The 60,948-nt window shown below is 49.0% G+C and overlaps 3 protein-coding genes across 4 annotated transcripts; 2 read left to right on the plus strand and 1 right to left on the minus strand.

The window, feature by feature from the left end:
• Positions 1-4,516: 4,516 nt before the first annotated feature.
• Positions 4,517-40,323, plus strand: Egln1 (egl-9 family hypoxia inducible factor 1). Of its 2 annotated transcripts, XM_050146894.1 has the most exons (5): positions 4,526-5,463; positions 35,463-35,582; positions 36,980-37,116; positions 38,674-38,741; positions 39,774-40,323. In XM_050146894.1, exons 1-5 carry the CDS (start codon positions 4,642-4,644, stop codon positions 39,830-39,832), a joined length of 1,206 nt encoding a protein of 401 aa, XP_050002851.1. In that variant the 5' UTR covers positions 4,526-4,641; the 3' UTR covers positions 39,833-40,323. The 2 variants fall into 2 exon arrangements, with proteins under 2 accessions (XP_050002852.1, XP_050002851.1); XM_050146895.1 differs by lacking the exon at positions 36,980-37,116 and having other exon boundaries at positions 4,517-5,463.
• A 5,026-nt stretch (positions 40,324-45,349) lies between these two features.
• Sprtn (SprT-like N-terminal domain) lies at positions 45,350-53,342 on the minus strand. Its single transcript, XM_050146893.1, has 5 exons — positions 52,890-53,342; positions 52,108-52,207; positions 51,210-51,338; positions 49,540-49,807; positions 45,350-48,766 (listed from the first exon to the last, which is right to left on the minus strand). The coding sequence occupies exons 1-5, from the start codon at positions 53,108-53,110 to the stop codon at positions 47,997-47,999; spliced, it is 1,488 nt and encodes a 495-aa protein (XP_050002850.1). The 5' UTR covers positions 53,111-53,342; the 3' UTR covers positions 45,350-47,996.
• A 157-nt stretch (positions 53,343-53,499) lies between these two features.
• Positions 53,500-58,658, plus strand: Exoc8 (exocyst complex component 8). Its single transcript, XM_050146892.1, has one exon. The coding sequence runs from the start codon at positions 53,647-53,649 to the stop codon at positions 55,795-55,797; it is 2,151 nt and encodes a 716-aa protein (XP_050002849.1). The 5' UTR covers positions 53,500-53,646; the 3' UTR covers positions 55,798-58,658.
• The last annotated feature ends 2,290 nt before the right edge of the window (positions 58,659-60,948 follow it).

The raw sequence follows: 60,948 nt of genomic DNA on the forward strand, positions 1-60,948 counted from the left end.
TCCACTCTCAGTGCCACATAACCCAGGCATGGCGCCCCGCACCTATATTTTTGCACTTTGGGGGTGGAAGCAGGAAGACATTTATGGTAATTCTAAAGCATATAGCAAATTTGAGGCCAGCTTGGGCTACAAAAGACTATCTGAAAGAGTGGAAGAAAAAATATTATTTCTTGGGTCCAGCAAAATGGCTCAGTGGGTAGACTCTTGCCACCAAGCTTGAAAACCTGAGTTAGATTCTTGAAACTCATGGAATGGAACAAGAGTACCAACTCCTACAAGATGTCCTTTGACCTACACACACACACTCTCTCTTTTAAAATTTGTTTTGTTTTTGCTTTTTCAGTCTTTCTCCATAGATCCCCCTGCCTCTGCCTCCTGAGTGCTGGGATTGAAGGCGTACACCACCATGCCTGGTAGAATAAATGTTTAAAGAAAAATTTTAATGAAATTTGGGCATAAATTTTTTTTTTGGCAACTTTAAAATCCTAAGCTGTTAAAGTTTGGTCATGGGTACATTTTCCTGGACATAGAGTCTCATGGAACGATTTATTTTCACTAGAGACAGATTTGGCAGGAAGGAAGTTCACCGTGTGCCTGGCAGATCCCCTTTCATGGACAGCAGGTGCTGCTTCCAGTCACGCCCATGTGTGTGTGTGCGCGTGTCCCAAAACTAGAGTTAGAAAATGGCTCTGATTCCCAGTCCCTTTCCCCAGAACTCAGAGACTGCCTTCCTGTTTATCTTGGTGAGATGCCTGAGTTATACTGGCCCTCTGCATCGTATTCAAACACGATGGTCACATGGAGAAGTGGGTCCTTAGTCACCACCAGGCATTCTGATTCTGGGGTGGAAAAGACACTATGCTAAGAATGTTTAAGGATATTCAGGATTTAGGGCAAATTTAACATTTTAAGAAACTGAACTTCTCTCAAAGGCAAGTCCTCTTGATGAGCTTCCTGAAGAGCTCAGAGTCATTTCCTCCTGTGTGTGTTTGTGATGGGGGGTGGGGAGGGGGGCTGAGGAATGCAGGGTGAGGCAGGAGGATCCTGAATTTGAGGCCAGCCTGGGCTACAAGAGACTTTGCATATGTTCTGCAAACCGAGTCCTCAAACTGCGCTGCCAAATCTCTTTTTCTGTTAATTAGTCTGAGCCGCTGGGTCTCATCAAGTTGTCTAGGCTGATCGTGAACTTGCTCTGTAGCCCAGGTACACTCTTTAAGTAAGACTTAGATTTTCAATCCTCCTGCCTCAGTCTTCTATACAGCTGGTATGACAGGCATATATGCCACTATCACTTCCTGGTTTCACTCCCCCTTGGAGCCCACTCTTCGTTTTGTGTCTCCCATCAGTTCTCAGGTGCTACTGCTTAATTTACGGGAACATCCCCCCCTCCCCCCCAGAACACTCAGTCAATCAGCTGTGGTTCAGCTCGTCATCCTTTAATTCTTCCTTGGGTTTCCACCACAGTGCTCTGGATGGGCTGGGCAATGTCATCTGAAGAGCAGAGACTCTCCCATGGTATTCCTCTCACCTAGGTCCAGTGGGCCTATTAGCGCTTCTTACTTCCCACAGACACACCAAAATTAAAACATTTCTGTATTGACTGCTACCATGGTGATGGAAATCCAGACTCGCATCCATGTAACTTAATCGGTAGCATACTCAGGAAGACCTCCCTGGATGAGAATTAGTGCCTAAGTGATGGGGGACCTGTGGGGAAATATTTGAAGTGAGCATTTTATATTTGACTTCCTATTAACTATATGTCTGACTTATGATTCTAGATGCTTAATTGCAACAAGAAGTTAACAGACTTTCTTCTGGAACATTTGTCTTTTGAGATTGCGGGCCTGGAACTTGAAACTCCTATGCCTTCGGCCTCACAGGTATTGAGACTTCAGGCTGGTGCCACCACACAGAAGCCAGGCCTGACTTATAAGTCAAACTGAGAGTCTGACTCTGACATCTGTAAGTAGAATTAGATAAAAACAGAAGGCCGTGTAGAGAGGTAAACAGCCGACATGGCGGGAACCCAATAATAGCAACCATCTAAGAAACTGTCGGGGCTGGCGGCTCAGCAGGATAAGATACTTGCAGCCACAATTGACAACTTGAGTCTGATCCTAGCAACCTGCATGATGAAATAAGAGAACCTTACTCCTAAAAGTTGTCCTCTGACCTCCAGAAACACATTGTGGATTGCATATGCCCACTTACATATATACACTAAACACATAAACTGTAAAAAAAAAATTACAATTGTAGGATTATGGGGACAACCTTAATAGCTACAAATAAATAAATTAGAAGACTTGTAACAAACACCCCAAGTTTGTTGTTGTCGGCTAAGAATATTCCTGTTCTTATCAACAGTTAAAATGTTACCTACTCTAGCAAAAGGAAGCCTAAGAACTCTCTGATCCTACTTGTATTTACTGACTTTTGGTGAGAAGAAGTTCTTAGGGACCAAACCCAGGCCCTAGGCATGTACAACGGGCTAGATGAGCCACACACCCAGCCCTCTTTTTTTTTTTTTTTAAATTTTTTATTGATATTTATCGAGCTCTACATTTTTCTCTGTTCCTCTCCCTGGCTCTCCTCTCCCTGCTTCAATCCTCCCCCAAGGTCCCCATGCTCCCAATTTACTCTTTTGTGTTTACATTAATTTATACATTTCAAAAAATATTTTTTTCCTTTGGTCCCGGGGATTGAACCCAGAACTTTATTTAATTGACCCAAGCACTCTACCACTGAATTACATCCCCAGTTCAAAACTTTTTTTTTTTTTAATTTTGCTTTTGAGAAGTATCTCATGTAGCCAGCGCAGCCCCTGTATAGCCAAGGATAACTCCCGCCTCCATCTCCCAAGGGCTTGGCATTACAGGTTTATGCGGCCATGCCTAGTTTTACATCTCTCTACATTCTTAGACATTTCTGAGCTGCTTTGTTTGGGATTTTATTCAAAGGGCAGAGTTAATAAGTCCTGTTTCTGTGTTCCCCTGGCATGCACATAGCCCTTCTTCTGGAGACATTTCAAATTCTGGTTTGTTGTTTATCTGAATGGCTACACTCAAATATGTGCCGGGTATCCTATGATAGATGCTTGTGCCTAAGGTAGTCCTGCTGTCTGTTTGGGAGGCAGCTGACAGTGCCCAACTCTGCAGCCCTGGCTGATGTGAACTCACCACGTAGAGTAGGCTGGTCCTGAACTTGCAGAGTTCTCCTCCCCCTCCATTGTTCTAGTTAGAGGACAGCCTCTTTATTCTTACTATAAATGACAGATGGAACAAAAGTCTCTGATTTGCTGTGTTTGTATGTATATATGCATGCATGCATGCATGCATGCATGCGTGCGTGCGTGCGTGTGTTTGAGAAGTGTGTGTGTGTGTGTGTGTGTGTGTGTGTGTGTGTTTGAGAAAGGTTCTCTCTGTCCTGGAAATCACTATGTAGACCAGAATGTCCTCAAACTCACAGTGATCCTCTTGCCTCTGAGTGTTGGCATTAAAGGCATCCGTTACCACGCCAGGCTCTGGGAGGTTTTAAGGTTTCATAAAAACAAACACAAACAAGTGTTTTCATCTCAAATCCCAAGACTGTGGACAAACAAACAGAATCAAGACACTGAGCCGGCTTAGCTGGTCCACGCTTATCACCTTACCATTGTGGCAGACGAGGCAGGAGTCAGTCGTTTGAGGACTACCGGGCTGTGTCTCAAAACAACAAAGAAAGACCGTATTAATCCTCACAATACAGATACTATTGCAGATTCTAAAGCGAGATTTTAACATCGTGTACGGAGTCGTCCACGTAATAACGCTCTTGAGAGCTTCAGGCCTGAATGCGGATCTGGAACCGAGCCCTGAGTACCTTACTTAACCCGGGAGGTCTCGAACCGGAACCGGGAGAAATCTCAGAGTTTAAGGACGCCAGAAAACCAAAATCAAACAAAGCAAAACCAGAACCTGGCCGGGGGTTTCAGGAGTCGATTACTGAGAGGGCTGCCCGGGGAAGGGGAGGGGGGGCTTTGTTGTGCCCTCCGTGGCCTCCGGGGAGCGGCAGACCGGGAGCGCGCGGCGGCCGGCCCGGAGCTCGGAGCGGCCCAGCGGGCTGTCTGAGCTTCCGTTTTCTCCTCCGCGATACCAAGGTGGCCAGGGCTACCGCGCAGCAGCCCCGGAGCGCTGCCCGCGGGCCCCGACAGGCAGGTGGAGGCGCGCGCGCGCGTGCGCGCTCAGGCGGCGACGCGCACCCCGGGCGGAGCCGCGAGGCGGAGGGGGAGGGCGGAGGAAGCGGCGCGCCCGCCCGCTAGGCCCGGCCCGCCGCGTGCTCGCGGCCCCCGCCCTCTCCGCCCGCGCGCCGGGTCGCCGGGGCCGTGGTGTACGTGCAGCGCGCGCGGAGCGAGTGGCGCCCGCAGGCCCGCGCCCTGCCCGCCTGCTCCGACGCAGCCGGCTGGGCCCGCCCGCCCAGGGCGCCGTGCGCCGCGCAGGCCGCGCTCTCTCCGGCGCGATGCGGCGCTAGGCAGCCTCGGGCGAGGCAGGCGAGGCCAGGGCGCGCGCGGCCTCCCGCAGCGGGCGGCGGCCCCGGGCGGGCGCCCCGACGGCCCCGCCGCCGCCCCGCGCCCGGCCCGCGGCCCGCCCTGACGCGGCCATGGCCAGTGACAGCGGCGGGCCCGGCGTGCTGAGCGCCAGCGAGCGCGACCGGCAGTACTGCGAGCTGTGCGGGAAGATGGAGAACCTGCTGCGCTGTGGCCGCTGCCGTAACTCCTTCTACTGCTGTAAGGAACACCAGCGCCAGGACTGGAAGAAGCACAAGCTCGTGTGCCACGGCGGCGAGGCCCCCAGCGCGCAGCCCGCGCCGGCGCAGCCCCGCGTCGCGCCCCCGCCCGGTGGGGCCCCCGGAGCCGCGCGCGCCGGCGGGGCGGCCCGGCGCGGGGACCGCGCGGCGGCCTCGCGCACACCGGGCCCCGAGGACTCGGCACAGGCCCGGAGTGGCCCCGGCCCGGCAGAGCCCAACTCCGAGGATCCTCCGGCTAGCAGGTCTCCGGGCCCGGAGCGTGCCATTCTGTGCCCAGCAGGCGGCGGCCCCGGGGAGGCGTTGAGTCCCAGCGGTGGGCTGCGGCCCAACGGGCAGACCAAACCCCTGCCCGCGCTGAAGCTGGCTCTGGAGTACATCGTGCCGTGCATGAACAAGCACGGCATCTGTGTGGTGGACGACTTCCTGGGCAGGGAGACCGGGCAGCAGATCGGCGACGAGGTGCGCGCCCTACACGACACCGGCAAGTTCACGGACGGGCAGCTGGTCAGCCAGAAGAGTGACTCTTCCAAGGACATCCGGGGGGACCAGATAACCTGGATCGAGGGCAAGGAGCCCGGCTGCGAGACCATCGGCCTGCTCATGAGCAGCATGGACGACCTGATCCGCCACTGCAGCGGGAAGCTGGGCAACTACAGGATAAACGGCCGAACGAAAGTAAGTGGCTGGGGCTGACGGAGGATCTGTGAGGCCACCCCTCGGCCCTCGCAGACCTGGGGCGGGCTCTGCCTTAGCGTGGTTGCTTTTGTCCCTCTTAGCCCTAGTGCAGACCCCGCTGGAGTCCTGGCCACTCCTGAGGGCCACTGGGATACCGGCTACAGCGGGTCTGGGTGGTGCATCTTGCCCCGGTATCCAAGCTAGTTGAAAGCCCCGCGGTTTTCAGCGCGCACCCGGCTCTCATTGAGAGCCGGATACCGTGTGTGTTTAGCTGGGAGCCTTGTCAGCCGCCCCCAGAAAGGCCCATTTAAAAGCCTGTGGTCGGAAGACTCCCTGTATTCAGGAAAAGCTTGGCGGCCTGCTCCCCCTCCCCTTTTGTAGCTTTATCTTGCTGGCTGTCCCTACTGTTTTGAAACCCACTACCAAACCAGGAAAGAGGTGTTTCCGTTCCCAGGGCTCAGAGTAGGTAGGTTACGCTCAGAGCACAGGTCCCCTCTATTCGCTTTGTTAATGTGATCCTTCTGTTGAAAAAGAGCTGTTTTTGTGGCTTCCTGGTTTTTTTTTTTTAATTTTTTTTTTTAACAAAACCCATACGGGATTGGAAGTCGGAGGGCTTCTTTTAATCTTAGGTTTGGTGGGATTTGTTTTTTATTTTTATTTTTTAATTTTATTCCTCTTACTGTGGCAGTTCCTTCCAGGCTGCTTCTCCCTCCCTCCTGTGACAGACAGCGGCTCTCCTCCACGTTTCCTTACCGCATCTGAAGCTTTTCTTTGATTCACTCCCCAGGGCCAACCTGGACCACCCTCGCACGACAGTCAGGTTGAGTTTTGAGAGGTTTTGGAAAGCTCTGACACACAGTTTCTACACACAGGCCCTTCCCAGTAGTTAGTTCTTGTGCAGGTTTTGAACTATGTTGACAGCCATACAGAGCGTGTATGGGAGGGGAAAATACGGTGGCTGTAAGGAACAGGCTGGTTACCAGCTTTCCAGGTCAGTACTGGATGGGGGCACCTGTCTTCAGATCACGTGAGAGCGCAAGAAAAAAGTTGCTGAAGATTAAGTTTCATTCCGTCTATAGAGCGCTTGTCCTGCGTGCAGAAAACCCCAAGTTTGGTCCCCAGCAACATGTAAGCCGTGCCGTACTTCAGTGATCCCAGTGCTCTGGAGCTGAAGGCAGAAAGATCACAAGGTTGAGGTCAGCCTGGGGTACTGAGGTCTGTCTCCGAGAGGGCATGGAAGTCTGATTAGAACTCGGTCTGGGCTTCTTGTGAGATTTTCATTTATTATTAAAAAGAAAGGCTGTCCTGGGTCACATCTGAATGTCCCCGTCTCTCCAAGAAAGAGCTACTGTGGGGGGAACAGTCTGGAATAAGTTTGAGTGAGAGGCGCAAGGAAGGTGGTCTCCTCTGTCTTGTCTGGACCAGCTTTCCTTAGTTGAGGTAGGTAGTAGCGAGCCTCTTCCCTCCTGCTGCCCTTCCTCCTGCTCTTAGGGAAGAGCCAACAGACAGCCTGGCTCTGAGGGCAGTGGCCGTCTTGGGAAGTTGTTGGGACATAGATACCCTCTTTCTTCAGGGATTGAAGTAGCCGAAGGAAACAGTGCTAATTTAAGTCACTTGACTGGAGGTCTTATCACGGGAGCAAGGACTAGCCTTGTAGCAGGAGGCTGGGTTTGCACTCTGAATTTGAGCTAACTCTTTATTTCAGGGGTGAGATTTCAGGGTCTGTGAATGATCTGAAGGACTTCCTTTCATGGGACCTCACGTTTTAAAAATTACATCTATTACTTATTGTGCGTGCGTGTGTGGTGCAGGCTAGAGGACAGCTTTCTAGAATTGATTCTCTCTCTACCAAGTGGGTCCTAGGGATAAAACTTACGATATCAGACTTGGCGCAAGTACTGTACCTGCCGAGCCATCACTCCAGCCCACTATTGAACTTATTGGCTGAAAAATTATGGGTAATCATGTTTGAACCTGTAATTTAAGTATTTCTTTTTAAAAGGTACTGCTTTTGAGCACAAGGACACCAATTGCACGCTCCTCCCAAATAGTCAGCAAACAGGCTGCAGACTGGGCTCTGCACAGACCCTGTCACAGAGCAATGCTGGGCAAGGAGTAGCATCCCTGACTTAATCTGGGGTAAGGGTCGGCTCATACTAGGCCAGGGCCCACCACTGTCAAGCCAGACTTGGAGCCTGTTTTTCCTGCCTCACTAGATGTAGGGAGACACCAGGTGAGAGTGTGTTTTTCCTCACTGAGTGTATGGCTGGAACTTCAGTTCTGATAGATATTTCTGTTGTTGATGGTAAGGGTCTGGCTATGTGAACTTTTGGCTGTACAGTGTTTGCTTCAGACGCTTCAAAGCGGCTGTGTGTTTACCACTGAGTCATGCTCTTAGGGGTGGTCAGAATGAGGCTGTAACGTTTGATTGCTTTCGGGACTATCTTTGTATTTATGCGGTGAGAGTGGTGTTGAGCTTGCTTCCCGTGTGTGTTTCTCACTTTGGCTTTTGAAGCGGTAGCACCTGTCAGTGCCTGGTCCCCACCTCTAGGTTAGAAGAACGAGGTCACAGATACACTTCTCTCACTGGAAGTTCTGTAAGATAACTGATTTTTAAAAAAGAAAAAAAATTATGTGTATGAGTGTTTTGCCTGCCTGCATGTTTGTCTATGCGCTGCATACGTTTGGTGCCCAATGGAGGCCAGAAGAGGGCGTTGGACCCTTGGGAATGGAATTACCGACGACTGTTGTCCACTGTGTTGGCGCTGGAAATTGAGCCCGGGTCTTCTAGAAGAGCAGCCAGTGAGCGCTCTTAGTCACCGAGCCATCTCTCCAACTCCCAGATACGAGGCTTTATTTAAGTGAGGTCTTCCACTTAAGATCTGAGTTCTCTGTCACTTACAGAATCTACATGTATGTCAGGACATGGACATAAAGTTGTGAGACTTGCCAAGTTGACTTCCCCAGTGTTTGCCTCAGACATGCGCATCTGGCCGCTGCTTACCCACCCTCTTGAAAAGAGGAACCCCCAAGGGAAGATGAAGTAACCCAGGAGAAAACCAGAAACGTGATTGTTGCCACTGACGTCACCCAGCTCTCCTCTCCTCTCCTCTCTCTGGGATCCTCACCCTTCTCTTGCCCTCAAGCTGCCCTTTAACCTCTCACCCTTTCTCACATCCTTCCTTCCATCAGGAAAGCTCACGGTGACGTCAGCAGCAAGGAGCCACAGTCTACCCCTTGTACAGAGCAATGTGTGAGCACTATCGGGAGCCACAGGCGCTTTCACTGGGGGGTAGAGAGAAGTGGTGGAGAGGAATGGGACCCGCGGGAGCACCGTGCTCACCTGCTGCCGTTTCTCTGGAGGAAAATGGTTCTCATTGAGATTATTGCGGCACCAGATGTCTGGGCACACCAGGTCTTAAAGCCTGGCACTTGGAAGGCAGAGACGGGTGGATCTCTGTGAGCTCAAGGCCAGCCAGAGCTACAGAGTGAGATCTTGTCTCTAAAAGGAAAAAAAGGGCTGAGGCAGGAGAATAGTGAGCCTGAGACTAGCCTGGGTTGCATAGAGATATCTGTGTCTGAGAAAACACAAAAATGAACCACTAAAAAGTAGAATTGCTAGAATTGAAATGTGTGTGATATTTTTAAATTTAATTCCAAATTTCCCACATTCATTTAAGAACATATATAAAGAAGAGCCGTGGGGGATACAGATCAGGGCTGGTGCACCTGCCTGGCTTGCGGAAGGCAGCCAGCTCCAACCTCAGCACTGCAAGGGGAGAGAGAGGGGAAGAGTAATAGGATGAGAGGAACAAGCACCTTCTACTGCTCAGATTCTTTGGGTGCTGCCGTTAATTAGGCAGCTCTGGGAGGCTTTTAGAGCAGAGAATAGGATGAGGGCGATCCTGCTGCTCTATTGCAGCGACCCCAGAGTTAGGTGCAATCCTTTTAGAAGATGAAACCCTGTAGTGAGAGGCAAAGGCAGGCCTGCACTGTGCTGCACTGACCTGTGAGACGTCAGTCTCCTATTTGTAAGCCTAAAAGAACAACCAGACAGTGTCCGTCCCTCCCTGCTTTGGCTTTTCCTTCTCTGGAACAGCGATTCTCAACCTTCCCAGTCTGCGACCCTTTAACACTGTGACCCCTCCCCCCAGCCATGAGGTTATTTTGTTGCTACTTCATAACTGTAATTTTGATACTGTTATGATCGTAAATATCTGGTAGGCAGGATATCTGATGTGGGACCCCAGGTTGAGAACTGCTGTCCTTGGACATAGAAGTGGGAGCAGCCTGCCAGCGGTTGATAGTCACATCAGCTGGTCCCTGGGGATGGTCCCATAGGGGATGATCCTTAAAGAGGTTAGGAGGTCACTGTGGAGTCAGGTATGATGGTGCACACCTTTAAATCCAGTACTCGGGAGGCAGAGGCAGGAGGATTTCTGTGAGTTTGAGACCATCTTGGTCTGTATAGGGAATTTTAGGCCAGCCAGGACCACAGTGAGACCATGTTTCACAAAATACCTTAGTGCAGCTGAGGAAGGAAGGACAGCATGTGGGTTTTGTGTCCCTGCTGGTTCTGCTGGGACACCATGACTGGCTGTGGTTTTGGGCTAGTTGCTTAGTATCTGTGAGCCTCAGTTGGTATTGACAGTACTGTCTGCTTCTCGCGCTTGCTGTGAGGAATCTGTAACAATGCGCTTGTACTGGAAAGCAGTAGGCTGAACTTTTAGCTATTGTTCTTCCCATGTAAAAAAAAAATCAACAATTTTCCGATTCTTTCTTTTCTTAGTTTATTTGAGACAGAGTCTCACTATGGAGCCCTAGCTGACCCGGACCTTGCTGTGTAGACCAGGTTGGCTACTCGGACTCAGATCTAGCCCTGACCCTTTCTTTAAGAGATTACACGTTCCCTGTCCCTCCACCTCTTGTAAGCTGGAGAAAAGAGGCTTAGGTCCTTTTTTGACCCAACCACTCCCCTGGCATACACACACGCACATACACACACACACACACACACACACACACACACACGTAAGCATGCATGGGTGTACACTCACACACATTCATGCACATACACATAAGTTCTGGAGAGGTTAAGGGACTTGCTCAGTGAAGGACTGGAGCTGTTAGACAAGCCAGCAGAAGTGGGTTCAGCCCTCTTCTGTCCATAGTGTCCTATGGAACTGATTTTGCTCTGTTTTTGCCATCTCTGGGGGACACTGAACATGTGACTTCATTTTTGCTCCTTTCAAACACTTCAGCTAGTCTGATGCTCTAGCTTGATGTCCTTCTCCACCCTGTCTGTCCTGTCACTGCTGGAGCTGTGTCTCCTGAAGCAGGCTTCCCACTCCCTTAGCGGACCTGTCTTCCTGCCGTCTCTTCCTGTCCTCCACCAGGCTCTTGTTCGTCCAGGATTTTGAAGACTGTGCTTTTTATGGTGTTTCTTTGAGTTGCTGTTATCATCTTGGTTGTTCTACTTAATTTTTCACTTTGGGCCTTGTGTTCTAACAGATTCTTAGATACTTTTCTTGTTCAGGGAATGAACTTCTTTAGGATGCCCAGAAAGCACTCTACACTGACACAGGCATTCGCCTAGCGAAGACTAGCTTCATACTTGCTCAGTGGCCCAGACAGGCTTTGAACTCCCAGTCCTGCTTCCTGGGATGCTAGGCATTTACCACCACACGTGTTCTTCTAACTGCTTTGTCCTAGCTTGTCCCCATCTCTGTTCATTCCATACTTGGAATCGCTTATGGGTGCACAGATGATGTTCGGATCATCTCTAGTGCTGTCCTCATAGCTCTATATCCGGCTCTGCATCCGGCCACCCAATTCTCCTTGCAAGGTTAGCCCACCAAAGATCACCACACAGACACCCTTAAGGCCAAAAGGCAAGTCTTTATTGCCAGCCAGCAGCTGCACGAGGAATTCTCCCAAATCACGCAGCTCTGGGCTTTACAGTTCTTTCTGTTTCACACACAGAAAACCACATCCTGGTTGTCAGCTTCAGTTTAGCAGGGAGTGGAACTTCAGAAGCCAGAGTGCAGGATCAGTATGTTTAGAGCTTTGTCCCCATTGTGGCAGGTGTTGGGGTCTGTGTGCTGGGTCTTAAGGTCAGAACGGTGCCCCTGACATGGCAGCAGTCTTGCTAAGGTCTGTTGCATTTAAAAGGAAGCAAAACACTTGGCAGAGGCCTCACCAGAGTCTTCCCCTACCAGTTGATTTCAGTTGACATTTCCTGACTGAAACTTGACCTCTCCGGTTCCCACAGCTGAGGGATGTCCTGGGTGCTGCATGAGTGCCTGTGTGAGAAGGACCAACACCGGCCCCACACCTCGTTCTGGCAAGTTCTGCTCTTCACTGACAGTGGGGAAGGCTTGGTTCCTGGCCACAGAGAAGCTTCCAAGAGCCTAAAGCCCCCATCTTCCTAACTAATCATGGGGGCACTTCCTTCCCTGCACCCTGTTTTGTTGCTAATATAATTGAGTTATGCTCTGCCAGTTAATGCTAGCTCACCTGTGGGTGTGTGCCTGTGGTGTTATGTCATTCATGGTCCTCAGTTATCCCTACTTAGTCTCTTTCTGGATAGAGATGGGGCCTTGAGCAGCAGCTCCTCCGGCCTCAGCCCCCGGAGTGCTGGGGGTTCTGGGTCAGTACTGCCATTACTCTTCCTCCGGTCTGTACTCTTGCTCAGAGTGACCACAGGTTTTAGCAAGCACAGGTTCTGGGGTTTGCTGGTTTCAAACTCTTACTGTCCGTGATTGCTCAGGGTTTTTTTTTAGTCATATTCTGTACCATGGAAAGTGTCACCTTCCTGCTATGTACTTCAGGGGCACTACAGTACCTCAGAAGTGGGTGTGACCTGGACAGTGCCGTGCCAGCACCCGGACTCTTCAGACACACCTGCAGCAGCAGCCACGGCTTCATCTAGAGGATCTGCAGACTCCCAGATCAGTGTCCCACACTGACAGCTGACTGACTGTGCAGGGAAGAGAGAACCCCACCTGCATTTTCAGAAAGCTCGGCAAAGTCAGTGTGATTCGTACTGATCTTCCCTGTGTTAGAGGGCTGAGGACTGGCGGGGGAACAGGTTTAAAGGACTCTGTGTATGACCTCTATGTTTACATAGCATCTGCCTACACACAGTGATACTCTGTGTCTGCCCGTGTGGGCCCCAGCTGTTGGAGGGAGTTGGGTGGACATACAGGAGCAGAATGCTGGCCATCTGGCCGTCTATAGACGAGGAGAGGTTTGTCCAGAGGAGCATTTCAGAGGCAGGACCTCCCTTCCCTCTGTCAGTCACGATGTTTTTACTTGTTTTAAAAGAGTCTCCTGGTTGGTGTGGCTTACTTGGCAGAGTGCTTGCCAAGCATGCACAGAGCCAGGGGTTCCATCCCCACTAAACTGAGTGTAGTGGCTTGCAGGGAATCATCCCAGCACTTGGGAGGAGGAGGCTGGAGGGTGAGGAGCTCAAGGCCACACTGAGTTCAAGGCCAGGCTAGGCTGCGGACCCACCTTTCAACCACTTTCATTTTTCTGTTCAAACCCAGCTTCGGGCCAGCCTGGAGAATTCCGAAGGCCTCACCCTTTCCCTTCTGGTCACTCTGACTCCTGCTGCCTTCGAAAAGAGCATTTCATTGCCTGCCACTGCCTTCTCTGTGGCCTCCGGTTGTCCCTTCCCTCTAGGCTTCCCCAGCTCTTGCCATGTGGAGGTGATGCAGTGTCCTGCAGCTGGCTTCTTGCCCTGCTGTGGCCCTGACAGCTCCTGTCACTGATGATACCCTCACAGCAGGAAGCCACGGGGTGGGGGCACAGCACCTTGTCTTATCAAGTGCGTGATCCCATCTGCTTGTGTCACTGACTCAGAGAATGTTAGGTCTGAACTTCTTCCTGGGCGCCGTAATTGAGATTTTAATCATTTTATATCCCCCATATAGTATTGTACTGTTGTTTTGTGTTTTGTTTTATGATTTCTTTGCCATGCACAACCTATCGTAAGTCAACCCGGCACAGAGGTTAAACCGCTTGCTCTGCAGGTAAAGGGACAGGCATTCCCACCTGACCCTACATACTTTTTATGTGATGTGGTAGTCTGCCTGTAATCCCAGCTTCAGAAGGCACAGGCGGGATTGGATGCAGGCTGGCTAGAGAGACTGGCTGTTTAGGTGAATCTGGGTTTAACTGAGAGATGCCATGCTCAAGGATAGGGTGGGAGGACGATGAGGAAGACTCCTGACACCTGCCTTAGACCTGTGCATTCACACATGTGCCTATGCACACCTGAATACAAATATAGACACACACAGATAATGAAAATGGCTGCCAATCTTATAAAAACCTTACATAAAGCTTTGGGTGCATTTGCAAATGTCTGATCTTTGATATCAAGACACAGTTGTCATCCAGAGTTCATGCCTGAGAACTGCACAATTGGGTGCACCCTCCTGGGGGCGGGGCAGACCTCTCGTTGAGTTTGAAGTAAGTTTATCACCAGTGTCGGGCTGCATGCAAGGCTATCCTGGGACGTGTGACCATGGACCCCAGGTTGGACATACTCAGAGGATGTGATTTGGTTCCTTGAACTGATTGTTACGGATTGTGAAAACTGTGCCATCTCATGGCTCCTCACTCCCCAGCACAGCCAGTGAATCCCGTCTCTGATCCTGCCCCAGGACCGTACACCTCTAGTGTCTGGACTAAGTCTCCTCCACACATGTGTGCTCCCCCATCCCAAACCAATTCACATCTCTCCACTAATCTTTTGGAAAAACCACAAAAAACAACCGCTCTACTCCAGGGTTGGAGAGATGATGGCTCAGTAGGTCAGAGTGCAGACATGAAGACCTGAGTTTGACTCCTGAGCACCTCTGTAAAAAGTTGAGTATGGCTACATACACCTGTAGCCCTACTGCTATGGGGGCAGAGACGGAAGAATTACTCGGCTTACTGCCAGGAGACCCTCTTCGAGGCAGTAAGACGGAGGGTGATGCAGCAGGGTACCTGACATTCCCTCTAGCCTTTGCATGTGCATACTCAGCCATGCGCACACTCGAATGCATGCACATACCACACACACACTGTCCTTCATGTCCACTGTGCTAGCACACACCTAGAATCATAGCATGTGGGAGATGGAGACTTCTGGAAGGGTCAGGGTCATCCTCATTGCATAGGGAGTACAGGGTCAGTCTGAGACCTCACAGGCTTAGTGCAGAGCACCTGTGATGTCACCCTGGCCTGGGCAGAACCCACCAAACCTGTGTTTTCAGTGTGTGATGCGTGCTAGCACTTAGTGACTGACCTTGGCTATCCCTGCCTGTTCCTCTCCTCCCTGCACCACATGCTGAATGTGTCTCAATCCATAGGAGCCGTTTCCCCCTCTGGTCTGTGGGTCTTCTTTCCTTTTGTAGTCAGCCCCCCTTTCTGCTTACTGTGTTGTTCCTGACCCCTAATTTTCCAGATAAAAATAGCCCAGGCCAGCCTGGCCTTAAACTATTTTTAACTCTCAAGTACTGGGAGAAAGGTCTGCTTTGAAGATGAAGTGAAGTTCTGTGCCAGTCCCTATGATAGGAGCCAGGCAGGGTTCTGATGACCTGTCCCCTGCATAGGGGTGGCCTATGTGCCTGCTGCCTCACCCCACCCACCAGTGCCTGAGAATTTGCAGGAAACGCCCATGTCCCCAAGTTAGCAGTTTGTAAGGTGTGGTGTTGAAAGTGACCTCTTGGACATAGGCCTTCAAGGTGACCCACAAGAGAAGGCCCTGTGGCCAGCATGTGGCCAGAGTTAGCATCCCCTTCAGCTGCTGCATGGAATATTCTAGAGCACAACTTTAAACTCCAGGCATCACTGTGGTGTTGGTATGCATTTAGAGCTGTCACAGACTTCATCTCAGCCATATTCAAGGCCAGCTGAAGCGTTTAACATGGGTCTGGAGAGACACTTAGGAGTTAGGAGTTTTGATGTTCCTTCAAAGGATCTGCTGTGATTCAGCACAGCATCCGTGTTGTGCAGATGCAGCTCCAGCTCCAGGGCATCCAGCGTCCCTCTGTCCTCATAAAAGGGTTTATTTAATAAAAGAGAGCATGTCCTTAACCCAGGCACGAAGTGACTCTCTCAGGGTCAGGAAGCCTTGTGGTTGTGGTTGTGGGCACGTGTTCTTGATTCCGATGTTAAATTGGCTCCAGAAGCAGCTGATGGAGCTATGTATGACAGGCAGGCGTGGCAGAGACCCAGTTGGCCATTTACTTCAGTTTGACTTTGATAAACACTCAAACTTTTTTACCCTTATATTTCACCCTTCATGGCTGGGGAGATGATCCAGTGGTCAACTGTGGCTCTTGCAGAGGGCCTGTGTCCAGTTCCCGGCACCCACATGGCAACTCACACTGCCTGGGACTCCAGGTTCAGAGGATCTGCCACCCTCTTCTGGCACCATAAGACGAGGCATACATATGGTGCACACACATGTATATGCCCGCAAAACACTCAAACATAATCACTAAATAAATAATACTTAAAAAAAAGTTCCACATCTTAATTGTGCTTAATTTTAGCTTGTAGACTACATGCATTCTCTGAGTACAGAGTCGGTGAGGCAGGTGGCCCCAGAGCTAGTCCCTACCACAGGCCATTTATATGCCAGGAGCAATGGCACCTGGGCAGGGTCTCACTGTGCAACTTGCACTAGTCTTGAACTCACATCTACCTTCGTGCCTCCGGCCCTTGAGTGCTGGCATTACTGATGTGGACTGCCATGCCCAGTGTAAACTTGAGTAAAGGTGTGTCTGGAGACCCTGCTGATGACCAAATGCTCTCCTCAAATCCTGTGTGAAGGTTGGCTACGGCAGGTCTATAGGCTGGCTCCTAACTTTGAGTGTGGACCCTCTAGGTGTCTGATGGAAATTGTCAGCCTCTTCTCTAAGTGATTGTGTATAGTTCACAGCTCGTGTTGACCCCGTGTTAAGTCCCTGTTATAGGGGCTGGAGAGATGGCTCAGTGGGTCAAGGCACTTGCCAGCAAGCCTAAGGACTGGAGTTTGATCCCCAGGCCCCACATGGTGGACGTCAGGTTGTCTTCTGACTTCCACATACATGCCATAGCGTGTGGTCTGCATCACATCCCAAGAGGCAGAGTCCCTAGACTGCTCTCTTTCCTTAGCTCCCAAGTATCTGGGATTTCAGACATGCCCACTCATGCTTATGGAGCTGCTTCTCCGGGTGTTTTTCGCACTGTGTGTTGTGGTTTCCCCATGAGGGCAGGCATGTGAATTAAGAGAGACTCAGCTATGCATGTATGTAGGCTTCAGAAGTTGTTGGCTTTGTACAGTCTCCTCACAGAAGCCAAGCCCTCTGTGTATGCCGGTACAGAAGCTGTGACTTGGGGGGTCTGACCAGGGCGTACCTTTGCATGCGCATCAGTAGGTCAGTCCTTGCTTTGGAATCCGGATACGCAGTTTTACCACAAAGGATGCCGTCACTTGATTACTAGGAATGGGTACTGGATGGCCGGTTCTCCTTTTCCTCTTCCTGTTTGCTCTTCTCTCTCCTCAGGGCATATGTGCAAGTATGTTTTACTTTTGACTCTGCCTGTAACTGGCATTGCAGGACAATTTGTCTGAATTTTTAAAGATAAGTGTGCCTGAGCTGGGTAACCCTTACTAACAGAAACAAAACCTGGGTTCATGTCATTTTGTTCTGCTTATGTTAAAGGCAGTTCCTGGGATTGCTGGCTCCCAAGCATCCCTTGATGTTTTGGTGGAAAGGTCTTTATAACATGGAAGGATGCTGGTTTCCAGAGACTGTGTTTTAGTGTTGCACAGTGTGGAAGATGTTCGGCCCCGCAAATGTTTCTTTGTCTTGGAATTGCCTGGGAAAGGGAAGGTGACTGCTGACAGAAGCCAGTGATGGGCCGAGGCCCTGGTGGGTCCCGTTTAATCCTCTGGCTCTCTGCGTGGAGCAGGTCCCCCTGGCTACTGGCCCAGGAGCTCCGTTAATGAATTGGGAACAATATGAACCTAACAAAGGTAAAGGAACCGCTGTTCTTAAGGAGCTCTGAGAGAGGTGCCTGGGTCTTCAGTGTGATTTTCTCAAGTTGTGGCTCCTAGTCCTGGGTGGCAGTGGCTTGCTAGCTATAGAGCAGTTTCATCTGTCCACGTTATAGACAGGGTCTTCACTGGGACCTGAACTTGCTTGCCAGTTAGGCTAGTCTGGCTGGCCAGTGAGCCCAAGAGTCCACCTGTGCAAGCACAGCGTCTTTTTTTTTTTTTTTTTTTTTTAGTTTTTCGAGACAGGGTTTCTCTGTGGTTTTGGAGCCTGTCCTGGAACTAGCTCTTGTAGACCAGGCTGGTCTCGAACTCACAGAGATCTGCCTGCCTCTGCCTCCCGAGTGCTGGGATTAAAGGCGTGCGCCACCACCGCCCGGCAGCACAGCGTCTTTTTATGCGGGTGTTGGGGAATGAACTTAGGTCATCGTGCCTACATGGCAGTCACTTTACCAACTGGGCTACTTCAGGATTCTTGGTTGGCATTTACTTGGACATAAAGCCTTCTATTTAACTAAAGCCTATCTGTTGTTGCTTGGGCAGTTGGCACATGGCCTGGGCCTGGTGAGAGGAAAGCTGATCTGTGGTTAAGGGCACCGTGTACTCATCACACAGCCTGTTACATCACGGTTGCTGATTGAGTCTGGCAAAGAGCAGTGAATTGGGGATCCAGCACATATCTTACTGACAGTGGTGGATTTCAGTGACTAGGACTGCATGCGAACACTGACTGTTACGGGTGTGACATTTGAAGCTAGAGTGTGGGGGGTTCAGAATTCACCCAGATGAGCTGCTCTGGTCTGTGATAAATATAGGCTTGATTGCTGTGTAATTTGTCAGTGACAGCATTTTTCACCAAGGATTTATCTTTATTTTATGAATGTTTGCCTGTATGTATGTTTGTGCACCATGTACATGCCTAGTGCCCTTGACGCCCAGAGAGGGCGTCAGGTCCTTTGGAGCTTGAGTTACAGCTTGAGCCACCTTGTAGGTGCAGGGAACTGAATCAGGTCCTCTGCAAGCGCAGCAAGTGCTCTTAACCACTGAGTCATCTCTCCGGCCTTTAAGTCGTCTAGACTACAACTTCCTTAAATTTGGCTTTTGTTTGTTGCTGAGGATCAATCCCAGGGTCTTCACCTGCTCGGGCGTGGCACTGTGAGTCACCCCAGCCTGAGGACCACAAGTTAATGAAGGTGCTTAGGGGTAGCTGCCACGTTCCCCTCCCCAATATGACTTCTCTGTCTTAGTCACACCTGCCGCTGGCTTGTCATCAGACTGTGGACTGACATCCTCACTGTGGAATTCTCATAGTAAAACATGTATTTTGAAAAACCTGTGTTACTTTTGACTTAAGAAATTGCTTGTGGGTTCAAGTTTTTGTTTGATTTTTCTTTTAAGATTTATTCTTTTTAATTGTGTGTACATGTGTGTAAATTGCTGGCATGCAGAGATGCGATCTCCCTGGAGGGGCACTCACTTTCAACCCTGACTGCTTCTCTGTTGTTTTGTTGTTGTGCTTTGCACAGGGGACAGAAGTCTGCTGTAGCCCAGGCTGGTCTGGGCTCACTACACAGCCCAGCCTGGCCTTGAGCTTGGGACGATTCTCTTGTTTATCCTCCTGAGTTCTTCACAGTGTAAACAGCAGGCCTGTACACTGTTGATTACTTGTGCATTGAAGGAATAGCTTTCCCATTGACACCGGATAAAACTGTTATCCATTCACAAAACCTCTTTAGTTCGGCTGTGTGTCCATATATGTCCTTTTCTTGTACAAATATATGCTATTAGGTATGTATGTAAGAGTAATTGTATGATTTAATATGGCCTGAGTCTCTGTCCTCAGAGCTATTGCTTCTTCAGAGTTTGGGTATTGCAAGTGTGTATTTCAGCTGTAGAAATCTTGCACATCCTGGGGAAAGGTTACTTTGTGACTTTGTAAGACTTACTATTATTGTAAATTTATTACCATGCTCTAAACTATAGGAAGCAAAAACTAAAAGAAAGGAACAGTGGGCAGATGGCTATTTGTGGCAGAAGGAGCCTTTAGTGTTTATTTCTCAGTCCTTGTTAGAACAGATAGATCTCAGCCTGTCACCTGGCCTGGGTGACACTGTGCTCACTCCTTGTAACAGTGGGACACTGAGTACCATGTGTTCAGCTGTGACCCAGGCCTCAGCAAACACAGAGGGTTGAGGCCATGCGGAACATCAGTGATGGAACTTGACAATTCTAGGGATTCTTCAATAACTACGAGTCAAAGAAGACATTTCCAGATTGGTGGAACTGGAAGAGGAGCTCAGAAGTATATGCACAGCTGCAGGAGTGTGTGTCTGTCTGTCTGTCTGTCTGTGCCCATGAATGTTCAGACAGAGGTCTCATGAAAGCTCAGATAGGCCTCTGACTTACCATGTAGCCCAGCATGGCCCAAATTTGTGGTAATTCTCCTGCCTCAGCCACCAAAGTGCTGGTATGATTGATATGAGCCACCGTGCTTGGTCCAGTTGAGTTTTTCTATTTAAGTTTTTATGTGTGTGTGTGTGTGTTTTGCTCACATGTATGTATGCACTACATACATGCCTGGTGTCCTCAGAGGTCAGGAGAAGGCATTGGATCCACTGGAACTGGAGTTAGTAACAGTTGTGAGCTGCCATATAGGTGCGAGGAATTGAATTCAGATCCTCTACAAGAACAATAAATGCTTTTAACCACTGAGCCATCTCTCCAGTTCAGATTATTACAGAGCCCGCCCACCACAGCAGAATAAAGAAGACACGAGGGTTGTCTGTGATGTCACACATATCCCATGTGACATCTAAATAATAGAAATGAATATTTTTTAAAAGATACCAGTCTAGAAAGGTATAGAAGAGATGGCTCAGAAATTCTTGCAGAGGACTTGGGCTTGGTTCCTAGCACCTACACAGTGTTTAAAACAGCTGAAATTCAGTTCTAGGTGATCTGGTGACCTCTTCTGACCTCCTCAGCGTGAGGAGGCCTGTGCGCAGGCAAAGTACTCTTAAACATAAAATGAATCCTTTAAAGATCTCATTAAGAACATGAAAAGACGAATTAGGGAGAAAATATTCACACAATGTGAGGGATTTGCATGTGAGAGTTGTGTGAGTTTCTTCTGACTGAGAGACTAGGTACACGGGCTGGAGCGATGGCTGAGTGGATGAGCGTTCCTCCACAGGGAGTCCATTCCCTTCCTAGCTCTTGTCCAGTGGCTCACAGTGACCTGCAACTCCAGCTGTGTGCGATTTAATCTCCTCTTCTGGCCTCCACGGGCAACTGCACTCAAGTGCACAAACCCACACAGACACATTAAGTAGGAAATCAAACAAAATCTCCAAAACAAAACAAGAAAATCCCTAAAAACCCAGACATAAGAGAAAAACCCAACAGACGTCTGAAAAGCTGTTTCTCGGAAGGGAGTAAGCACCAGTGGCTGGCGTGAACAAAGCCCAGAGTTCAGTCCCTAGGACCATAAACCGGGCATCACCTGCAATTTGTTACATACTTTGGAGGCAGGAGGACCAGGAATTTGGAGCCATGGGCATCCATAAGCTCCTGCCTCTCGTCTGACTCACTGTTAGGGAAGAAGAAACCTCAGCATCCCTCTAGCCTGTTTGTCCTCTTTATGTCTTTAAGCTCCTCTACTTGGTTATTCTCCTTTCCCTTCCTTGATGCTTCACTTATAGAGAGGCCAGCACGCAAGCACCAGGATGAGGGGCCCAGCATAGCAAGGATGTGGAGCCACCAACTCCATAGTAGGGTGCCACAAGTATGTATTGGTTATAGGAATGCAAAATGGCATAGACACTTTGGAAAAATAGGTTGGCCGTGGCTCAGAAAGTTAAATATAAACTCATGGTGTGACCCAGGAATTCCACTGCTGAGTAGCTACTAAGAGAAGGGAAAACGTACCCACGCAAACCCAGGAGCATTTCATTCATTACGCCCCAAATCGGAGCCAATAGATAAGCGGCGTGACGTGCAGTGGGATGCCACTGTCAGTAAAAGGATTCCTTGTTGTCCTCGATAAAGCAGGGTGACACTCCCAAGCCAGCTAATAATAGAGGCCACACTGTTGAGGTCCTGCTGCGGGGTATGGGTTATTCTGCTGAGACCGGGTGCTGTCAGAGTAGCTCAGTTGTAGATGTGGTTGGGTTATTTCTAACTTTTGGTGCAATAAATCATTTGTAGGTTTTAGTTAGGAAACCACTCTACAAGTAGAATCGCTGCATTGGTGTACAGTTCTGTATGCACGCTGCTGACATTCATGGAGGGTGTCTGTAGTTCCAGGCATTAGTCAGTGTTCTCTCTATCTAGGTTATCGTTGTTGTTTTCCATTTTATAGTTGAGGAAGCAGACATAGAATAATTTAAAACAAAACAAAACAAAAACCAACTTGTTGGATATTTCAAGCCAAAAAGCCACACACCAGAATCAGTTTGAGTGTGAAGCTGCTATAATCCCAAAGCTCAGGCTGAGGCAAGAGGATCACATCAAGTTCAAGGTCAATCCCAGCTAATAAGTTAAAAAACAAAAAACAAGAAAAAAATTGATATAAGTTTGATAGGTTGAGTAATCAAAACAAGCTTTTCGTGCGCGCGCATGCGTGTGTGTGTGTGTGTGTGTGTGTGTGTGTGTGTGCGTGCTTTGTCTGTCCATCCACAAGTCAGAGCTCAGCATGAGATGTCTTCTCTCCTTGCTTGCTCTCCACTTCTGAGACAGGGCCTCTCCTGGGTCTGGAGCTCACTGATTCAGCGGGAGTCCTCACTGGAGTTCGGGGTCCTGTCTCTACCCCTCCAGTGCTAGGGTTCCAGGCCGAGAGCCAGGCTTTCACATGGATGCTGGGGAGCCAAATTCAGATCCTGTATTTACCTTTGTGCAGTGAGCACTTTATCAACTGAGCCATATCCCTAGCCCCTCTTTTCTTCACTGAAATCATTTTAGCAAGGTTCCATCGAAATGTTATTTAAGCAGGGACTGGTGCATTCTCAAGGAGAACAGCAGCCATTGGCTGAGAGAGTGTGTGGATGTGATTGTTTGAACAGACCACCCCCTCCTGTCACAGGCCAGTTCAGATAGAGCAGGCGGCACAGCCTCTGCAGCTGTGAAAACATCTCATAAACTCTGGGCTGTCAAGAGCCCAGTGCGCCCAGGGCCAAAGTGCACAGCATCCTAATACTTGAGTCTGAGAAAACTGAGGCTGAGGCTGGCAAGGTGTCTCAGGAGGTAAGGGCCCTTGTCACATGAGCCTGACGACCAACTTCCATCCCCAGGACCCATCGGAGGTGGGGAGAAAGAACGGAGACTCCTAAAAGTTGACCCTAAAGTCCACACACGTGCTGCTCACTCGCCCTCTCCACCCCCTCTTTCCCTCCTTTCTAACCTCAATAAATTAAAACAAAAGCAAAAGCTTGGGGTTTGATATCTTCTCAGTAGAAAGGAGTTGTACAGATGTGTGGTTCCTACCTCAGGTACCCAGAATGCTTGTTACCTCTTCTGAATGCCTCTCCAAACCATTGGGTCAGTGTTCTTCAGCACACCGACCCCATTTTAATACCTCCCCTTTCCTAGGGTGTCTGCAGTATGGGGCACTGTCTGCCTTTACTTCCCTGTGAACCTTCAAGTGCTGTTTGGAGACAAATCTTGTGAAACCTGCTTTTGAAAGTCAAGGCTGTTCTGAGTGGGTCTGCCTTCTTGTCCTGCCCCCCCCCCCCCTTAGCCACTGTGCAGCTCTTGACCCTGGAGGAGGATCTGTGTGTTGTTTCAGACTGAGGCATTTGGGAGTCTGAGAATACGAAATTTGGCATCAGGCAGCTAGGATTCAGAACCCTGGCCTGCTGCTGGCTCACTGTAAGACGCCAGTGGGTCACCTGCCTTCATTTCCCACCACCATCAGGAGACAGAGGAGCTCACCAGGGGAAAGCGCTTCACCCTCAGAGCCCTCACGTTCCCCGTCTTTTCTTCTGTTTGTTCACAGGTTCCAGACAGCCCTGGCCTTCTGTAATCTCTGACTGTTCTTTCTCTGCTTGTTCCTTTTCTCTCAACAGTTGCAAGTACAACCAGTGCACTGCTAGCATGGCTGTCTCATGTGTCATGTAGTGATGTCTCACGAAGACTTGGGGGGCTGGAGAGATGTCAGTGGCCAAGAAATAAAAGAGAAATAAAATAAGGAATAATAAAGGCATAAAACAGCTACAGGATAACCAGAAGGGCTGGGATTCCTGAAGAAAGACATGGGTTTGAGCTCTAGACACACCTACTTGCTCTCTGACATTGGGTTTGCTTCCAGTTTCCAAAGCCCAGAGAGGTTTCTTTTATCGCAAAATTATGGAGATGATCAGAGATGATGGGGTCTGGTTGAGGGTGACTTCAACTAATCATGACATGGATACAATCAAATCACTCATCAATGGTGAGGGTTAGCAGTGATTATCAACTTGGCAGGATCCAGAATCACGTAAGAGACAAACATCCGGATGTGTCTGAGGGAATTCTCCTTGGGGTTAATGGAGGCAGGAAGGTGAATACTGATTGTGGGTGGCACCATCTCATGGGCTGATGGAAGAATCAAAAGGAGGAAGTGAGCTGAGCAGCCACTTTCTCCCTCTGCTTCCTCACTGTGGACACAGTGTCACCACTACCTTCCCTATATGGTCCTGTGCCTCCAGACTGCAAACCCACTTAAGCCTATCTTCCTTGAAGTTGATTTTCTCTGGCATTTTGTCACAGCAGCAAGAAGAGTGACCTGTCTGCCAATCAGACGAGAACCCAAGGCTAGCGTCACGCAGCCAGCGGCAGCAAGCTGTGGAATCCAGTGCACGACGTCTGTTGTCCGTGCCGTTGTTGAGCGCCTTGATTTCTTCTGTGTCTTTGTTTCGTTTCCTTGGTGCAGTGGTGGGTATTGAACCCAGGACCTTGCATACAGTTGTCAAGCACTCTGCCACTGACCACTGAGCTTCATCCCAACACACTGTTGGTTCTTCTTATTATTTTTGTTTTGTTTTTTTTTTGAGACAGGGTTTCTCTGTAGCCCTGGCTGTCCTGGAACTCATCTTATAAACCAAGCTAGCCTCAAACTCAAGAAATCCGCCTGCCTCTGCCTCCCTAGTGTTGGGATTAAAACATGTGCCGCCGCCATTCAGCCCACTGTTGGTTCTTACTCGCCCTCATCTGACTGATCCCTTCGTGCCCCCCCCCCCCAAAGCAGACCCAAACAGCCATTAGATGTAATCACTCTTTCCCTGCGGGCATCTTAGGCTTTCCTATCATATGAGACTCTTGCTCTTCCATGGAAACCTGCTCTGTCCAGTGTGCTCGGTGTTGTCACTCACGGTCCCAACATCCTCCCTGTCTCAGCACCTCAGTGCTGACTCATTTGGGCTCTTGTCACTGTTCCTGCTTCCTCTCTACATTCTCAGCGACACCGAGGCTCCTACAAACATCTTTGGACATCTGCATGTCCAGCAGCTTCCTAGGCATGCATATGCTCAGACACAGAACTTCTTCAGCCCACTCTTTCCCAGATACTGCATCCAGACATCGCAGAGCTCTGGAGCAACTCCTAGGCATATGTGTGTACCTTTGCATTTCAAGCAGACGTCGTCGTTGTGTCGGGCAGGTACCCATGATCCTCTGGGTCATGTCATGTGTCTCTGAAGCTGAGTTTTCAGGGCTTTCCTCAGATGGAAAGTCAAGCACTGCCTGTTACTCCATGTGGAACAGGAAGCCAGGCTGTTGTGTCCAGTCTGATACCAAGGTTTGAAGCATCCAATAGGCGTAAGTTGTTAAGGCTTAAGACACATTCAGTGCTTACTAGGAAAGATTACTGCTAGATGTTTATTTTGGCCTGGAAGTTCTAGTCAAGTGGGTTTGGGGACTGGAGGACAGACTTGCCTTCATAGTAGCCTTCCGGCAGAGCCCATGTAGATCTGCAGAGATTGTAGCTGGAAGGGCAGCACAAGATTTACTTTAAAATAGAGGTGTCTGTTGTGTGTTCAAGAAGCAGGTCACTGATGGACAGGCAGATGCTGAAGGTTAGACCAAGGAGGTCATGGCATGGGCTTTGTGAGATGGGGTGAGAATGAGGCCCTGCTTCTCAAGCATGCTGCCCTCACACCAGCTGCAAGCTTTATTGGAGGAAATGGAAACCACAGGCCACAGTTAAACCGGAGTTAGGATACACATTTAAACAGGGTCTCAGGTGATGTGTTTGCAGTTAAAATCTCAGCAGCCCCGGAGGCACAGCCTTCTGGGGAAAGAATAACTTCATGCTGTGTATTGCTCTGTCATGGGCTGAAGTGGTGATCAGAGGTTTGAAGGAACCCTTCTGAGGAATGCCAGCCAGCCAGCCAAAAGTATAAGAGTGGCCAAGGCGATCTGAAGGGTCGGGGGTCAACCACATAGAGTTAAGTCCATGTGTGCTGCTGTAGCCTTTTCTGGTACCAGACAGCCTAGATATAGTGGATACTGGGTGAGGCTGAGGACAAGCCAGCTAGCAGTCATCTGTCATGCACACAGAGAGAAAGGAAAGGGGGTCTCCTGAAGCCAGTGGAAAGGAGGGCTACAGCCATGGGTGGAAGCAGCTATTTCTGGTTTCCGTCCCTGTGGAGAGGAGCATTCTTTCCTGCTAGGTGCAATACTGACCAGGACTTTGGGACTGTCAGGTGACCACAGTGCTTTCTGGGTGGAGAGGGTAGCCTAGGAGGAGGCCTGGGGTGAGATCAGATGGGGAGATGCTGGATTGAAAGTTGGGGAGCAGAATTTGTTGGTGGATATGGCTTTGATACCACTGGAAGTGAGGATTTGGCACCTGAGAGGCCAGGTTTTACGATTGCTCAATGCAGCAGCCACTTCTCCATGTGTCGTGGTCAGGCGAAGGCTGAGCAGCCAGTGCACGTTGGCACATTCTCCAGGCTGCCTCTGGGGCCATGTCAAGTCAGGTTACAGATGAGGAAATGCCTCACGAATGCCCACAGTCACGTAGCTGGTAATTGGCAGAACCAGGATTAGGAACAAGAGCCAGGTGTCCTTTAAGCTGGGCTGCTGTGTTCTGAGTCACCTGCTCCTGGGTGCTGACTGATAGATACTAGGGTGTGAGGTGTTCCCAGATAGAGGTGACCAGAGCACAGCACTCAGTCTCTCAAACTGGCTTCTGTAATCCTGAAGGAAACTGACCAAAAACCTGATTATATCTGACAGAGAGCTTTGAGCAGCCAAGAACTCGCCTCTCTCGTTCTGGTTCTGCAACATCACGGTAGCCTCAGTGGTCTTGATACCATTCCCTGGAGCAAGGTGAAGAGACAAACATGTTTCTTCCAGTAGCTTTGGCAGGAATCCCTAGTCTGAGGCCAGAATGACGGTTCAGCAAGTGAAGGGCTTGCCATGTAAGCTTCGTGACCTGTGTTCAACCGAATCCACTAAGGGTAAAAGGAGAGAGCTTATACCACAGAGTTGTCCTCTGACCTCTGCAGGCACACAGTGGCTCACACGACAACCCCTCCCCATTGTGCACAATACATACACAAGTGGTGATAACAAATTAAGCTTTTAAAAGATGGGACCTCAGGCTGAGCTGCGGCTCTTACAGTCATCAGCTCTGATAGCCACTTAGCCCGGTGGTTCTCTGCCTTTCTAATGTGTTGGCCCTTTATATGGTCCCTCACGTTGTGGTGACTCAGCCCATCTACTAGTATAGCAATTCATAATTTTGAGAGAAGTTTAAATAACATTTGTCTTAAAGAATTTCCCATAGCAAAAAGTCCTTTTTTTTTAAATTGAATTTTAAGTTTTCTTCTTTAAAATATTCCCACATTTCCAGGCAGTGGTGGTACACGCCTTTAATCCCAGTACTCAGAAGGCAGAGGCAGGCGGATCTCTGTGAGGTGGAGGCCAGCCTGGTCTACTACAGAGAGTTTTCCAGGACAGCCAAGGTTTACATAAAGAAACCTTATCTCGAAAAATAAAACAAAACAAATTTCCCCCATTTTTGTTTTTTGAGGCAGGGTTTCACTCCGTAGTCCAGGCTGACTAGGAACTTACTGTGTAGCCCAGGCCGGTCTCAGACTCCTGAGTGCTGTATTTATAGGCATATTAAACTACCACACCCAGCTTTTAAAATGTTTGTGCTTTGTATTTTAACCCTGTAAATGGCTTTTAACCTTATAAAAGGCCTTTTAGTTTTGCAAGTCTTTATCTCCGATAACTCCTCGGCCGTCTTTGGGTCTGTGAAATTCTGGTTGGATTGCTTCATTTTTAGTTCATCTCTAGGGACTGTGTAAATGTCTCTCGATTTTGTTTAAATTTTGTAATACTGTTTGCAAAACTATAGCCAGTGTTTCCATAATACTTTCCGGCTGGGGGTAAACTCACAATCCCATTTCAAGCATTTTCTTATCAGAACGAGTTCTTCTGAGGCTGTCCTATTTGTTACATACAATTGAGTATTCTTAGAAGAAAGAGATGGCACGCCAGGGTGTGCTGGGCTGTGCTGCAGCAGGATGTTGCCAGGCCAGGCAATATGGTACCCCACCACAGGAGGGCAGACAGAATAGCCACTGGGCATTTCTGCCTCTGCCACATTGCATTCTCCTTCTGCATGGCAGTGGTGCCCAGCTAGAGACAACCTCTCTTTTGAGAAAATAAATGTTTATATTATGCAAGGCACATGCTTAGCTTCAGAGTTGCCTGAACATGAGGGGAGCTCACAGAACCAGGCTAGAGGGTCCAGCATGTCTGGGCTTACCATCTAGCCTGGTGCGTCCGCTCTCTGGCCTCAGGTTGCCTTGCATTCTGACCACTCCTCCATAGACCAGGGTCTTACGCAGTCACTGTGAGGATTGAATGGACCTGGCCCCTAGTAAGACCTCTTACATGTTATAATGAAGATGCTTGCGAATGCCTGCCTGGCTCCCGTGTCCACTCTGCTGAGGCAGGTGAAATGAAGAAACAGCTCCAGGATCCAGACCAACTTCTCCAACGTCCTGGAGCTGTTAGGTGCGGCTGGTGTTACTGTTGCCTGTGCACCAGGCACAGTCCGTAGCGCCACACCTGTGCCAGTTGGTTAGCTTTGCGGGCAAGGGCAGTTAGGACAGAGAGGATCAGTAATTGTCCAGTTAGCAGTGGCGCAGCCAGAGCTCAGGCACAGATGCTGGCAGATCCCTCTGTTCCGGAGCCTCCTTAATTTCATGCTCCCTTCTAGGAAGACACACACAGTCTAATCAAGTGTAAACACTTAGTCATGTTCCTGTGGTCCTGGGCCCAGAGAGCATAGCTTCCTAGGACTGTGTCTTCCCAGCCCTTCCTCCTTGTCTGTGCTATGCCATTCTTCATTGAAAAAGACAGAAAAAAAAAACCCTCTGACTTTTTTAAGATTTTTAATTTGTGTTTAAAATTTTTGCCCGCATATATATCTGTGCACCATGTGTATGCAGTGTCCTAGGAGATGAGGAGAGTGTCAGGCCCCCGGGAACTGGAGTAAAGGATGACTGTTAGCTGCCATTTGTGTGCCGGGAATGGAGCCTGGGTCCTGTGCGGTAGGAACATCTCTCCAGCTCCCTTTTGATTTCTTTGTCAGCATTCTCCCTCTCTGTGCTCCCAGAAGCTGATGCAGCTTCAGGCCCACAGAATCTGTAGAGCCGTCACTCTTCCTTCATATTGCTTAGCTGCTTAGCAACTCTTTGAAGCTGGTGGTCAGCCAAAGTCCTAGGCCTTTCTTGCTTGCTTTCATTACTGTTGTTGTCTTAAGCTAACTTTTAGAGTAGGATTGGGGATGTAGTTGTCGATGCATGCCTATAATCTCAGCCCTGGGGAGGTGGAGGCAGGAGGAGCAGGCATTCATGGTCACCTTTGGCTAACCACTGAGTTTGAGGCAACTCTACCTAAGACTCTGTCTCAAAAACAAAACAGAAAAAGTGCTTACTCTGCCAGACTTTCCCATCCCCCCCCCTTTTTTTATATATTTATTTATTTATTATGTATACAATATTCTGTCTGTGTGCATATCTGCAGGCCAGAAGAGGGCACCAGATCTCTTTACAGATGGTTGTGAGCCACCATGTAGTTGCCGGGAATTGAACTCAGGACCTTTGGAAGAGCAGGCAATGCTCTTAACCACTGAGCCATCTCTCCAGCCCCCCATTTCCCCCTTTTATAGTTGCTTTTTGAATTGGGAGTAGTACCTGCTAGGAGCCATAAGGAAAGAGTGCTCTGAAGGTTAGCACAGGGGCAGGTGCATACTCATACCTTGATAAATCTCCATTGTTCTCTGTTGCTTTGGTGTGATTGGTTTTTTTTGACATTTTAAAAGCAGAATTTAAGCCAGGCATAGTGACTTACAGATGTAATCCTAGCACTTGGAAGGCTGAGGCAGGAGGATTGGTAGGAAAGTTGAACTGGTGAGTTCTTTTACTAGTGTGACTTATTGAAATAACTGAGAGAGGACATTCTCAGTTCCTTTGGGCAGACGACCCTGGTGTGGGCTCTGTAAAGAAGAAAGCCCGTATTTAGTTTGTGCACATTGTATTTCACCATCTAGTAGCCACATGTGAGTGTTTTTTCAGGGTTCTTTAAACCGTGTACTTAGTCCTTCCTCTGTTATTAATTTGTTTACAGCGTAGTTCTTAGCCTTCAGATTAGTCACTCAGGGCCTTGCAGCTTTGACCCCCCAATTCTTGTCATCCCCCATCACTCTGGTGTCACCCCATAGGACTAAAATGGATTTCCTCTGCTGAGGATATCCAGATGTGGTACTGGATAGCAGCGTGTGAAGCTCTGCCTGCAGACGACTGACTGCCATGACATTGGTCAGGCGACAGGGTGGACCAGCTGTTGGAGTCTCAACAGTCTCTGGGATATGAAGATTAAACCTGGGCTAATGGAAAACTGTGGCCCAAAGACACAGGTGGCTCTGAAGAAAGAGGATGAGGCCCCAGAGGATTGCTTTGGAGGTAGTGGGAATGCGGGTTCTAGAGACATGGAAGATTGCTGGCTATGTGCCGAGTCACTGGTGAGACGAGGCTTTAGGAAACTTGATTTCGACATACTTGGAGTCGAGGGCTATGTGCAGCCACCTGCGGCATGTACTTGAACATTCTCCTAAATATGCAACAGATAGTACCAAATGAAATCACAGCATGCTGGATGAAACTCGTCTGCAGACATAGATAGCTTAGTTTGTGCTTGAGTGTGTGCATGCGTGCACATCTAGAATCCCAGTGCTGAGGTGTCTGGCGCAGAAGGATCTTGAGTTTGAGGCCATCCTGGGCTGTGCAGGGAGACTATTTAATAAAGAGCAAAAGAAGTTCACTTGCTATCAAGCCAGCACACCTGGGTGATGGGGGCGGGGCTTCTTGTGAGGACCATATGGGAGTGTGCTTGGCCTGGGTGGAGCGACAGATGAAGGCCATATCACCTTTCTGGAGTGCACCTGCTTGCATGCTCAAGACAGGGGACTTGCACAGAGCAAGCTGTCAGTTCACAGGCCTTTTTTTCTTGTTTAGAGTGAAAATAATTACATAGCCTGTCAACTTTTGGTTTTTCTTAAAATCAAACAATTTCTGTTCCCAAATAATTCATTTCAGAAAGAAGGGGGTTCATCTTGTCCGTTGCCAGAAATAAACACATCTTGGACTGTAGAGAGATATGGCTGACTTCTTCCTTTGTTTTATTCTCTGGATGAGAAGGAACAACTTTATGGTGTTCACCCTCGTGAGAATGTACTCTGTCTCGTGTGTTTTCATACCAGAGAGGAGGAACAGTATGGCTCCATAGCTTGTTTCCTCCTGGGAAGTGGAGGCATCTGGAGCTGGTGTCCGCAGTGTCAGGTCAGGGACAGGACACCATTGGGATCCCAGGTGGGCACCACATTGCCCCGTCTTCTGGCTTTTTCATTTGCCAGGTCTGTTTGGAACTCTGTAGCTTTCCACGGTTGCTGCTGTGGTTTGCTGCCTGAGACCTGACTCTGGCAAGGTGATCGAGGTGGCAAGCTAACTGCAGGCCTGGTGGCCGTACTCCTCCAGCCCCATTGTCGGCACCCCCAGAGTACTGGGGGGCTCAGGCTGCTGTGCTTACAGATGTGACAATGCAGGTGGTGGAGATATCACAGCGACTAGAGAGCTAATTAGTACAATTAAATGGATTTTCACTTCATTAAATTGAAATTGAAACTTTAAAACTTCGTGCTGTCTCATCCACACTCTGTCCTCTATGTGATCCACCCTCGCCTTCTCCCATCCCTTAGTTTCTTCCGTGAGCCGGTAGGTCTCCAGCCTTGAAGCCCTGTCTTGTGCTGCCCTCCTGTATTTCTCCCTCAGAGACTGTGCGAGCGCGCACACACACACACCGACTCCCCCAGTCTGTGAACACTTCAGTGCTGTAGTCTAGCCCTGCTTCAGGGGCTGGCTTCCAGAACCAGATTCCTTGCATCCAACTGGCATAAGGACACGAACCAGTCTTTCTGGCCTTCGTTTCCTTGACAGGGGGATGACGAGGAGAGCAGTGATTCGGGCCCCTCACCTGGTTGGTGTGTTGGATACACTTACTTACAGTGCATTGGCAGATGGTGAGTGGCTGTGAACGTCGCAGCGTAACACCAGGTCTCCACAGTTGGAGCCACCTTGTACAGGGCTGATTTTCAAGTATTAGTGAGGTGTGCTCACTGTCAGCTCCTGTCACTGCTGAGGCTTGTTTTTATTTTGTTTGAGGCAGGGTCTCTCCTGCCCAGGCAGGCCTGTAATTGAGTGGTCCTCCTGCCTTTATTTCTCGAGTGCTGGAATGACAGATGTGCACTGCACACCTGACTTGCAGTTCCCTTCAGAATAGTGGCTGCAGTCCTTTGATTCTTGATCCCGTTCTGATTTTTGAGTCTTACTTGCTCTGCCACCCTATCCCAGACTGCTATTCTCATGTGTGATGCCCAGGCACAGCTGTGCTTCATTAGGTGGCCCTTCCTTCCAAACCCCAATCACCAGACAGCTCCTGGGAGCCATGTGCCATGTCCTTGGATTTCCCGTCTTGGGAATAGATAAATAACTTCCCATTACTAACTGTATTGGTCAGGGTTCTCTGGAGTAGCAGAACTTAGAGAATGAATCTCTCTGTATAGAAAGGGGATATCTTAGAACAGCTTACAGTTATGGTCCAGCTAATCCAACCATGACTGCCTATGTACGGAAGGTGCAAGAATCCAGTAGTTATCCAATCTGTGAGACTGGATGTCATAGCTGCTCTTCCATATTCTCCAGAATCCTGAAGAAGTAGACTCTAATAATGCTAGTGAAGAAAAGGACTTGCTATCGAGGGCGGGAGGAAGCAGGCAAAAAGAGCCAGCTTTCTTCTTCCATGTCCTTTATGTAGGCTGCCAGCAGAAGTACCCTAGATTAGAGGTGGGTCGTCTCACCTCAAAAGATCTGGATGAGAAGTGGATCTCCCCATTCCAAATGATTTCAGTAAGCACAAATCCCTCACAGTGTGCCTAGCCATTTTTGGGTTTTAATTAATTCCAGATATGGTCAAGTTGACAACCAAGAATAACTGTCACACCCAGCATTATACATACGTCTATGGACTGACACCATTGACCTAGAGTTCATAATAAACGCAAACAAAATAGCCAGATGCGAGCCAAGTGGCGGTGACACAGGCCTTTAATCCCAGCAGAAGCAGGTGGATCTCTGTGAGTTCAAGGCCAGCCTGGTCTATAAGAGCTATTTCCAGGACAGGCTCCAAAAGCTACAGTGAAATCCTGTCTAAACAAACAAAAGAATAGCCAGATACATTACACACCTGTGACTCCAGAACTTGGGAGGCAAAGACAGGCCATCCTGAGCTACATGGTGAAACCTTGTCTCCAAAACCCGGATGGATGGATGGATGGATGGGTGGATGGGTGGATGGATGATGGATGGATGGATGGATGGATGGATGGATGGATGGATGGACGGACGGACGAACAAACAAATGCAAGGAACGTTGTCTCTTTTGATCATCATCATGATACTCCAGGGCCTGTATGTATGTGGACGGTGTGGTTAAGTCTGAAAACATATTTGCTTAATGAATAGATGGATGGCTAACCAGTGTGGGCGGGCTGAGGAGGACTTCTTGTCCTCTCCTTTCTGGACCTACCAGATATGTGCAGAGGTCCAAACTGACTTTAACTGTTGTGTGGGCGAGCTGTGCATACGTGGAGGCCAGAGGAAACTCTGTGGAGTTGGTTCTCCTCCAGCTTTACATGGGTCCCAGGGATTGAATTCAGGCCATCTGGCTCACACAGCAAATGGTTTACCCACTGAGTCATCCTACCCCCCTCCCCAATTTATTTTTTGAAATGAGATCCCAGTAGGAGAGAATTCAGGTTTGATTCGCTACAGCATGCTCAGTTCACTGCGAGTGGGAGGGTCTTGCTAAGCTGTGATCTCTGGCAGTTGTCATGGGGACTGTGCTGGGAGTCTTGGGCAGCTGGCTACAGTCTGAAACCCTTCTCCCCAGGCCAATCTGTCATCACTAGCCACTGACACTAACACAGATGTGTACGAAGTCCATCCTGAGTCGGGACAAATAGGGAGGTGGGGTACTCAGCAGCAGCCTCTCCTCAGGTGGAGAGCAGGAGGTTGGGTGTCTAGGGAAATGGCATTTGTGCCCCTCAGAAATGAACCCCTGGCCAGCTGACTATGAGGTTTAAAAGTTAGGATTTGCCACAGATCTAAATCTGATGGTAGATGACGCTTAGAAAGATTAGGTAATCGTTCCTGGGGATTTATCTAGAAGCTGTCTCTCCCTTGCCAATGGGTAGCCTCCCTTCCAGCTCTGGCCTCTGACCTACTGTCAGCTGACAGGAAGGTAAGGTGGAGGTGGCTATTGCGCAAATCATAGTGGCACTGAGCAGCTTAAAACAGTTTTGCCTTCTCTCCTTTTCAAGGACTTCTGTCATTTCTGATGTGGATTGCTGCTTGCCTCTTTCCTACGAGCCTTGGGCTTTTCTGTCATCAGGATCTGACAGTAGCATGAATTTCAGTCTAAAAATGGAGTCCAAGTCACTTTAAGTTCAGATATTTGTGCCCTTGAAGGGCTGGTAGAAGAAGAATGTAAATACAGAGGAGGACAATGTTAGCATTTGTCACAGATCTAAATCTGATGGTAGGCGACGGGCTTGACACTTCATGGCCTCCTTTGATCCCTCAGCTTGAGTTCATGGGTGGCATGAGCTGAGACTCGACAGTGTCCTGTCTTCCACCTAACTGTGGACTTTCTGTTGTTCACTCTGTCCAGTATTATAGCTGACCACATGCATGCTCCCAGAGCACATGGGGACTCAGTACCTCTGTGGATGCTATCCCCTGTGTATCACACCCAACAGTCTCCTGAACCACATCTTGATAGCTGTCTTTCCCACCCAAGAGGGGTTAATGTGTTATAAGTTTCTTTTATTCATTGATCTGATTTAAGAGGATATTTGGAGTTGGCCATCTAAACTGTGTTCAACCAGTACTGTTCAGAATCAGGTGGCACCAGGTTGGGTAGTTCATTCCTCAGATTTTGGTTCCGAGGCCGCCTCAGGAAGACAGAGCTCCACTGAGCAGGTCAGACGCTCATCTTCTTAGTTTCCACAGTATATAACAGTCAGGAAAGTGGAGTCCAGAAACCGTTCTAACTTCTGTTATTTAAAGCAGGGGCCGCTGGCTTATGATAGCTCAGGGTTTCTGTCATTCGGTCCCCTTGCCCTCCTTGTTGGCTCATTCCATTGCTGCAAAGCTGCCGCTGAGCTGGGTTCTCCACACGTTGGGTTGCTTGCTGGCCTGTGCTGGGTTCTTTATAGATGTCATCATAGACTATCCTTACCTCTCCCTATCACAGAATGGGATCTTACTATGCTCACACCTAGGTGTGAGTCAGAGTTCTGTCTCATCAGCGTGTCCACTCATGGGCCATTTACCTTGTTGTTTTTCAGGCCATGGTTGCTTGCTACCCAGGCAACGGAACAGGCTACGTCCGTCACGTCGATAACCCAAATGGAGATGGAAGATGTGTGACATGTATATATTACCTAAATAAAGACTGGGACGCCAAGGTATGCAGCTGAACTCAGCGGTACTGCTTTTTCCCCAGGTTGTTTTCCCTCACAGTAACGTCTGCACTTCCTGTGGGGGAGGCTGAGCTAACAGAGGGCAGCTCTCTCTCACATCTGGTCGGCCTTGGATTTCCACGAAGTGAAACATAACAGTGTGTCTGAAAGCAAACACACAAAAGCAAGGCACAGGCCATATTCCTAGTGGCCGACATCACCAGGGGATGAGCCCCTAATCCACTGTCTAACTGTGAGTTCTAGATTAGGTTCAGGGCAAGGCATTCACGTGCCCTTCAACTTTGAGTCCACCTGATCAGGGGCTTGTGGTACACAGCTGTGACCTCAGCATTTGGGAGGTGGAAGCAGGCGGACCACAGACTAAGAGCATCCTTGCTTACATGGCAAGTTGGAGGCCAGCCTGGGTTATTTGGTACCTTGTCTCAGAAAAACAAAAACAAAAAACAAGTAACAAAATATCTCCAGATTGGTGATTTTAGTCTAGTGTTTTTCCTTGTAGTCTAAAACACAAGGACCAGATCTCTGTGCAAGTCCCCAGCTCCCCATGTAGAGGCCTCCTGGCTCCCAGTGCACTTGACACACTCTCTGTGAGGACTGTCCAGTCCCCACAGAGAGCTGTGGTCCAGGCAAATGAGTTACATGGGTGAAATTGAGCTCTTATCAGCTATAATTAGAATTTAGACCCAGGCTACAGGAGTTAGGAGTGGAGATAGCTCAGTAGGTGAGGGCACCTGCTATTGACGATCCAATAAATCTGACCCATGGGAATCAGCAACCTCCAAAAACTGTCCTCCCCCTCCACAGTACACACAGACAGCTGTCCTCCCCCTCCACAGTACACACAGACGGCTGTCCTCCCCCTCCACAGTACAAACAGACGGCTGTCCTCCCCATCCACAGTACACACAGACGGCTGTCCTCCCCCTCCACAGTACACACAGACGGCTGTCCTCCCCTTCCACAGTACACACAGACGTAGATTAAAAGATTAATTCAGGGCTGTAAGTTCACCTGCTTATTCAGTGTCTGTGGACAGTCAAAGCAGATGGTTGTTTATACAATGGGACAGACCAATCATTTCACTAGGGAAGCCACTCAACAAAGTGGCTTAGTGCCGACGTCAGCGTGAATAGAAACGCTCACTGATTTTCAAAACCCTGAAGCAGGTTTGGAGGTTTTGTATATTTATCTGCTTCAAGTGCTTACGACAAAAAGGCATTTTTCCACGCATTAGTATTGGACACGGAGTCCCGCCTTGTTAATTAGCATAATTGTATTCACAAGTAATCCAGCTAAGCATTTCAAGTCACTTAACTCCCCGCCCCCCAACTTGACCTGGCCCCATTCTTGATGGCTTATACTGACATACTCTCTTTTCCCAGGTAAGTGGAGGTATACTTCGAATTTTCCCAGAAGGCAAAGCCCAGTTTGCTGACATTGAACCCAAATTTGATAGACTGCTGTTTTTCTGGTCTGACCGACGCAACCCTCACGAAGTACAACCAGCATATGCTACAAGGTAGTGTTCTGTTCATGGAAAGTTGGTTGACAGTGTGGCAGGGCAGGGGTGAGTCGAAGGGTGAACCTGAGCGTTTCTGGGGAGCATCCTGCCTGCTGTCCAGGCCCTCTGGTTTCATGGTCTTCCTCGTGTGCTCACTCACACGTGGTCCTGAGGATGTCGGTCTTCTCAAAGTTGCTCTTTGCTTGAGGTAGAACAGGACTGGACCTCCTCCTCCCTCTGAGGCACGGTGCGCCTGCCGACACTGCCTGCTTCTGTGTCACTTTTAGGAAAGTAAAAAAGGAAAAGGGAAGCTTTTTGAAAAATTGAAAGATACTCCTGAGAGCACAAGTGAGGAGAATGGGTTGGAGGAGACAGACAGGGAAGTTGCCGTGTGTGGGCACACCGGGAAGAGCTCTCTCTGTAGCTGTAGGAGCGCTGCATACTGCTGCTGCCATGGACGGTGCGTGCCTGCCATCCCACGGTGTCCTTCCTCTCCTGCTGCTAGCTGTGCTTCCACCGCAGATCCACAGCAGGTAGCAGCTGCCGTGGTGCAGCCTGATGTCATAGGTACCCTGACAGGAAACCTGGGGACCAGGCATGGCACATAGGAGGCCAGCGGTACAGTCAGGAGAGGGACCGTGGAGCCAGAGAATAGGCCAGAGCCCAGCTTGGTCCGTATAGCCCAGGCAGAGCGCAGATTATCCAAGTCAGGAGACAGAGGTGGGTGTGCAGAAGGCAGCTCTGGAGGCCACATGTAGAGTTTTCTACTGAGGACTGAGGGCCCTGGGAGGAGTTAGTCAGACATCAGAATTCTAGTTGGCAGTTAACTGGCAGCCTGGGACTTGGGCAAGAGAGCTTCAGAAGAACCTGTACAGCCCTGTGTCCTGGAGGAGGCTGTGGTAGGAACGGGTGGAGCCTAGGCAGAGTGGGTTAGCCACTGGCCGGTAGGTGAGGACAAGCGCTTCAGCCAGGTGCCTCTGGCTCCGCCCTGCATCTGACTCCGCAGCTGTGTATTTGGGCTGTTGGTTTTCCCATGAACTCTGGCCTGGATCTATAGTCTTACCTCATGTCAGTGTGGAACCAGTGGCCTGAAGCACATGCTCACATCCAGTGTCTCCCCTGACTCCACTGTTCACATCACAAGCGCTGTTGTGTGCTTTTATCTCCGAACAGACTGTCATACCACACTTGTTTGTGGGATAAAGTAGTCCAGCTAGGGGAGGTTTTTCAGAAAAAGGTTCTGCCAAACCCAGCGTAACTTTCTAGGTAGGCATCCTGGAAGTTTCTGCGTGTAGCTTAACTCTCCTCAGTGACACAGAGCCAGGGGTGGTAGACGGCCGGCCTGGGTTTCTTTGTACCAGTCACTGTCCCTCTTTTATCTGTTTCTGACCATGCAGGCGGGGTGAGTGTGGAGAGGCTGTGAGCCTCCCTTGGATGCTGCAGCTCCTCTGCAGGAGGGGCAGACCATGCTTGTCTGGTACACACATCGGTCTGAGGATGTTTTGGGCATTACAAGTTCTAAGGCGCACTCCCCTCCCAGGGACCTTTCTGACCCTGTGTTAAATTTCCTTCTAGGTACGCAATAACTGTTTGGTATTTTGATGCAGATGAGCGAGCAAGAGCTAAAGTAAAATATCTAACAGGTAAACACAGCTGGGGCAGGCTCTGCCAGAACAGTTGGGGATGGTGTTTTCCAAAGCTGTAGGCCAGGAATGTTTTTACAGATTCCTTAGTTCCCTTACTTTAAGAAGGACTCTCTAATTATTAGTCTCTATTCTTATCTGCTGAGTTGTCCAAAGCTTAACAAAAGCTTGAGGCAAGTGTGAGTTAGTTACTCAAACACAAACTGAGCTTTTCTGTGATGGCCTTTAGAGCCTCGAGCTACGACTTTGTGCTCTTTGGGTTACCTAGTCCCCTCCCCTTCTCCCTTAGATAAGTGAATATCCCTTCTTTTTTTCTCTTTTGTGTTTTCTTTTTTCTTTTTTTTTTTTTTTTTTTTTTTTTTTGAGACAGGGTTTCTCTGTGGACCAGGCTGGTCGCAAACTCACAGAGATCAGCCTGCCTCTGCCTCCCAAGTGCTGGGATTAAAGGCATGTGCCACCGTCGCCCGGCCCCTTCTTTTCTATAAGAATGTGTGGCCAGCACAGAAGAGGTGAACTAAATGTTCTCCCAGCCCGGAAGACAGGTGTGTGGGTCCCAGGTGCCAGCTTTCTTTGTGTGCAGGTCATGCACTTGTCCTGTCCCCGTGTGTCCTGGGACCCTTTGCCTGCCTTTGCTTTACTCTTCCGCCTGAAAGCCTACCCAGCAGTCACAGGACCCACTCCTGAGTCCTAAGGAGCTAGACTCAGCCTAGCCTTTTTGTAAGATGGTTAAAAAAATAGGATATCTGTGCGCTTTCTCTGTATCTTCAGAGCTATGGTTTGTGTGCATTCCGTGGTTTTCCACTACCGTCTAGGCAGGTGGCTTTGTAAAAGGCAGTGGTGCTGTTTCTGCTGATGTCTCTGCTTGCCCTCTAAGATCTGCACAGCAGTGCACTTGCCACAGTGGCCGTGGGAACAGCTGGTGGAATGGGCCTCATGGGATGCTGGAGAAATGAGGAGATACTGCTTCAAATGTTTGGGGTGTAGTCAGTTGCTCTGGTGCTTAATGAGTGAATGCTTCTCTTTCCCTTGCAGGTGAAAAGGGGGTGAGGGTTGAACTCAATAAGCCTAATTCAGTCAGCAAAGATGTCTAGCACGGCCTTAGGTCCGGCAGTACCCACTCACCTACCGCCGCTCGGTTGCCTTCTGTGGACTCGTGGATGGGATGAACAGAGACTCCTGGCTGGCGTTCCAGCTGCGAGCCAGGCAACTCGGCCAGGTGTCGTCCAACAGAGGGCTGCGTCTGCTGTGACTGTGCCGTGGGGCCGGCTCCAGATCTGTGACTGCACTTGGCTGCTTACTGACGAGGAGATGCTGTCTGAGGAGAGTGGCTTTCCCATCTGGACAACAACAAGGGCCTATGTAGGATTTTCTTCATTCTTCTACTTTGCCAGATCTGTCATCTAACTGAGTTCATTTCATCTCTCTTTTTTATATCAAGTTTGAATTCGGGGAATTTTTGTATTAGGTACAATTTATCAAAACTGAATTAAGAAAAAAATTTACAGTATTATTCCTGAAAATAACATCAATCTATTTTTGTAAGCCTCCTCATGCTATTAAAGTTGGCCCTAAAGACCTCCTACGATGACTGTCGCCAGTGAATGATGGTTCCTTTCCTTTTGACTGACAGGAAAGAAAGGGCGTGGAGTCCCAGCTGCCATCCACGAGGTTTTTCTTGGCCTGTCTCACAGTAATTTGAACTTGTAAAGGTCTCTGCTGTGATGCTCTGACCTTGGTGATAGTGAAACCTAACAGTAGATGGTCACCACTGAATACCAAGTACCTTAGATGGGAGGAGAAAGCCGCAGAGAAATGGTTTGTTCTGTAAGTTAACGTTCCAGTGCTAAGCCACCCGCACTGAGTACACTTGAGCCTCCTCCACTCGGGTTCCCAAGACAAAGGGCTGTCTTCTGCTTCAGGGCCGACCTGCCACCAGTCGTGCCCCACGGCCACAGCTTTCCCCGTGGCTCCTCCTTAGTTTGACTGTGCTTCCAGATCCTCCCAGGTCACAGCCTTGTTCTGCTGCAGCAGAGCTCCCAGTGGCCCCAGGCACGTGGACGTGTGTGGTTGTGGCCTCAAGCGTGGTCATCCATCCTTGGACAACTAAGAGTCATTTTCACAACCACTAATGAGAGACGTGTGTGTAGCCTAGAAATCAAAAGAAGTGTGAATCCAGGCACTTTGATTTATGGGTTTTTCTCTTTTTAGAGAAAAGAGGGACAGTGGCACAGCCACAAAGGCCTGCCAGACTCTTGTCACCTCTCCAGTCCCCTTAGAAAGCCAGACTTTGCACAGATACGGTGTAACTCCTTGTCCCTTGGGTGTTCTATCTCTGACCTTGATCTTTGCCAAAATGTGTGTATGCAGAACTATTTCTGTGTATTTCACCTTGCACCAGTCTTAGCTGTGTAGTTTGTATCCAATTAGAAACCTTTTCTGTGGAAAGCTCAGTAATTCTTATTAAGAGATTGCTATTGTTCATGTAAAACATGAAAAAAAATTACGTAAAGCCGAGTGTAGATTGGGGGTTACTCAGCACTGTGCTTGCATGAGGGGCTCATGGCAGGAGTCAGTTCTGTCCCACATCCTTTCCTTCAGCCCCAATAACCGCTGACAACCTTTCCAGCAAGTGCCTCTGTCAGCTGGCCAGCTCGAGGTTTTGCCACCTGGCCCCGAAGCAGCATGTTTCAGAGTTGGGAGGAACTGTTTGGCATTTGGTCACAGAAGATCTGTTTGATTGGAGCAGCAGCCTTTGAATGTGGGAGTCCCTGGTATACTTTGTATCAGACCTTTACAAGTGTACCAGGTTCCAGACTCTGCTGCGTGGGGGTGGGGGTGGGGGTGGGGTGGACTTGCCAGACAAAACTTCAATTATGTATCTTTTGGAAAGCTTATGTACTTCCCTGGAGGTCACTGTGAGACGATCAGGCAATCAGGATAGCCATGCACTTAATACCCATTCAACTCAGTTTCATGTTAGTGGCACGAAGAAGGGCTCTATTTAAAACTCTCTGTGGCCTCTGTGTTAATCCTGGTTAAAGAGAAAGCTTTAAGATGCTGTTTATCCAGCACAGTAAGCAGCTGGGGAACAGACCTTTACCCATGACAGGCAGAGCACTTCAGGATTTGCATAGAGACTCATGTGGTTCGGACACGGTGTTTCCTATGAAAGCCTCTCACATTGCTTGTAAAGCTAATCTAATTAAAAAGATGTATAAATGTTCTTGAAAAAAATTTAACTGTTGTCACCTCCAGCTTTCTTCTGTTTGAAGCCAATTACCATGTCTTGGCTTTCTTCTTGGGCCCATTGGTGAGTTACTTATTGTCTAGTCCACAGTGTACAGCAATTACCTTCTGTAAGTGACTTAGAGATGCTCCGGGTGCGGAGGCAGGGTCAGGGAGCTGCACCCGCCTTCTCAGTATTGGAGTTCTTTTCTCAGTAGACTTTCAAGTTGCTTTAAACACCATAGCTGTTGAATGCATCATCAGCACCCCTGTGCTGCTGAAGGAGGGGCCTGGTACTCACCTGCGGGGCCATTGGTATGCAGCTCTACACACATGACCCTTTGATTTGTGGCCACACGCAAAGACACGGGTTCTTAGGCCAGAGTATGTACTGTAGCTCTGAGAAAATAGTGTGGTGCCAGGTTAATCCTAGCACGTGAGAGGCAGCGGCAGGAAGAGCTCTGCTGCTCTGAGGCCCGCCTGGCTAGCCAGGGCTCCACAGTAACCAGCCGAGCGTGGTGTTTGAGGTTCTGGCCTTTAGAGCATTTGGAAAACTACTGAAATAGGCAGTGGGTCTGCAGTGGGGTGGGGCAGAGGAGTGAGACAGAAATGAAGACTAAGTGTGCTAATGTAATGAAACAGTCAAGTCTCTTTGGTTCTGATGCAACCTTCTGAACCTTGTTTAGTTTTCAGACAGGGTCTTGGCTGTTGTCCAGGCTGGTGTCCAACAGTCCTGCTTAGCCTCCCTAGTACTGTGCTTTCAGCTGGGAGCCACCAACCCTGCCTGGGATAGCTTTTAATCCTCTCAGTGTCTTGCCTTCTGCCTGGGTTCTGTAGCTAGAAACCTGAGCCTGCCCACCTGGCTCCTTGGACTCAGTGGACCTCTCTGTTTGGATTCCTGTTTCTTAGACTCCATGTCCCCAACTCCTGGTACCCACAGTGGGCAGATAGATGCTCTTAGGCCCACAACTCAGCCTGGTACAGGAATCCACACTGCACTGGAAAGTATTGTTCTTGTATGTGGATCCTGGGAAGCCTGTCAAAGGCTCTGGAATATTCTTATCCCTGGGCTCTACAGTTTCATAGCTTGCTTGCATCAGCCTGTGGCTTTTCTCAGCCCTGGTGAAATCATAACCCTCGCCTGGTGGCATTCTCTGCTTTCTTCTGGTGCTCCTGTTGCACTGGGGACAGGGCAGCACATGAGTTTAATTCTGCCGTGTTCTTTTCTGGAAACCAACTTTTCTTCACCTCTGAGGCAAGTACTGAAGGGGATCAATCAGCCCAAAGCCCCACTATGTTTACAAGACAAGGAAAACCAAGCCTTTCCAAAGGAAAGAACGAAAGTTGAGATTTGGCTGCAGTTGGTAAAAATTCTTAACTATAAAACATGAGGGGCTGAAGAGATGGCTCAGTGGTTAAGAGCACCAGCTGCTCTTCCAGAGGTCCTGAGTTCAATTTCCAGCACCCACATGGTGACTCATGACCATCTACAACGGGATCTGATGCCCTCTTCTGACATGCAGGTGTACATGTGGAGTACTCATACATAAAATTAAATAAAGTTAAAAAACATAAAAAAAATGAGAAAACCTAAATGCAGTCAGATGAGCATTTTCTTGGATAAAACGGCAAACTACGGAACCATGTCCAGCTCTGTGGGACACTCCTGCAATTACTGCAACAGACTTGGGAGTTCAAGGCAGCTGGATTCACATGGTGGAATCCCAATCTCAAACTAAGCAACCTAAAAGGAAAGAAAGAAAGGGGCAGCGGGGAGGTCATCCTTGCCAGGAACAGAAACAAGAAGATTGGAAAGAGTTGTCAAGTTAAAGTCAAGTATCCTGACCCAAGTTCCCTTCTTAAACCCATGTGGTAGGAAAGAACTGACTCCTGCAAACTGCCCTCCAACACACATGCTGTGGCATGAGAAAGTTCTCCCTTAAAAAAAGAAAGGCTTAAGGGAAGGCTGGATTCAAATGAAAACACAAGTAGAAATGCAGCCCTGAGGATAAGCTGCCCAGAAGTACGAGATAGCAGGGCACACACACAGCTGTGCTCAGCTTACGGTGCTCTGTGGCCCCAGCAGCATCAGGACGGATGGCTTGTCCAAGTGTGCAGAGGAGCCACCCTCCTATCTTCTACTTCTGGCCCCATGGAGCAGCTAACAAGTCACTGTGGGTCCAGGTTATTTTACACAAAGGAAACCAGATGTTGGTTGCAGGTTTTTTTTGAGACAGGTTCTCACTCTGAGACCAAACCATGTAGTCCTTCTGCCTGGGTGCTGGGATTACATTCTTGACCTTGTTTGTTTGCATAAGAGGTTATATAAATGTGTATTTATGAATTTAGTTTCTGAGACGGGTCTCACTGTGTAGCTCTGGCTGGTTTGGAATTCAGAGATCCATTTGCCTCTGCATGCTGGTATTAAAGATGTGTACCACTTGATGGATTATTTAACATAATATACATACACAAAAGAAATCTACCTTAAGCCGGGCAATGGCGGCACATGCCCAAAGCTACAGAGAAACCTGTCGAGAAACTAAAAAACAAACAAAAAACTATCTTAGCCGGGCAGTGGTGGCGCACGCCTTTAATCCCAGCACTTGGGAGGCAGAGGCAGGTGGATCTCTCTGAGTTCGAGACCAGCCTGGTCTACAAGAGCTAGTTCCAGGACAGGCTCCAAAACCACAGAGAAACCCTGTCTCGAAAAACCAAAAAGAAAAAAAAAAAACTATCTTAAACCTTTAATAAGACATCTGACTCTTAAAGTTGTTCTCTTGAGTGCATGCATGTACGCGTGCACATACAAACACCACAGAATGTGTAAAAAAAAAAGTAGGATCAGCAAAGATTAAGGGTTGAAAAGAAATTTCCAAGGCTTCAAGTAGCCAGCTTTGAAATGAATTTCATCTAAACATCTTGGGCTTATTAACTACAGCAAGGCTGAGAACCAAGACAGCAAATGTGTGGTCTGATTCCTGTGCGTGCTGGGCGCCGTGGTTTGATGAGATGACATCCCTGGCCTCTGATGTCTGCTCTGTAGAGTGCACATTCAGGAAGAGGTACTTGCCATAGACAGCTTCCCAACTGATCTAACCTTTTACTTTGTACCATTTTATTGACCATGGCTATCTTCTCTAGTCTATGGAGATTATACCCCAAACTGAGTGTGGACTAATATTCTGTATCAAGGAAAGGGGAGGAAAGCCCGGGTGATAACAGCATAGCTGTGGTGGTGCAGCCAGGGTAGCCCGCCTAGGTGATCTTAAGAGAGGACATCAGGCTAGGGATGCACATCAGTGGTAGATCACTCAACCAGATACAGATACGGAACCACTTCCACCCTCAGCTCCTAAAAATCAAATCAGAAAGACATCAACTGCTTTACAACAAAACATTCTCATTTATTTTTAAATTCTGTAAAGTTTTTAAAAAATACAATCTTAGAGCTTTGGAACAACGAAATAGGATAAGGTTTTAGTGTTTCCCATTTACCTCAGATCCCAGTTAGGATGTGTGTACACAATTGGCCAAAACCAAACACGGTTTCTCATGTTGCTTTGTTAACCAGCATGAACTGGGAGGTAAAGACAAGTTTCTATAGAAACAGAACCTACGGCTATGGCCCTACAGTGGGGAGCTGAACCAACTTGAGCTCCACTGAGAGGTTAGAAATTTGCTTCCAAAGGGCGAATAGGAACAAAATGGAGCATGTCTCACTGATAGATGTAAATAAGAATGACTGATACAGGGACAACTATTCTTAGGGGCAAATTTTCTCCAACAAGTGTGGGCTCTTTTCTCTCGAGCATTTCAGAACCTGATGTTGCCTCTCAAATGAAGCTGGGTACGTGCTACGCCCAGCTCCTCTCTCCTGCCGTGGGCACTGCACAGATGCCTGGAGGAAAAGCAGATGTAGCCCCACTCTTCTGCTGGATGGTCTGTCTGTGTGCACTTCTCCTGCTACCAACCCACACTCCACCTCAAAAGCTGGTCCCTCTGCCTATTAAGGCCCTTTCCCTTCTTTAACAAGCTAACTCAACTCACTAAAAAACTGCCAGGGTGAAACCCCATGCCAGCACTGTCATGCGGCGCACTGAGATTGATCTGCATCTTTCCTCACTGAGGAAATAGCTCCTGAAAGGACATGAACTGCACCTCATTTACTTCATGGCCCTAGGGCTTTATGCAGTGTGGCTGAAAAAATATTTAATTGCCTACAACCTATTAAATTGGTGAAAATGTGGCACATATTCAAACAAAACTTTAGTAGCCATTTATTTATAAACATTTAATACTATTTAACTTCATGCTTTAAGAAACATCAAAACTTGTTATCCAATCTGACAGGCTAAAGATCCTGTCAAGAATGCTGAAAAGCTGACACTTACACACTGCTGGCGGAGGAATTCAGAGTTTGGCAGAGCGGAACACAGACACCCTGTGACCAGTTCCACTCCTGAGTGGGTGTTGTCAGCATTACTTAGCCCTGCACTGGGATACTTCCAATGGTTCAATATACTGGGGTGAGGAGAAAACTTCTGGTATCTTTAAATTCTACATAGGAATGAAAATAACTTCTACACATAGTAACAAAGACACTACCTTCATACTCTGGTAAACTGTACCTTTGAGGATGGAGAGGCTAGCACTATAAAGGCACAACCACAACAGGACTTCCCCATCCCCGCCAGGAAGGTAAGGGAGGAAGATACAGTGGAACACCAGGCAAACCAGGTTCACCCACATGCTCCGTCATTTGTGCACCTTACAATGTATAATGACCTTGTACCAGAGTCCACAAGGTGGAGGAATAGCCACGAGACAACTGAGCCAGGTATGTGTTCCCTCTGCTCAATACGGAAAGATGCAACAACTTCCCGGTGCTCAGGCAACACCTGTTCTCACATTGGCACAGGGTTCACAGTGCTGCTTCCAGACATCTCCCTGCTCTCCAGGGAATTAGGCAGCTTTGTGAGATGTTATCCATCAGCTACTTTTTAGCACCAGGTTTTAATTAACCATTCACTTAAGTCCCTATCAAATATGGCCTGCAGAACTGAGTAACTGTTCTAACATTCCAAAATAACTGTACTATATATTCTTTATCTACTCTAAAATTTGCTGCCACTTCTTGACAAAGGTGGGATGGGAAAAAAGAAAATTTTTTTTTTGTTTTGTTTTTGAGACATGGTCTCACTATAGCCCAGATCGGAACTTAAGCCCAAGCTGGTTTTAAACCCCACAGCTATCTCCTTGCCTCAGCCTCCCAAATGCTGGGATTTTAAACACGAGCTGTCATGAGCTAGAAAAACTTCAATCCAGGAGGGTCTTTAAAAATCTGCAGCCACTTTTTAGTAAAGCTGGGACAGATTTATATATTATACTTAAAATATAAATTACTGAAAATAGAAGTCTTTAAAATTCACTTTCACCTTTATATAGAAAGTAAACTCTCTTAAAAATATAGAAAAAGCTTATCCAACTGCTATGACTTTGAAAAAAAAGAAAGAGAAGAGCTCTGAGTACTTTGAGAACAACTACTACACCTCATACTGTCCGGATAGAGAATCTGACGTCATAAAGATTAACATAAGTTCAAGGAATAGACCTTGATATTAAAAGTGTTCAACGGTCAGGACTCCTGATAAGACTGTCTTGAGACTATACAAATAAAAATAATTCTCTAAAACCTTCAAGAGAAAACGAAAGTACCTAAAACCATACATTGATACTGAACAAACTGAGCCAAAGTCCAGGTAAGGCATGGGTGAACACAGCACTTTGACACATTCTGAGACAGTGGCTCCCTACATTACCCAGAGTCAAGGGCTTAAGGATGTTCCCATCTCAGCTTCCTGAGTACCTGGGACTACAGGGACATAGCACCACACATACCTGGATGGAGATGCAGACTAGAGTCACTATGTGTACATAAACTAGAACGCTGCTGGTTTAACAAGTCAGACTGTAACCCACGGTCCTTCACCACCATAAGTCAACAGATGGCGTGGGACCCACTGCATTTCAGACTCTTCGAGGTCGGAGATTGGTTTTGTTGCCTTCCAGGCAGCGGTCCAAGTGCTCATTAATCTGCGACTCCAAAACTACACTCTGACAGACGGGGCAGTTGACCAGCCGTCGCTGAGTGCATGAGCTGCCTGAGTTCCCAACTGTGCTGGCGGCTGTGGGCCATGGGCTATTCTGAGGATCACCACCACCACTCTGCGTCTGCTCCTTGATGATATTATCCAAAGCAGTCCTGTCTTCCAACCGGGGCCGCTTGTTTGGGAACTGGTCTTCAGACCCACTCTCCTCTTGGGGTATGGCTGTGGATGTCACAGTCGCAGGTGCTACAGTTGCTGATGCTGAGGCCACAGCTTTGGAGGCATTTCTCAGGGATGCTCTGGAAGGTGGAACCTTTCTCTGAGAACTGGATGAGGCTGGATGCCTGGTGCAGTCCCCAGTGGTCCCACTCTTAACTGGGGATCCATTCACATTTCTGAAAGCCTTTTGGTTGGCAACAGAGACTCTGGGGAAGTAGCTGCTCAGGACACTCTGGTGACTGGCAGTGGGAACAGGGGAGACAAGATGAGGCTTTTTACTTGGGAAACCATTCTGCTCACATTTCACCTCAGTGTTGGAATCGATTTTCAGGCCACTTGCTGAATGGTCTTGACTTGAGAGACCTTTGGCTTCATTAACCACGTATGAAGTGCTCAGCTTCCCAGGTGAAGGGCAAGTGCTTGTCTCTCCAAGAACATACCCTTTGCCACTGAATGGGATGAGCGGCTTGTCTGCAAAAGAAGCAGACAAGACTCTTCTTCGGCATATTGCCACACGACAAACACTGAGCAAATGGTAATTATCTAAACTGAAGGACTATTTTGTTCTCAGATCTGTGCAGTAGTCACCCATTGACAAGAGAAGGCAAACTTCATTAGTCAGAGCCTTGCACTAAGAACAGCAAAGATGAAGAAATAATAAATAGGAACTAAGGAATGTTCCCAGTGCTCAGATTCCTCTAATCTGATCCCTACTCACCCAGCTTCCCAAAGACTCAGTCCCTCTGCACCAGTTCTCCAGTCCCCTGACTTCTCAGCATTTCAGATTAGGAACTACAGCTTGGCTCTTGAGGGGACCCCAAACTGACACCCTTGCAAGGGGAAGCATCAACTTCAGTGACTCCTGGCCTCCTCAGAGCTTCTCAGAAAAGGAACAGCTCCTAAGGACAACATGGACAAATGCAGGCCAGACTCCTTTCCCATCCTCCCCGGACACCTTGGCAGAAGTCACTAAGATAGGAAGGGCTGTCACAGTCTGGGTGATGTTAATTCAGTTACTGTTTTCAATCTGACAGTCATTTGCCTTGGACTTTCCCTCAGATACTGTAGATGGAGACCGGTTCACCTTTCCTCCCTTCCACACAGAGCAAGCCACACTTTCCCATCACCACTCTGTATTCTTTATACCTGAAAAGAACAGCCTTGCAGCCTTAACCTGGCTCCCCAACAGGAGCACTGTCCATGCACTAGCCAGGTTAGAGATGGGAGGTGAGATGGAGAGGTACCTTTGTTCTCCACTGCTGATGCGCGCTGCTTGCCTGGTTTTGTCTTTCCTCTGCTTTTCTTTGAATAGTTCTCTGGCTCCTTGATTTTTATGTAAGTGCCTCCACAAGTTTTCTGGTGGTCAGCCCACCAGTAGTCATGGGCAGAGGGTGCCCTGTTGGTCGCACGCTTCACATAGCCATAGTAGGGCTGTTTGTGCTGGCAGGGCCCATTGCAGCGCCACCAGTGCCGACGATACTCATCCACCTCGTCATGGAAAGTGTGGTACACCTGGGCAGAGGGAAGTGGCCAGCAGTCAAGACACAAGTTAGCCCTCTACAGGGCTACCCAAGAAGTCTTTGTGTGTGTGTGTGTGTTTATTAAATATTCCACTTCTCAGGCATTTCTAGTTTGTGAAAGACTGCTACTGTATTTAGTTTCTTTTCAAAAGTTCACTTTAAAGGGACACATCAGATAATTTACAACTTCCTAATGTACATAGATAACAGCATATAAAATGAGAAATTTTGAGCCAGGCAGTGGTGGCACACGCCTTTAATCCCAGCACTCTGGAGGCAGAGGCAGGCAGATCTCTGAGTTCGAGGCCAGCCTGGTCTACAAGAGCTAGTTCCAGGACAGGCTCCAAAGCTACAGAGAAACCCTGTCTCGAAAAACAAAACAAAAGAGAGAGAGAGAGAGAGAGAGAGAGAGAGAGAGAGAGATTTTGGTGTATTGGGGGAAATAACCATAAAGCCCATCTATGAATGCTGTTTCAGAGATTGAACATTATCAAAATCTGAGACCGAAAAGTGGTTTACTATAGCACTGTAGCAAGTCTGCAGCAAGGAGAAAGAGTTGGGACCAACTGGGAGGAATTTTTCTCTCAAAAGAAAGCATACACATTTCCTTAAAGCATAAATTCCTAGAAACAATATAAACTGCTAAAGGGCTGGGCCAACAGCCTGACTCTTCCTACAGAAAACTAAAAATTCCCACAACACAGTATTCAGTGCTCAAGCTGTGCTAATACACTCCACACCCTTGCTCAAGGCCCCCAACAGCAGCACTCTTGTCACCTCGTTTCCATGACAACAGATAGTTCCAGAAGAGTTCTGCAGTACAAGTAGGGTCACCAGTGTAGGGAGGGCACACCTCAGTCTTGGCTGTGGTAGCTCCTCTAATACTACACTGTCAGAACTCAAAGAATGTCCAATGAGGGCCTGTCACAGATGTGGGAGATGCTCCTCTAAGATGCTGATCTGGAGTTGCTGGAGCCATCTGTGGCCATTCTACCCATATGGTCTAGACAAGCCCATTCATCTCTGTAGGATCCTTTTTTTTAAAAAAAAAAATGTATTATTTATTTGCATTAGTGTTTTGCCTGCATGCATGTCTGTGTGAGGGTGTCGGATCTTAGAATTACAGACAGTTGTGAGCTGCCATGTGGGTGCTGGGAATTAAAGCCGGGTCTTTGGAAGAGCAGTCATCGCTCCAGTCCTCTGTAGAACTCTTGTTCAAGGATGAAAATCTTCAGTTTACAGAATGAATCTAAGCATGGTAACTCTGAATGGCTGCTGCTTGGGGGCACAAACCTATAACCCCAGTGCTTAGGAAGCTAAGTGAGAATTGTGAGTTTGAGGTTAAACTGGTTTACTGTCTCCCCTGCTCCCAGAACATGTGCAGCTCACCATACCGTTATGTTGGCGCCTGTCAGCTGGTTAATGCGATGCATGTGTTTACAGAACTCCGGGCCATGTCCTTCCCGGTCTTTATCATTATTAGTGACAAATAAGTAGGCGTGTATCATTTCGTGCAAGAGAGTCTGCAACAGGAAACAAGCAAATTAATTTTCTAGGGCATGTCTGAAGATGAAAATGCATTTTCTTTCTTAATTTAGGAGTCTTAGCCATCTGTAGGCCTAAGTACACAAAACTTTGTATATTCCAAGCTCTGCAGATCCCAGTGAACAATTCCTTTCAAGGAATTACACTTGCTCAAAAAGGCCTACTTATCTATGTACCAACTCAAACACGGACGGTTGATGACTCCAACCACATAAAAACTTTACAGTTCCAATAGAGAAACCCACTGTAAGCAATATCAAAAGAGGATTCTGACAACTCAGCAACATTATTATTATGGGCTCTGAATTCTGAACACAAGGGACTCCTGACGCCAGCATGGAAATGCCAATACCAAAAGAACAAACAGCCCAGGACTAAATGGGCACAAAGTATATGCTGGGCACGAAATGCTGCCTGCCTGTGATCCCAGCACACAAGGTTAGAGGATCAGGAACTTGAGACCAGCTTGGTGGCATCACCCCCCTAAAAAATAGCTGGGTACATGCATGCCAGCTTGCTGAGGAGGCTGAAGCAAGCAACAGAAGCACATAAAACCATGGCCAACCTGGGTAACAGAGACTGCCTCTTAAAAATTAACAAAATATCCTGGCCAGGGAAAACCAGCCTGGGCTAGCATTAAGATCTTGTCTTCACCAAACAAACAAACAAACAAAAAACAAAAACAAACAAAACCCAAACAAATCCCTGCAAACCACGGAGCTGAGAACCAGGCTTATCAAAGAATACCTCTACAAGGTCCTTTCTGGGTCTCAGTTTTAGAAGGGGTTCACTGAGACGGATGGAGCACATTCCTCCTCTTCCTTCATAGGTGCAGATCCCAGCACACCTGGAAAGCAATCACAACAATGGATTAGGTTCACCAAATCCACTGTTTGGAGAGTCAGAGGAGATTGATCAAAAGTAAACCCTAGCCTGCCCTGGCAGAATACGCCCGTAACACCAGCACTATGGAGGCAGAGGCAGGCAGATCTCCTAAGTTCCTGGCCAGACGGGATGCGTAGTGGGGCTCTGTCTCAAAAGCAAACGAACAAAACGAAAAACAAAAGCAGATCCTTACCGGTTCTTGTGCGGTGCACAGGAAACGTCCCTAAAGGCTTTCCTTAGGGGAACACTTGGCTGCAGGCAGTGACACTTGCTCGCCCTCACCCACTGTCACCCAGTCAGCCCCACACAGGCAATGATCAGCAGGGAACAGTTTAGCCACCGCGTCGGCAGGGGCACAGGGTGGTGTGAAGTGACAGCTACACTACATCTTCCCCTGCTCTACCGCAGGCCGCTTTCTAGGGGACAGGACGCTGGAGGAGAGGGGCAGATTGCTAGCTCAACTGGGGCTTCTCTGATTCAACGGGTGGCACGGGGATCCCGCTGGGACAGCACCGGGGGCCGTTAAAGCCGGCCCGCTCTGGAGCGCAGGCACGTCTCCGTCCGCCGCGAGGCGGGGGACACCAACGACAACGCCGCCGCCTCGCCCTCCCAGACGTTCGGAGCCGTTCGTGGGGAGCACTCACAGTGTCATGCGCACACTCCACTTCACTTCCACCGCCTCCAGCTGCCCCCAAAAGAAGCGGTCGTTAAACTGCAAGAAGAGCGCCTGCAGGTCCGGGGTGGGGTCCACCAGCTCCCAGGACGCGTCCACCAACGACACGGGCTCCCGCGCCGCCGCGCGCCGCGCCACCTGCACGTCCCACTCCTGTTGCAGCCGCAGCGCTACCACCAGGTCCTCGTCCATCGCGCTACTCCCGCCCAGGCCACAGCGGAGACGCCGGTACTGCTCGCGCGGCGCACGGGTCTCGCGAGAGCTCCGGGGCTGGCGGTCGGGCGCGCGCCGGTTCGCCTCGAACGCCTCGGCGGAAGCGGCTTCGCGTCGTCCCGCGGACACCGGCTTAGGAACGCGGGGCTCGGGCTAGGGACGGCTGAGGAAAGCCAGCCGGCTGCCTCCTGAAGGCTCCTGACGTCCCGCGTCTCACGTCAGGTCTACTGCACGTCCGAGCCGCCTCTGACTTCCGCACTGGCTCCTTTGCGCACGCGCCTTAAGGCGTGGCCGTTTGCGCGCAGGCGCTCCGCCGGCCCTCCGCACCACGCGCAGGCGCAGGAGGAGAACCTCGCCTCTCGCACAGGCGCAATGCGACGCTCAGCTCCGGCGCAGGCGTTCGGGTGTCGCTCCCGCCCCGCTTCCTTCTCAGTCTTCTCTGTGGGACTCGGGTGGGGCCCGGGAGCGGCGAGTGACAGCGACGGCGGGCGGCGGGCGCAGGACGGGGAGCAGCCATGTCGGACAGCGGGGCGAGCCGCCTGCGGAGGCAGCTGGAGTCGGGGGGCTTCGAGGCGCGGCTGTACGTGAAGCAGCTGTCGCAGCAATCGGACGGCGACCGCGACCTGCAGGAGCACCGGCAGCGCGTGCAGGCGCTGGCGGAGGAGACGGCGCAGAACCTGAAGCGCAATGTCTACCAGAACTACCGGCAGTTCATCGAGACGGCGCGCGAGATCTCGTACCTGGAGAGCGAGATGTACCAGCTGAGTCACCTGCTGACGGAGCAGAAGAGCAGCCTGGAGAGCATCCCGCTGGCCCTGCTGCCCGCCGCCGCCGCGGGCGCCTCCACGGCTGAGGACCCGGCGGGCGCGGGGCCCCGGGAGCGCGGGGCGGCCCAGGCAGGCTTCCTGCCCGGCTCGGCGGGCGGTCCCCGCGACGGCCCCGGCGCGGGCGAGGAGGGCAAGCAACGCACGCTCACCACGCTGCTGGAGAAGGTCGAGGGCTGCAGGGACCTGCTGGAGACGCCGGGCCAGTACCTGGTGTACAACGGGGACCTGGTGGAGTACGAGGCGGACCACATGGCCCAGCTGCAGCGCGTGCACGGCTTCCTCATGAACGACTGTCTGCTGGTGGCCACCTGGCTGCCGCAGCGGCGGGGCATGTACCGCTACAACGCGCTCTACCCGCTGGACCGCCTGGCGGTGGTCAACGTCAAGGACAACCCGCCCATGAAGGATATGTTCAAGCTGCTCATGTTCCCCGAGAGCCGCATCTTTCAGGCGGAAAATGCCAAGATTAAACGCGAGTGGCTGGAAGTGCTGGAGGAAACCAAGAGGGCGCTCAGCGACAAGAGGAGGAGGGAGCAGGAGGAGGCCGCGGCCCCCCGCGCGCCGCCACCGGTCACTTCCAAGAGCGGCAACCCATTTGAGGACGAGGATGATGAAGAACTGGTCCCCCCCGAGGTCGAGGAGGAAAAGGTAGACCTCTCCATGGAGTGGATCCAGGAGTTGCCCGAAGACCTAGATGTCTGTATTGCGCAGAGGGACTTTGAGGGCGCCGTGGACTTGCTGGACAAACTGAATCACTACCTGGAAGATAAGCCCAGCCCACCTCCTGTGAAAGAGCTGAGGGCCAAAGTGGACGAAAGAGTGCGGCAGCTCACCGACGTGCTGGTGTTTGAGCTCTCCCCGGATCGCTCTCTGAGAGGCGGCCCAAAGGCGACTCGCAGGGCAGTGTCGCAGCTGATCCGGCTGGGCCAGTGCACGAAGGCCTGTGAGCTGTTTCTGAGGAACAGGGCAGCAGCCGTGCACACTGCCATCCGCCAGCTTCGGATCGAGGGCGCCACCCTGCTGTACATCCACAAGCTCTGCCATGTCTTCTTTACCAGCCTGCTGGAGACGGCAAGGGAATTTGAGACAGACTTTGCAGGCACGGACAGCGGCTGCTACTCTGCATTCGTGGTCTGGGCAAGGTCTGCGATGGGCATGTTTGTGGACGCTTTCAGCAAGCAGGTTTTCGACAGCAAGGAGAGCCTGTCCACTGCAGCCGAGTGTGTGAAAGTGGCCAAGGAGCACTGCCAACAGCTGGGAGAGATTGGGCTGGATCTCACCTTCATCATCCATGCCCTGCTGGTGAAGGACATCCAGGGGGCCTTACACAGTTACAAGGAGATTATCATTGAAGCCACCAAGCACCGAAACTCAGAGGAGATGTGGCGCCGGATGAACCTGATGACCCCTGAGGCCCTGGGAAAGCTCAAAGAGGAGATGAGAAGTTGTGGGGTCAGTAACTTCGAGCAGTACACGGGAGATGACTGCTGGGTGAACTTGAGCTACACGGTGGTGGCTTTCACCAAGCAGACCATGGGCTTCCTGGAGGAGGCGTTGAAACTGTACTTCCCAGAGCTACACATGGTGCTCCTGGAGAGTCTGGTGGAAGTCATCCTGGTCGCCGTGCAGCACGTGGACTACAGCCTGCGGTGCGAGCAGGACCCAGAGAAGAAGGCCTTCATCAGGCAGAATGCATCCTTCCTTTATGAAACTGTCCTCCCAGTGGTGGAGAGGAGGTTTGAGGAAGGTGTGGGGAAGCCTGCCAAGCAGCTGCAGGACCTGCGGAATGCATCCAGACTCCTGCGGGTGAATCCCGAGAGCACCACTTCTGTGGTCTGAGTCCCTGGTCTGGGGTGTGCGTGCGTGCGTGCGTGCGTGTGTGTGTGTGTGTGTGTGTGTGTGCACAGACTACAGTGCACTATCTGTATTTATATGACACTTGTCAGGACATTCCTCAGAGTCAAAACAGCATACACAGTACCCTCGTAGAAACACAGTCAAAGGAGAAAAGAAAATGTGTTAAGTGCCCCCATACTGGAATTATTAGTGCATAAGCCACACTTTCATACTAACTCCTTAAGGAATGCATGGTCACACCATGGCATTTCAGATTACCCTCCGACTTGAAACACACTTCTCACCGTAGGACATCCAGGAGCAATGCACTCTGTGCCACCTAGAAAAATATGTAAACCCCAGCAAAATTGTAGCTTCTTAATGGTCAGTGCTATGTAATGCATTGGCTTTATGTATTCCTTAAACTAATCCATTTGGAGAGAAGATAGGAGTTGGGAAAACTGGTTTGGGATAGATTTGGATAAGTGGGTACCAGATTCTCCAGTGTTCATAGGTACATGGAAGTCTTCATAAAACAACTCCGCAGACATCCAAAAGATAGTATGTTCCACGGCTAATTAGCATCATAGTATTTCGCTCGGGTGCATCTTTCCGGGAATCACGAGGACTATGGTGAATTTTTAACATATTCCAGACCAATGAATTTGCTGCTGCAGTGCCTTTGCCATGTTCAGGAAGGGAAAGGCACACCCCAAGAAGCCTGGCCGTGGGTGAGTGGCTGCAGGCTGCTGTAGGCCCCAGCCTGGTTTAGGAGCCATTGAGATTTAAGGTGAATGCAGAGCTCCTTTTTTGAATATTTACTGGTAGTTCAAGGTCTGTGTAGATGAGGAGTTAGAAAAGTAATGCAAACTCACTGTTAAAGAATGCCTGCTTTGAGCAGAGATTTGTTTGTTTTCTTGAGATAGGTTTCAGCCCAGGCTGGTGTCATGGGCTGGTTTTGTACCCAAGGAAGACCCTGAATTTCTAAATCTAACTCCACTTCCCAAGGGCTGGGGTTACAGGTGTGTGCCACCATGCCCAGTTTATGCTGTGTTGGGAAATCCAGGGCTTTGTGCATACCAGGCAAGCCACATCCTCTGCCCTGATGGGTGTCCCCCCCCCTTTTTTTTTAACTTAGTGGATAATTGAGGAGAGATAGATATGCCTCAAGCACAGGGAAGGGACCTTTTGTGACCCCTCCAATGCTGTGTTGCACTTTAAAACACAAGCGCCAGGAATGCTGATGCTTTTAATAGCTGCACTGGAAGCAAGAGGCAGGTGTGTGTATTCAAGGCCAGCTGGGTCAACAAAGTGAACTCCAGGACAGGCAGGGCTCTGTAGAAAAACCCTGCCTCAAAAGCAACAAAAAAAAAAAAAAACTTTTAGGAGAATTGCAGGTTATTTCAGATTGTTCAGTAAAGGAAAGTGTAGGCGGGTGGGAGCTACAGCTTGTAGAATGCTCTGCTTTATGCTGATATCTAATGTTCCTCTAGTAGAAAGTGTTTTCCAAGACCTGCTTACCCACTAGCCTCCACCTGTGGCTTGTGTCCATGATGCTGTTTTTATACCACTGCTTCTAAGGGTTATTTCTCTTCTGAATACAAAAGATAGTGTTAAGACATAAAATTGTGTAAAACCTTAAATGGTAGGGCTGGAGAGATGGCTCAGAGGTTAAGAGCACTGGCATTTCTTTTAGAGGTCCTGAGTTCAATTCCCAGCAACCACATGGTGGCTCACAACCATCCATAATGAGATCTGCTGCCCTCTTCTGGCATGTTTGACCACATACAGCCAGAACACTGTATACATAATAAATAAATAAAATCAAGAAAAAAAAAAAAAACCAAAAACCTTACATGGTTTCTGCAGTGATTTAGGCCATAAAACTCCTTGACTTAGTTAACTCATTTCAGACCAGACCAACATTTTTTATTTTTTAGCTCTACGTACTTAAAAAGTTGGAAATCACCATTGCTGATTACTTTTTTTCTTTTAGGATTTTTTTTTTTTAACAGGGTTTTTCTATGTAGTCCTGGATGTCTTGGAACTCTCTATGTAGACCAGGTTGGCCTTGAACTCAGAAATCTCCCTGCCTCTGCCTCCTAAGTGCCAGGATTAAAGGCTTGTACCACTCTGCTGAGCATAGGGTTTTTTTTTTTTTTTACATGACCATAACTGATTCCCAGCCAAACAAAAATACTAATTTAAGATAATTGGAAATTTGAATTTCATAGAATTGTGTGGTTGTGGTGATTATTTGGTGCCTCCTGAAGTCTGATATATGGAATGTTGTGTGTGAATACAGTGCTGGGTTCTGGGGAATGGAAAGCTGTGCAGAGAGCTGTAAGAATGACTGTGTTTCCTCACATAATAAATCTATGGAAATGGAAGTAGAGAATTTTATTCTGCTAAGAATGGGCCAATGTGTTCCTCAGTATAGTAGAGGGAGTCTGGCAAGTCTGTGTTCCTGGGAAGCTGACTGGATCCACCTTGGGTGCCAGACACCAAGCAAGTTCTAAAGCACTGGCACGGTGACAGTGGCATTCATTCTGACTCCCACTTGAACATTAATTACCTTTTCTTGTTTGGTTCAACACTAACTGCACAGATCAGGAATTACAGTGGGATTAATTAAGGTTGGAATTTGGTCTCTGATGAAAGCCTGACACTTAAGTGCTCCAAGTCCTTTCTGTTCAAGATGCTGCCTGTCGATAGATTCCCAGCACTTTGCTCCTGCACCTTGATTCTCAGCTAGGATTGGAAGCTGGGGCTTGCTGTTGAAGATGACAGCATTGCTGTATACTTCGATATGCTGTAAAATGACATTTTCTAAACTGATAAAATAAAGCTTTACAATGTTTTCATACTGGATAGAATTGCTACTGTGTTAACATTCTATTTGGTTATCTGTCTGCACTTACTTTGATAACAGGATCTTGCTCTAGCCCTGGCTGGCTTAGAACTGTCTTTGTAGACCATGCTGGTATTGAGCTAAGAGATCCTCCTGTCTCTGCCTCCAGAGTGCTGGGATTGTAAAATGTGTGCAGCCAGCCACCACCTGTCTGGTCAGTTCTATTTATGTTTATTCAGTATTTTTTTTTTTTTTTTTTTTTTTAGGTTTTTCAAGACAGGGTTTCTCTGTAGCTTTGGAATCTCTCCTGGAACTCAATCTGTAGACCAGGTTGGCCTCAAACTCACAGAGATCCACCTGCCTCTGCCTCCCAAGTGCTGGGATTAAAGGCATGTGCCACCACTGCCTGGCTTTATTCAATATTCTTATGTTTTTATTTACATGGAGAGGACAGAGAACTACTAGATTTTAAGTATTGTACATACTGTCAGAATTGAGAATAAATAGTTTAAGTCTTGAGGGTGCTGGAGATCAAGCCCAGGGCCTTATGCTAAGCAAGTACTTAAAGCAACACCCAGGGTCCTAGAAAGCCCAAGGTTTTTAGGCTATCCTTGAGTGGGAAATTTCAGATGTACAAGTGAGAATTTTAAGAGCCAAGTTTTATGCTACCTGTGGATCACTGACTGAGGTAAATATCACAACAGTGGGTGGGAAATAAGAAAGCCACTATAGAGTTAAAGGACCAAACACTGTGCTTCACGCTGCCTGTCCTATGTTTAAAAATAGGACAATGTTAACAAAAATGGCTATGGACCGCAGGAACACTGTGGCAGTTTCTCATGAAACTCCTGGCAAATACAGGTGTGAAAAGAAAGGGAAGCGTGTACCATGGGCATGTCTGGAAGAGACCTGAAGGGACTGCAGAGAGCAACAGGGTCCTCACCCATGTCAAACGCCCAACAGTCTGCTAGGCAACCCTGGCAAGCGCTATGTGCACTGCCCCCAGAATTCAGTTACCTGGCTTTATTCACACAAGTGTTTCAAAGCATCTCACTGTAGCTTTACTTCCCGGGGGTTTTCTGTGACAGCGTAGTGTCCACAGTTAACAAATCATGACTTCATTTTCTGTAATCTTGTTAGCATCACGGGTTTGTGACTTGAAAATATCCTGAGTTGGATGTGATGGCACACATTTTTAATCCCAGCATTCAGGAGGCAGTGGCAAGGGAATCTCTGGCTAATCACGGCTACCTAGTGAAACCCTGCCTGAAAGAAAGGCCAGGTGCATCCCTTTAATCCCAGCTAGGAGGTAGAGGCAGGCAGATAGATCTCTGAGTTCGAGGCCAGCCTGGTTTACATAGTGAATTCAGGACAGCTATGACAATGTAGAAACCCTGGTGAGAGAGTGAGAGTGAGAGGGGGAGAGGGAGAGGGAGAGGGGGAGAGAGAGAGAGAGAGAGAGAGAATGAGATGATATATATATAATCTATTTCTAGGTGTTGCTGTGCCAAACAGTCCCCTTTCTGTTATTTACATTAACCCATGTATTGTAAGCTAGAGATCTCCAATAGCAGTGCTTCTACTGGCCTTTCAGTCTCTGGTGGCAGACCTGACTGTGCCACAGATATGGCACTGTAGGTCTAAGTCCCTCTGGCCACTGTTTTTATGCAGGAACCACGATGCCAGATGCCCACAGTCTGTCTCTTCTGCTTGGTCTTGCCACCGAAGGATCTAGTAAACATAGTGTGCTGGCTGACTTCAATTTTCCACACCATTTTCCTGGAGGTACCTTTTTGAGCCTGGGATAAGGTGTAGTACAGTGCTTGCCTAGCGTGCACAACGGTCAGAGTTCAATCTCCAGCACTGCAGAAGCACTGTATAAATCAGCATGGTGGTGCATGCCTGTAGTCTCTCTCAGCACTGAGGCGGAGTCAGGAGGACCTGAAGCTCATTCATCTTCAGCCACCTGGTGAGTTCAAGGCCAGCACCTGGCTGGTGAACAGCTCAGCTCAGGTCAGAAGAGTGTGCTTAGGTGTGGCAGCTGACAGTGGCTGCCCACCAGAGTCCACTGCCAGGACCACTGTTCAGTGGCCCTGCTCATTTCAACATGCGGGAATCCCCTCTAGCTTCTCAAAGCAGCAAATGTTGCCATAGGGCCTGTCTGTCATAGGCCCTGGAATAGAGGCACCACCTGGGGAATTAGGAAAAAGGACCATACTGGGCTTCTCAGTGACCCTCCTTGGTTCTTACATTAAAATGCCTGTCCCCGATGATTGAGCTGTAGCCTAGATTCATATACTGAG

This window comes from Alexandromys fortis, unplaced genomic scaffold (assembly GCF_014885135.2).
Source record: "Alexandromys fortis isolate MF-2015 unplaced genomic scaffold, M_Fortis_MF-2015_v1.1 scaffold_12, whole genome shotgun sequence".
Taxonomy (NCBI): Eukaryota; Metazoa; Chordata; class Mammalia; order Rodentia; family Cricetidae; genus Alexandromys; species Alexandromys fortis.

Bases quoted from the DNA above. Each gene is read 5' to 3' on its own strand.
- Egln1 (XM_050146894.1), top strand. From the start codon at position 4,642: ATGGCCAGTGACAGCGGCGGGCCCGGCGTGCTGAGCGCCAGCGAGCGC. The intron at 35,583-36,979 runs GTATGCAGCTGA...CTCTTTTCCCAG, and splicing joins ATAAAGACTGGGACGCCAAG to GTAAGTGGAGGTATACTTCG. The intron at 38,742-39,773 runs GTAAACACAGCT...TTTCCCTTGCAG, and splicing joins TAAAGTAAAATATCTAACAG to GTGAAAAGGGGGTGAGGGTT.
- Sprtn (XM_050146893.1), bottom strand. From the start codon at position 53,110: ATGGACGAGGACCTGGTGGTAGCGCTGCGGCTGCAACAGGAGTGGGAC. The intron at 51,339-52,107 runs GTATTCTTTGAT...TTCCTGTTGCAG, and splicing joins CCAGAAAGGACCTTGTAGAG to ACTCTCTTGCACGAAATGAT. The intron at 48,767-49,539 runs GTACCTCTCCAT...CTTCTTTTGCAG, and splicing joins ATCAGCAGTGGAGAACAAAG to ACAAGCCGCTCATCCCATTC.
- Exoc8 (XM_050146892.1), top strand. From the start codon at position 53,647: ATGTCGGACAGCGGGGCGAGCCGCCTGCGGAGGCAGCTGGAGTCGGGG.